Raw genomic sequence first — 60,948 nt, 5'->3', positions numbered from 1 at the left:
GATCCCCAACGGGGAAATTACAATTTACACTCTGTGTCCACACTTTGTTAGTTATAACACACAGTCCTCAAGTACACACACACACACATGCTCAGGATCTGTACATGCACTAATGGAGAGATGTCAGAGAGAGTGTTGTCTTATACCAAGCGAATTACACTTTTGTTGTGCTGAATTGGAGCTTTAAAACTGTAAATGATCACTTGTAATATTGCCGCAATGTCAGTATAAATTGTACTGCATTGTTGCATTTTACATTATATCATATTATTTTAAATGATAATTAAACCATAGCCAGAGATGATTCTGATATTATATGGTTTAACTCTTGTAACGTGTATGCATTATTCTTTTATTAATCTATTGTTTTATTATTGATTTTAAAAAGTGTTCGGCCATTTGTGATATGATGGACATTAGTAATTCAATACCATTCATTTAGTTAGTGTCAAACATTATCGCCGATCAGTGGCCTCAGACTGAAACGCGCATGCGCACAACAACGGGAACTCTGCCAGCTCAGCTGACAACAGCAGCTCCTCGGCCAGATGATGATGGCAGACTCTGGAAGTAACGAAGAAGTAGCTGTGATCGTTAACACCGACATCACTTCAACGGAATCCGAGAACAACCTTATAAACACGGTCGTACTTTTTTTTAATTCTCTATGACAAACATGTTAAAAAGTTAAGAAGTTAAAAAGCCTGTCTTCACCAGTGAAAACTTCCACATACAGGCCTAACGTAATGTAAGCTAATGTTAGGTGGACTTAACAGTGACATAAGCAACGGAGACTTTTCCACTCATCTTTTCAAAAGACTGTTGCGGTGTTTAGAATGTTAACTGGCTTCAAAACTAAATGTAGCTACTAGTTCCGCAAGGTAAGCTAAATGTTACAAAGTAACGTTAAGCTAAAGTTGCAAAATTGCTAACAGTGGTTCGTCTTTGGTAAACTTTACTCCTGACGTTAGCTCGCTAGCTAGCACGTAAGAATGCTAAGCTTAAAGTTTAGTCTAAATTAGCCAGAGTCCTCTTGTGTCCTGCACGTCGGTCCGGTGTTTCGGTTTAACTGGTTTTTGAGTTAACTGGTGATAGAGGCAGATGTGGTGTAGGCGTGGTCTCTCAGGACCCATTCCCGACTAACCAGGAAATAAACATTATTATCGCTTTCCTTCTATTCACATTTATTTGTCAGTGTCTTGTGAAACTTTACGATAAAAACGAGTTGCTGAGCATTAATTCCTGCCCCGACAGACATTTATGCAAACACTTGCCGTTGTCGTTACGAACTATCATCCGTTGTCTGGCGACTGTGTCTCTTACTGCACGTCACGGTACACCCCGATCGACTTGTGACTATAACACTTCACCGTTAAAGCACTGTTTCTGAAATGTAAGCAAACTGGTGTATTATATAGGCATACTGTTGGAATGATAAATGTGTCGATGTATGTTAGCGGGGGACGTTTCATGTTATCTGTTATTTATTTGACCCTATCACTTCTATGTTTCGAAATGGGATTTTTTCATATAGGCCTACTGACTCAACTCAACTTCAGATATCATTCATAGCATGATGTATGTAATATTTAAGGCATAGTGAAGTTTTGGATATTTTAAATTACACTATCTGGAATGTTTTTGTAATTATGGATATCTAAACTTAAAATAACTATTAACAATTGGATTGTACATATCTGAAATTGCATTGTTTCCTAACTATAATGTTGCAACTATTCAGACATTCATAAGATTGACTTTCTACAACCAACACTTGCTCGAACTCCGGCACTTCAAGTCAATTCTACAATATGTGCCAGACACCCAGAGCAATAAAAAATACGTTTCTCTCCGACCCACTGTGCTATATGCAATATGCGTTTCAATAAGCGAGAGGTATCATTTGTATCTGGATGAATGAGTAGGCATTCTGCACATTAAGGAACGTGATTGTAAGGTTGCAACTTAACATAACCCATCGTAGCCTACATAAATATAATTACATCTAGCCTATAAATGCCTATGTATCACAACGTAATCTGAGCGGATGCACATGTTGCCACATCTGCATTCAGCTGGGTGTAAACCTCATATGTAGCTTATGTTTTACTTACAGGCTGTATTGAAATGTAACAGATATCAACACGTAATCCATGTTGTAGTAGGCCTACTGTTATTAAATTAACTTGTGATGCCGTTGCAAGAACGAAGACCACAACGTAGGTAGCTGCAGTGATGCCTGTTTGAAATACTGCAAACGTCAATAAATCGACAAAATGTTCATGCTGTCATTATTTGTGTCATAATTGTGTTTAAAGTATGGTAATGACGTTTAGCATTGAGTCAATGTATTTCCTTTAACACGACCTAGATCTTACATTGCATATTGAGTTTGAATTTGTGCACCATGTTGACGTGTGGAAACTTTGGTTTATTTTCTACAACACAGCTGTTGTGTTGCCCATGTTAAATATTAGGTATTTGTAAGTGTAAATGAATCGATATGAGCCTATGACCGATGCTAGTACTTGTTGTGACACAAGTTAATCGGAGCGCACTGAGCGCTGTTCTGCTTATTTCAGCGGTCTTTATTTGTGTTCCATCTGCAGAGTCAGCAAACACTTCAGAAGGTTTAAATAAACGTCATTACCAACACTTTAAACACAATTATGACACAAATAATGACAGCATGAACATTTTGACGATTTATTGACGTTTGCAGTATTTCAAACAGGCATCACTGCAGCTACCTACGTAATCATTTCTGCGGAGTTTCTCATGGCACACCTACACCACATCTGCCTCTATCACCAGTTAACTTAAAAACCAGTTAAACCGAAACACCGGTCCTAATTACCGTGATTTCTAGTGAGAAAGGACAATTTCCGGGATACGTGAGCAACGATTTCTACGCCTTTGGTGGAAGTAGTGGCTTGTCTTGTCCTGTGACCGGGGCACACGCCTGTCATAACCCTGTGTAAAGAATCACAGTGTTACAGTACCTTCAACAGCAACACATCTTCTCTGTGCTCATCTGGTGTCATGCTTGTTAGTCTGTTTAGAACTGAATAGAATCCAACTTTATTGTCCACCAGAGTGGAAAATTGTCTTTTATTTGCTCTAGGACCATAAGAACACACACCTGTCTGTTTACATGTTGTTGTTTTTTTCTGATACTCCATCATATATTAACCACATACCTTTTATGCTTTTCTCCTCCTCTTGTCCCTTTCTTTGTCTTTTCTCATGCTCACACAATATGTTTTCTTGTAGATGGTGGAAAGAGGGACAGATCTGTTGAGAAAAATGGAGATAAATGTGGCGGAGGCAGAGAAAAGAACAGGAAAGAATACGGTTAACATGCAGGAAACATATACAGTCTACCTCATAGAAATACGGTAGGTCATAACCTGGAGTGTCTAGTTTTCTGCTGCCTTTTGCTGTTTTTGAAAAACTTACTTTCATTTGGTGCAATACAAATGCAACTTTTCAGTTTCTTTACCCTGATTGTTAATTGTCTTACTGGATGTAAAATGCTGGGATTTCTCCTCCCCTTCCGCTATCCCTGCTGTCTATTTTTGCTGCATCTGGGATTTTGCTCCGCATAAAACAATTGTAAAAGTAAAAGCGCTGTGGAGATAGGTCTGGCAATGCAAGACTACAATGATTGTGACAGCATATGCAAACAACGTAATATGGTGGTGCAGAAATAAATAGCAGCGACAAGAAGAGTGGAGTGGGACCACTTACTTCTACACTTTATCAATATTAAAAGCACATAGGACATATTTGCTTTATCTTGCACAGTGTTATTTTTTTATGTAATTAATCCAAAGTTAGATGAGATACATATGTTGCTTATTCTGTGTCTTAAGTTGCTTTGAACAAGATCAGTAGCTTAAATGCCTTACCACTTCTATCATGACACTTGATAACAATACTGTTTTCTCTCTCATTCGTCTGTGTGCAGGCCAGCTGATACTGTTCCAGAGGGGGGTACGCCTGCCGCACCTGACACTTTGTGGAGACGCTACAGTGAGTTTGAGTTGCTCAGAACATACCTCCTTGTCACCTATCCCTACATCATCATCCCTCCACTACCTGAGAAAAGGGTGAGTGACACACACTGTAGATGGAAGGAGACTTAAAATTAATAAATACAAAGATAAATTAAGGCTGTTTATTACACCTATTAATTAATTAATTAGTTAATTTGCTTTGGTCCAAATGATTTGATGGGTTTGTAAACTTGGAACGTTTTCCCCTTGGTTTGGTTTGGTTTTTACACAGGGGCGGGAGCAAGAAAGTAAATAAAGGAAGACGTTCCTGTGTTCTGGACTAGTGCATATTTCTTGCATCTCCATTGACAAATTAGCTCATTTCATCTAAATAATTTTTCAGACATTGTTTTGCGACGTCTGCTCTACTCATGACTTAAAGTCTCCAACTTTAGTGGCGGCTGGTTTGACCACGGAAATGGGAGTGACGGCAAGAGAGAAACATTGCAAGTTTCCACAGTTTGCCTGCTTTGCCGCATCTCAGATTACCAAGCGCACCTGACTACAGGAACCATTTAGCTCAGACTTGCGGAGAACACAGTAGTATGGGTGGTTCGAGGTCAGGTCACGTTCTCATCACAAACGAACCACCCCAGAGTTTATTTGAAACCTTACTGAGACCACCTCTTCAACGAGGTCTCGATACACCTGTTTGGTCCATTTTTGGCGCACATCCGAGTGTGATAGCTTCATTCACACATGCCCAAACAAACCGCACCAAGGGGGAAATGGTACTTTAGTGTGATTGAACAAAACTTAAAGGTGCTCTAAGTGATGTCATGCATGTTTTAGGCTACAAAATGTTTTGCCACATACAGAGAACATCTCCTAACTCCGCTAGCTGCCTGTCCCCTGAACACACTGTAAAAAACATGGTCTCTGTCGACAGCCCAGGCGCCACAAACGCCAACAAAAACAAGCTGCGCCAACCTGGGGCCTGTTGCACGAAACCAGGATAAGGGATTAAGCCGGGATATTCAAGTCATCCTGGATGAATTTAGCTTTGACTCGGTTGCACGAAACCAGATTGAATTAAGCCCAGCCAAGTTACCATGGAGATTTATTCTTTGCGACTAGCCTGGTCCAGAGCAGGCTAACAGCCGGGCTAAGATTAATCCTGGAGTCTCATGTGTCAAATCAGCTGCTGCTCTGATCCGAAATAAACGTGTTTAACAGTTATTGCGTTGTCTTCTGCATGTGTTCCGCTTTATTTTTATTAACATGCATTAGCCTACTTGTCACTTTTGTTTTCGCGAGTTTGATTTAAACCCTAATACAGCTGTTTAGATGTTAGAAATGGTTGCACTGGCACCCTGATGCGGAGTGGGACTTTTCCCGGTGGGACGGTACTGTGTCGAGGCTGCCTGGCATGCGGCCGCTGCCCGGTGGCCGGTGGCCGCCGCTGCCCGGTGGCTGCCGCTGCCCGGTGGCTGCTGCCCGGTGGCTGCTGCCCGGTGCCTGCTGCCCGCTGCCCGCTGCCCGCTGCCCGGTGCCTGCTATTGCCTGCCAGCAGACCTGCGAGTCGCGTCAGTGTCCACTCTCTCTGTAAAAGTAGAGATGAGCAGCGCAGTGTCCGTGGTCTCAGCTTCAGGTTTCTACAGGACGCTCCGGAGATTAAGTGTGACGATATTAATGTAGTGATATTCTCAGATGATAATAATGGCAGACTGGTCAGAGACCAATACATTCATGATTTCATTTTCTTGTTGCTTGTCCTTCTCTAATGAAGGGTAGTTTGTGTTACTCCTTAATAAGTGGGCCTATTGTTTTTTGTTATAGCTTACATTGGTTTCATAACCTTCTCAATAAGTCTCACATCACCGGACTAATAACGTGGCCTATATACAGCACGTATGTTGTGTAGTTTACATTCATCTCACTGGGAACACCACAATGCTTCTTAATCTTTTTATTTTGGTGCGGTCACTTGTCAGAAGAATAAAAAAACATGAATATTGTTTTACATATATGTTCACAGCGTGTATTGAAGTCATTTACTTTTTTTTCTAGTTGTTGTCCCTTTCTGATTGTTCTGTATGAACATTAATTGTACAAAGAATTAGATATAGCTTATAGAGATTTGTGCATGGTTGTAAAACATGTTCTCACGTTGTTAATAAGGGTTTGAAATTAAGCCTAAAGTCCGTAGGGTCCATTTCCCGAGGAACATTAGTTCCCTCTGCTCACTTTTGAGGCAAAGTAGATATTTTTACACACCCACACATTCAGTGGGGTCCACTATGTTGGGCTTTTTTTCTCCGTTTGATAAGAGCCGTATTTCCCTTTTTCCATATTCTTCCCCTCCTCGTTATTTTCCATTAGAAGATGCTGCTCATTGGGTGAAACATTTGGCGCATGCGTCTTCTCATCTCTGTATCAGTAAATCTGTGATCGATAACGTGGTCTATTTGAGAAAGCCGTGAACGTGCACTTATCCTGGCTATCTACCCCTGGCTTGACATAGCTCCACCTGTTTATCCTGGCTCGGCAAACGTGCAACCGATTAAGCCGCGATGAGCAGATCACACTAAGTCAAGCTGCGCTTTTTCACTTATCCTGGATATCTTTATTCTACTTTCGTGCAACAGGCCCCTGCACCACAAACCATAACAAACAGTGTTTCAGCTTATAACCGACAGCGTTAGCATGTTGGCTACCTCCACAATGTACGTTCATGACTCAACCAACTCCTTCTTGTCGGTAATTGGCTGGAACACTGTTTGTTATGTTTCTGTTTTTATTGGCGTTTATGGAGCCTGGGCTATCTACAGAGACCAATCTTTTTTTACAGTGTGTTCAGGGGACAGACAGCTCGCTGATAGTGAGGAGATGTTGGCTGTTTGTGTCAAAAAATGTTGTAGCCTAAAAAACGCGTAATATCACTTAGAGCACCTTTTAATGAGGCAGGTGTGAAAGCCCCCGAAATGTAAGTAATGTGCTGGGAAAAGCTTATCAGTTTTTGTGATATAACTGCTTCATCTGCAGTTCGTTAATGACATTTATTTCGTCTTGCTTTCATAGGTTACTGACAGTTTCTTCCTGTTTGTAAATTGTGGTAGTATTCACTTTTTCTTTTTTGCTCCCTGGATTGGGCCTCTTGTAGGCAGAGTTTGTTTGGCACAAGCTAGCAGCAGACAACCTCGACCCAGACTTTGTTGAGCGACGAAGAGTTGGCCTGGAAAACTTTCTGCTGCGTGTTGCATCGCATCCTGTCCTTTCCAGTGACAAGATCTTCTTCCTCTTTCTGACTGAGGTTAGTACTCAAGCATTTCATTATTATGTTCTACATAATGTCCCATTGAATTCTACCATGCATAATGCAGACTTGCACTGCACACTCTCACACACGCATAGTCTAACATGGCAGTAGCACTGTGGCAAAACAATGCACGATGCTGCACTGGTAGGAGGATGCAGACGAAGAAGAAGACGTAATTCCAGCCAGAAGGAGATAAACCTGTTGCAATGGCACCTCCTGCTGTACTTATTGACTTGTATGACAACGCCTTTTAATTTTGCCACAAAGCTATTGCATACACCCATACAAGGTAGAATAACTACAAGATCATGGAAGTAGTCTATGTCCGTGACGTTTCATTTCCGGGATTGCATCGTTGCTGACCGAAATTCCGCCCGATTTTACTTTGCTTACTTTATGTTGACATTCTAAAATCGGGTTGATTTATGAGGACTATATTGTTAACTGCTTCTCAGATCTCTGCAGGGTAAATCTAGACAGCTAGCTAGGCTATCTGTCCAATCTGAGTTTTCTGTTGCACGACTAAAACAACTTTTGAATGTACACAATACCAAAACAGGTTGCCCCCCAAAGCTATTTTGCAGCGGCACCGCGGCTTTTCCCGGTGTGTAGCGCCGCCCAGGACGATTGTGATTGGTTTAAAATAATGCCAATAAACCAGAGCACATTTGTCTCCCATCCTGGAATGCTCTGTGAACTAGCCTCCTCCACAGAGCTGTGGAGGAAGGTCTGGCAAAGCAAGACTAGTATGGAAGTAAGCTGGTGAACTTTTCCCAGTTTAAAAATCCTTCCAATCCTTCCATCAATCCAGCGCAGCACCTTGTGGTGCTTTGTTGTAGTGAAATTTTCTGCTTAAAAATACAATTTTTCCACTGTGCGGTTGTTAATCTTGTCCATCATGTGTCTGTCATCTGTCAATCATCTGTCCTCAGGAGAAAGGATGGAGGGAGGCAGTTTTGGAGACAGGCTTCCAAGACAAGGTACATACTGTAGTTAGTTGTACTTTGTCTCCTACACACTTTAGTTTTATAGTACATTGTTTAACTGTTTGACAGATATCCATCAAGTTCCTCTTTTGCTGAATTGCTTGACTGAGAATTTAGTTGTAAAATAACACTGTCGGTGTTTCAGTCCCTTGTTTTTTCCTTTTCGTAAATTCTCCCGTGTGCCATGTGCATATAAAAACCCTGTTAACTTGTGTATAATTCTCTTCACTTCCAGGTTGACTCCAGACTAAAGTCTCTGAGTGCCATGTTAAGAGTCAAAAACCCTGACAAGTAGGTGTACAACAGACAGAAAAAAGTTTGACGATCATTAGTTTTACCAGGATTTACACAAAGAAGGAAATTTAAACAAATTACTGAATTATTGTAAAAAAAAAAAATGGTTTGAAAGTTTTTGATGAGTAGACTTCAAAGACAAGTGAATGAGGTAACATTAGATGGTAAATAGTAAACATAACGCATTATAGCAAAACACACTGAAACACAAAAAATGAGAGTCAGTTAAACACTGTTTAATTTGTTGTGTTCTCCAGGCGATTCACAGCACTGAAACATTACAGTGATGAACTGAACACTGTCATCTCTCAGTTACTGCGGGTGCGCGTGGTGAGTTTTGGGATGTGCAAACACACACAGACACACACACACACACACCCCTATATTCAAATGTCTGCTTAGGTTTGGCCTGTGGTTTTTCTGTATACCATACTGTGCTGTGCACCATGGGCATTAATATTTCACTGGCATTATCTGCCAACTCCTGAGAAAAATAACTGGGTATTTAGCTTGCTAGATTTTTAACCTTCTTCATCAAGTACTTCAACTCAAGCCATTTTGTCTAGGGCAAGTAGTACACAATCAGCGTGTGTGAACTCCTGTGAGTGCTGCCTACATTTATTTGTGTACCAGCATCATTCTGGATTCTTTTTTGTTTTTTACTATCCATAACGTATTAATGATTTGATTGTCTTTTATTTTAGAAAGTAGCAGACAGGCTGTATGGAGTTTACAAGGTCCATGGTAACTACGGCAGAGTCTTTAGGTGAGAAACACCTGTCCTGTTGTAACTGCATTTGCACACAAAATCATAGGTATGGCCTTTAAAGAGGGCACTACATGTAAACAATATAGAGCATCAACAAGCCCTAAATTAAAATTAAAAAGCATTCAGAGCATACAGTGTATCAAGATACCTTTCGATCTACACAGTTGCTTATATTGCGTATTTCTTGAATTCTGTATTGTTATGTCTCCAGTGAGTGGAGTGCTATTGAAAAAGAGATGGGAGATGGACTACAGAGTGCTGGCCACCACATGGACACGTAAGTAGACTAAAGATGCACTTTAACTAATGTACCCTCTCTAACACTCAAACTGTAGCTTACTATTAAATGTGTTTACTAAAGCAGTAATAGACCAGTCATTAAACTACTAACTTAAACACATTCTTACACATTTATGTGTTCACTTATGAATGTGACGTGTACACAGGTATGCTGCATCAATAGATGACATCCTGGAGGAAGAAGAGCACTATGCCGACCAACTGAAAGAATACCTTTTCTACACTGATGCTGTCAGGTGTGTGTTTGTGTATGTTTAAAAGAGATAGAGAAATGTCTATGCCAGGCCAAACAAGAAGCAGCCATCTTTTATTTGTTCATTTAGCAAATGCTCTTGTTGGTATTGACAGAGTATCAGACTAGATTGTACGTCAGCACACTTTATTACCATTTGGTTTGAAGAAATGTGACAATATGTGTTAAAATGGAATTGACATGAAAGCAGCATACATACACACAGAATATTTACCCTGCTGGTCTGTTGTTGACTGTTATGAAGCTAACTCTGACATTTAAGGCCGGTCTCAAAAAATCAGGCTCAGTGATCCTTAAGTTGTGTAGCGCTGCAACGATACGTCAAATAATCAATTAGTCAATGGAGAGAAAATGGATTGCCAACTATTTTGAAAATGGATTAATTGTCATTAAGTCATTCTCAAGCAAAAACACTAAACATGTCATGGTTATGGTAGACATTTTACATTGTTTTCTAATGTTTTATAGATGAAACAATTAACTGACTAATCATAAAAATAATCAGATTAAGATTTTTAATTTATAATTAAAGCAGCCCTAATTTGACGGAGAAATAAAGGATATTGCCCCTCTAGGGCATTGGTCAGTATACTGGCAAGAATAATGTTAGTGGTTGTAGAGATAAAGCCTCACGTTTCCACACTGAACATTGCTTAAATTGGTTCATTGGTTAAAGCTCTTCTTAGTTGAGTTTTAGAGCTGCCTGTTAAATAAGGAAAACATTTACTTGCTGTGCTTCTGCCTCATGTTGACTTTGTTTTATATCTTTCTATTCAAAACAAAGCAACATGCAGCGGCGCTAATGCAAATATTTTATAGCATATTTAAACCATCTTTCAGCAGAGCATATAATGCAGACCTGTAGTCAACTGGCACTGAGGTTATGGCTCCTTTTATTAGATGAATATCAGCTGTGTCTTACTTTATTAATAGTGGTAGTGAAAGTGTAATTTCTGTTTGACGTTATTAGGTTCAGGATGCCACAATGCCATAGGACTACACATTTTTGGGGTTTAAATTTTAAATAACTGTTTTTTTAAATGTCTGTGTTTGTGAACTAAGGTCAGTGTGTAGGAAACATGAGTTGATCCAGTATGAATTGGAGATGATAGCTCAGGACCTCGTCCATAAGAAACAACAGAAAGAAGAGCTGGCTACTGGGGTAACGCACTAACACTTGCATACTTGCCTAGTGTCTCTCACTTTCTCACACATTCTGGGTACATACAAATGTGATATATACACACATACACACACACACACACACACACACACACACACACACACACACAATGACTGTGTCAAGACAGTTGTCAAAATGTGCATGATTCCACACAAGCAATATAAATTGTGGGTGTGTGTGTGTGTGTGGGTGTGTGTGTGTGGGTGTGTGTGTAGACAGTACGTATCTTTTCTCTGAAGGGGATGACCAGTAAACTATTCGGCCAAGAGAGCCAGGAGCAAAGGGAGAGCAGGCTGGCAGCCCTGGAGCAGAGTATCCAGGAGGGAGAGGAATCGCTCAAAGAGAAAAACACAGAGTGCCAGTAAGCTCAACCCCAGTTATTAAATCCTCCACCTTCTTTCTAATATTAAAGAATGTTTTAAATGTATTCCTTCTTAAATGTCCGGTCTTCTCACTGTTGTCCTCTGCCTGGAAATACAGTATATTTGTCTGTTTTATAGTCAAAAAATTTGCAGATATCTTATTACTTTTTCCAATCATGAAGTGGTGGATAGAGTTCCTTCTTTGAAGTCAGAATCATAGGCCGGGTACCCCAAATCAAAATCAGGAATTATGTATGAATAAAAATACATCAGTAATATTACTCAGTAATTTTAAATACAAAAACTACGACATTGTATGTCCTTCTTTCTCTTCCGTGTCTTCTGCTCCACCATCCCCACCCCTACTTAACACAATATGATCTTTCTGATTGTGTCTCTTCAGCGAGTTTGTGCAAACAGCCTGGGAAGACATTGAACGTTTTAAGGAGCAGAAGGACAAAGATTTGCGTGAAGCACTAATCAGCTATGCCATTATGCAGATCAGCATGTGTAAGAAGGTACGGGGCTCTTTTCCACAATACGTGTGTTCTGGTAAACTTGCTTACTTAGAAATGGCCAGGTGTTTTGTGATGTTAATTCTTCCCCATCTGATTTGAGATTGAAAAAATTGTCGTGTTTTTGCTGTTTTTCTTTCAAAATCGCTCTCGAACACTTTGTCACTGTCTCAGGGAATCCAGGTGTGGTCCAACGCCAAGGAGTGTTTCAACAAAATGTGAGCCACTTTCCAGCCAATCACTCTCTTGCACCAGCACCAATAATCAGTCAGATTGTTCAGAGTGGGATCATCAGCCAATTGTTATACTGCAGTCTTACGGAGATGGACCACGGGAGCCCAAATACTGCCTTCACTTTGTTTGCTACGTTTAATGATTCTCTTTCTTTTTCTTTCTCTCTTTCTCCCTCATGCACACACATTTATTTAGAAAGAGTTTCCAAGTCAGTCATTTGGTGGATCATGCCTCTTTTTAAAATTCAAGTGTCTTAACCGTACCATTATCTTGACTTTCTGCTGATGTAGCTTTCATACTTTTTGTACATTTTCCTCCTTTGTTGCACAGCTGACAGCATGTCCAAGAGGAGAGTCCTGCACTAATTATGCACAATAGTTGCACATTGGGAATGGCTGTGCAGTGTATTTTCCCCCTTAATAATTTAGTTATGAGAAGCTGCCTATTTCAGTCAGTGGTTCATGTGACTCTATTTAGAGTTTCCTGCCATAGAGAAGTTGAAACAAACTGTATTTTGTGCCTTTCCGATGTTTCACTTTTAGAGATTGTACTCTTTCTGATGACAGATTGAAAACAAGTTCATCCAGCATCAAGCTTATTTGGTTTGATTTTGACCCTTTTAATGACCCTTAGTTGTCACTGCACTAAAGCATTTAACTTTTACTTGGATAAAGAGCCTGTTGTCCATGCTAAAGTCTCTCTGCATAAGCATCTATAAACCATCTTCTCAGGCCTCCCAAATGTAGCAGAACTGCTTATTGAAATAAAAGGGCCATTGTTAAGGAATTGGTCTGAGAATTGTTGCTAGGAATTATATGCAGAATAAGAATACTTCTTCTCAGCTTCAAAAAGGAAGTGTAATCTTTTGAAACTCTAGTTATTAAAAATGTCGGGCGGAGATCATTCAGAAACAAGAAATTAGATTGTAAAGCTAGGGAACATAACCCAAGCTTTAGGAAGTCACTACAAAGTCGCTGAAATACATTTTTATACACTTCATGCTGAAGTCCGTCTTTATGCTGTTATTGATTGATAGCCAACCAAAGTGCTTATGATCAAGTAACAGTCTGTGTAGTACGGAGCTGCAGGAGAGAGTTTGACAATCTTGGGGTAGTTTTGATTATTGATATTGTTTTTTTTTGTTTTGTGCCAAATCAACGAGCCATGAGTAAGATATAGTCATGAAGGCCTTACAGCGTTTTGGTTAAAGTAGAGCCTCTTTTTCTTGAACTCATTTATGGAGTTTTCGAAGACTGAAACATCAAACCCCCAAAAACTACCTGATCTACCAAGGCTATCCGTAACTGTTGTTAAAAGCAACACACTTACAGATCAGTGGAGCCTTTTTTTTTCTTCACTGTCGAGCTTTATAGCCTTAAAATGAACATTGGTTTTGTACAACAGGGGAGGGACAAAACATTAGTTTGGCCCACTTTTCCGACTGTCAATGTGCCTCACCCCTTTTTCTGATGTTAAGTTACTGCACTAACTAATAGACATGAGTTCAAAGCATGCCTTAGGTCAATATTTATGAAAACTACTGACCAAATGGTGGAAACCTTTAACTACAGATATGTTGATACTCCAATTCTGGCGCTGTACTAATGCTATGTACATACACAACACCCGTGCTACTTTTGTTTCCTTAATGGTATCCACCTGAGGAGAAAGGATTGGTACTAATGGACATGTAAAAGTTGTGCAGAGGTTACTTTCTGTCAGTTTACCCTGTCCTTTCAGAATAAACAATCAATTCTCTCAATCCCAAATTGAGGCTTTATGTATGTTTTTATAATGAACTTGTTAAATGAGATTGTTTTTTTTTATGTTCATGTAATCATTGTGCTAATACACTAATAAACATATTTCTTTTTTTAAAACAATTTTCAGTGCGTTTTCATAACAAATAATGTACAAATGAGTCTAAGGTGATACTGAAAGCTAGGACGATAGGTGACACTGCTGGTTTCACACAATGTTTACAGATTACTGAGCCAGGATGCTTGATCACTTTTCGTGTATGGGACATTTTGTTTTCTTTGTGTCTAAAAGACGAAATAAACTTAAATTAGCACATTCTAAAGGTCATACTATTGTAATTCATCTGTGTCAAAGAAAAAGCCTCGCGGCCCTCACCCCTATATCCCCCTTTACACTTGCGATGTTGGTGTATGTATTAGATGAGCATGTTTTTGTATCTGGTCTGATCAAGCATGCATTATCAAACCACAGTTGGGACTTACGTAGTGAATAAATGCATCAACTGGTTGATTTCCTTAAACTACATGTGTCATCATAATATGAATAATGTTTAAATGGGGAAAAAAAAAACATTTTTCAACAGAAAGTTGGACTTTAAGGTGTTATTGAAAAATATGTCCTATAAGCTTTGCTACAAATTCTTGGAGGTACTTTACAACTTAGTTAAACGTGATGTCTCTGGTATTAAAACATTTAATGGATGTAGTCCTCCCTTCACTATTTAGGATATACAAAATGTAAAGCAGCTGAGATATCAAGATGATCTAAAACTCAATCGCACAATGGTGGTTTGAATAGCAATGATTATGTCAAAAATGGCTTTTGAATATATGTACACTGCAGCTAGGAAGGGCTCGACAAAGCCTTGAACATTTTCACGAGTAGGCCTATTGGGTTTTGAACGTATGAAGGTAAATATGGTGCAAAAGGTGAGAGCTTGTAGAATACGATGTGAGAACCAGATTTACCTTCGTTCGAACGCCTCATATGGCAAAGATTGGTTGAAGGTGTGAGCTGTAATTGTAAATGAAAGGCGCCACCTGCCGATCAATAGTAACAGCACATCAAGTGGTAATGAAAAGGAACATGCTCTCCTTTCACATCCCCCTACTTCTGTTTGCATGAGGTCATGTGAGGTTTTCTCAAATAAAAACCTAACATTTATTTAACATTATAGACAGACCAAAGCCTTACATTTTCAAATCCATAAATTCAATGTTTCCCAGAAACCCGAAAGGGCCAACATCCAGGTCAATCATAGCCTCATGATGCTGTGAGAAAGTAGCACAGACTTCCCTAAATTGTGGCGAAATTATAATGGAAATGTTATATTTTATAGGCCAAGACATGCTGATAGAGCTGATTTTTTTAGACTTTTTTTTTTAAACAGGATGGTTGTATCCTCTGAAAAAAAATGAAAGGGGCACGATTACAATTTCTTTTCAGTAATCTAAAAGGGCGACGACTGGAATGACAGAATATTGATCTGCATAATTGAGCTTTATTCTCGCACAAATCGATGTTGATAAAGATGGTCACAGCATCGGAATGGTAATGGTAAAACACTACCCATTAGAGGGTAAGTAATGCTTTCTGTCCTCCTGCCTGCATTTGAGAGAAGAGACCCGCCCACCCTCAATAAAGACTGGACCGTTTCTCTTCCAATCCAGACAAAAGGATCCGCGGCCGCGCGCACTGAGCCGACCATCTGAGCACCTTTGGAGACGCTAGGGGTTTGATCCGTAGCGCAAGAACGCACCAGCACACCGACAGGCACGCCCTCCAGGTCCACCTGAAACCTTCAAGCCGGTTAATTGACCTGTTGGAAGGCCGAGTAAAGATAATCTGAGCCCCGGTTCAATCGCAGCCAGAACACCGTGTTCCCATGATGTCATACCTGTGGATTCTGCTATTAGGAAGCCTGCTGGCGGCAAGCGCCAAGGCACAAGGTAATGATTTATTTTCCAATTAATTCAGCCCAGCCTTCAGCTGAATGTAGATGTTGCTGTTTGCACGCACATTAATATCTATCTATCTATATATATATATATATATATATATATATATCTATCTATGTATCTATCTATCTATCTCTTTATCTATCTATGTGTCTGTCTATGTGTCTGTCTGTCTGTCTGCCTTGATATGTGTTGGTCATCTTCATCTCACTGTCTCTTTTTCCCTTATTCATATCCCTCTGGCTTTAACCTATATCTTTCTCTCCTGCCTTTTCTCTCCTCTTCTTCTTAGGTTTGCCTCATGTCTCATATGTGTCTGTGCACTGCAATTTCCTCTTGTCTCGTTTGCCAGCGTGCTGCCCCCCTGTCAGAATGCCAATTCAATTCACCTTTAGCTGTAATCTGCTTGTTTTACTCAGTTTTGACTGAATGAATAAAAGGCCTCTTCTTCAGTACGGATTGATCATGGACCTGCAGCCCAGGCATATCAGTGAAATAGGTGTGCCATGTAATGTGGCCATAAATGTTTGGACATGAATTTTGGCCCACAAGGGTGTGGTGGGCCCATTATCCTTACATAAGTATTTCCCTCTTTTTCACTCTTTCCCCCCCTGTTTCCTCCTTTTTATCTGTTTATTTGATCCCTGATGCTTTTTAGTCACAAGTCTCTCTTCCTTTCTTCCTTCCTCTCATTTTCTTCTCTATACCATGATCTGTCATTATTTTCTCTCTCCTTCTTCTTCCTTCTTCTTTAGCTGGACCATGTGCCCCTGCCTTTCCCCGCGGCGCATGCAGTGGTTTCAGATTGTTCAAACTTGCAATAAAGCTCTGAGGGAGAGTAAGGAAGCATTGAGAAAAGCAAGACACTGGGAAAGATGGAGGGAAAGTTTGGGAAATGTTGGAAGAAGATGAAAGAGAAATGTAGTGGATTTACAGGGAGAACAGTGACATACAGGGAAGGAAAGAGTTAGAGCTACAGTGAGAGTCATCATCATTATGCAAACAATATTTCAGTTGAACGTTGGTTTTGCTTGGATATGATCTAGTGTAATCTCACTCTACCGGTTCACGTTTTATTAACGATCAAACCACCAGAGAGGAAGCACCCTGGAAAATTATGGATTGTTAGGTCAGTCGCATGTTTGCACATCATTCACGGTGTGTGTAAGCTATAGAAGTGAAGGACAGGGAGTGTCTCAGTAACTAGATCCAGCTCCAGCTGTAGACAACACCCAACAACACAACTAGTTTCAGCGCCTTCCTCGCCCCCAGGGCCCAAAGCATGTGTGTGTGTGTGGGGTGGGAGTGGGGTATGACTTCAATGTACAGGACATTTGGGAGTATGAGAGGGCTTGATTAATGTGAGTGTGAGTAGAATGAGTCAGTTATAGAGCATGTGTGTGTTAGAGGCAGATGAAAGTAAAAAGAGCTGTGATGTGTGCCAGGTGTGTGTGTGTTTACACTTTTCAATTGCCAACACATAAATCACTCTTTTAATGAAATACACACATGCACACAAACTCTCTGCTCCCATGGGGACAGTGTAAGTGTGTGCATATTTGGGGTAAACAGCACTTTCTCTCCTACAAACACACAATAGAATCATACATGACAAAACAATGTGCAGTGAAGGTGTTGTTGTATCACCTGACACACACACACACACACACACACACACACACACACAATTTTCTGGTGTACTGTTACGGGGCAAGGCTTGTTTATTGGTGCACATACATGTAATATTACTCGTTCAATGACACAGGCAATCTCACACACACTCACGACAGAAACTAAAAATTCCTCTCTCTTTGGCATTAATAACATGCCTCAGACTTCATTTTATGTAATGTGAACTGTGTCTTTTATAACTAAAAGTGCAGTGATTTAGAAGAAAAAGATTCACTTATTTGTTCTTTTCTAATTTCAAGAGGTAAACATGACAAAAATTAGAAATATTTTCAGTTTTTTAGTATCAGGCTTACCATGTGTTATCAGGTGCCATGGTGAACAGTTTCGTCATGTATCACCCGTGGGATATCAAAACAGTGGCACCGGCATCAAACATCATTACAGACCAAAACCTTCCATGAAGCGTTTAAAACGAAATACTTCAAGTGCAGTCTTTACTCTGTATTGACTGTTGTCATAGTAGCTTACCAACAACATGATATAACTTGCTGATAGTGTTTACAGTTTTACTGTGTACGTGTAGTTTGTTTTCCCACACGTGTAAACTGGTTTGACTTAGGAGTCTTCCTCTGGGGGACCTTTTTGCATTTTAACACTCCACATGTTGTACAGCCTCACACAATAGCGTGCAGCCGTGTCAGAAACGCGCACAGATGACTCATCAGCCTCAAGGGAAAGCAGTGGCAGAGAAACAAAGTGAGTTTGGGAGAAATTCAGAGAGAGGAAAAGGGGCGAGACAGTACTAAAATCTAAAACAACGCAAGAGCAGGAGGGTGAGAGATTTGGATGTGCAACAATTTGTTTCACTGCTGCACTAACACAAAACAGGACAGCACTTACTCAAAGTGTGAGAGTGAAAGTTAACTTGCCTCACACGTGTGTGGACGTGTGGTTGTTTGTATGTTTGGAATGAAAGGAGAGGAAAAGGTGTTTTAACAAGTTTATATGCACGCAGACACACACATGTGTGTTGGTGGGTGGGGTACTGTATAGGAGTTTGTAGAGGAGGTAGTTGGAGAAGGAAGTGGCAAACTGAGAGACAACAGAGAGTTTGTATGGGGTGGCAGTCTGTCTCTCTCTCTCTCTCTAATACACACAAACACACACACACACAAACACACACTGTGTTAAATGACTCACGTTCATATAGGCACAATGTCATTAAAAACATGCCTACTTATTTCCACATTTACTGTTAGAGAAAACATACTGTAAATACATATACACACATTAGCAGAGACCCTGGTTTGACAAATAAACAATAAAATGTCAGTTAAAAGTTCATACAATTCAACAGGTTTTATGTTGTTCCATGTTTGATTTAGGCAGGGATTTCTGAGGAAGTTGTAAGATAGTGAAATAGAAACACCCACGCAAGTGCCACACTTGCACACACATGCACTCACACATGCAGTCCTGTTTATCCAGCTCTGAATGCGGTTTGATTCGTAAGAAACCATTGAGGGCTCTAATTATTGTTTAACTTGGATGCTAAGCTTGTACAGTGACATTCACTGGGGGAACAGGGTTTGATAGAAACAAGTGCTTGTTTTATTTTTATTTGTAACCATGCACCTGTGCATGTCTTACATTCATGTTTCTGTGCATGACTGTTTATTGTGTGTTGAGCCATGCTTGTGCACACTTACTTGCGTGTGTATAGATTTGTACAACTCTGATACAATCTTACTTCGCAAACACAGTGATCCTTCATTGGAAATTTGCTTGTCAATGAGCAACTGCTGAATAATTACTTTCTTTGATCATGTTAAGGAAGAGAGTTGGGATACTGAGCAGCAAAACCTCATGACTCGTATTGATATACATGTGTGTCTTATTTTATAGTAGTCTTTTGGCACCCGCCCTGCCTTCTTTTAAACTTTCTTTAACTTTGTCAATTTATTCTAAATTCAGTTTTGCCAACAGACAGCACAGCATCACTAATGACATGATTTCTAAATTATTATATATTTTATTTAACCGTTGGTACTCGTTTTAGAAGAAGGTACTGTCCCGCTGAACCAGCATGAGGGTGCTGCTGAAATCAGCAGAGCAAAGAATGCTCAAGTCAGAGCACAGTTTTGCTGTTTCAGCTTCTCACGTGCAACAGGGGAATTTCACAGCACTTTCTCAAACACACACAATCACCATGCTCATCTCACACACAGCATGACAAAGACATGCGCTTTGTATTTTCTCATTAGTACAGAGTTGCAATGCCAGTACTGACGTTGAGTCTTCATGGGATTTTGAGGCAGGTGAGACGTGATCGATGCGTCTGTCAGCCAGTTGTGGCTGGAGCATTCACATCAGGGACCAATCAGAGAAGAGTGTGGCTCTCTCTCTCCCTCTATCTCTCTGTGTGTCTGTGTGTGTGTGTGTGTGTGTGTGTGTGTGTGTGTGTGTCGTTCATGATAGTTGTGTAAGAGAATGTGTTGAATCTACATCATCTTATGAACCATTCAGACAAATGACTTTAGTGGTTTTAAATGACAACAGATGGAATATTGCATGATGCTTTTAATTACCAATGGTTACACTAATCACTACCAGTCTTACGCTCTATTTTAAGTTATAATATTTACTCTTATTTGTTTGTGAATAGAAAAGGGTGAAATAATGGTCAATACGGTTCATTTTGGATGTTGTGTTTAAGCCAAGTCAAGTTGAGTTTAAGCCTTCAAAGACATAGTAAGTCAGTTGTGTGATGTTTGTTGAAGCACCAAGGTTTCAGGACAGCCCTTTATTTTCCCCACTTTTTACATTGATATGTCAGTAGTCCGTATATCACTGTGTGGGTGCTCTGTATTTAATTATTGTCATGATTTCTTTCTTTACACATCTCTGTGTAGATGATGCAGCCCCAACAGAGGTGGCAGCAGCTCTTGAGACCCCGGTCCCTCAAGCAGATGCAGCACCAGAGGTCAATGAAGAAACCGCCGATGACGAGGAAACTGACCATACAGCCAAGGTAAAGAATGAGAATATTTTGGTTTGTTTGACTATTTTGTCTTGGTCTTTATTTGTCTTTTATCTGAGTAGTGACTAATTTTGTTTTGTACCGACATCTGGCCTTGAAAAACAGATACCTAAAAAAAGTGACATACTGTAAGTGCAGGTCCGACTAATGGTAAATAATGTAAAGGTGAATATAGTGATATAGTAAATAGTTATTTTCAGTCTGAGTTACTGTAACACTGCAAACTTTTATTGCCGTCCTTATTACAAACTCTAACAAACTCTTATCTTGCATTGCCAGGACCACAGGTCAAAGGGGCTAAGCCCTTTAGAAACCGCAGTACTGACACAATATATACGTACATAATACATAAATAATCTGTATCATGTCTTATTGGTGATTAGTGGATGGTGACCTTACAAATGTTTTTAATGCTTTTGCAAGAATAAATTACATATGAACAGACAATAAAGTTTTATCTTATCTTATCTATAAATCCTGTCCAGTTGTAGGCCACCTAAATTATTCGTGTTTCTGGGTAACAGTGCCTCTGCGCCTTCTCTAGTCAAGCTCACTGAGGTCTGGAGAAAGTCTAGTTCTAAATCCTTAGGCAGTTATTTGATAATCTGAGACGTATCAAATGGCTTAAAAACTCGTCATGTTACTTCTTAGTTGGATATTGAAAAGTTTTATGTAGCATTATGTTATTGGCTTGAAATGTATTAGCACCTCTGTGTCTGCCCTGTCAGACTGACCTTTGTGTTTTGTATTTCACCATAGCTCCATTTTGCAAATAAGTTGTGTTTAGTACAACAAAGAGATGGTGAAGCACTAACAAATAGGCAGAAGTGATCTTAAAACCTACACTACATGAAGGCCTTCTTAACTATAAATGTTTAGAGATTTGTGTTTCTGGATCATTATGTGAATGTATAAGATATATATTGTGTGCTGAATATAGGAAAAACTGACTCCAACTGAGCCTGATACTGAACCTGAACCTGAACCCGAGCCCGAGCCCGAGCCCAAGCCTGAGACTGAGCCCGAGCCTGAGCCTGAACCCGAGCCTGAGACTGAGCCTGAACCCGAGCCTGAGCCTGAGCCAGAGCCAGAGCCAGAGCCTGCTGCTGACCATGAAGATGGAGCCGATGAACCAGTGACTCCTGCGGTTGAAGACACAGAACCAGCGACTGCTGCACCTGAGGAAGCCGAACCAGAAACAGCAGACACTGAGGCAGACGCAGCTGCAACACCAGGTGCTTACTAGGTGTTCAAATATGCACACTGAAAATGAAATACAGTGAAATTGAAGTAAAAAAAACATAAATAAATAAATATAAAACATTTTGTGTGCTTAATTCAGTTATATTACTTACACAATACTAACACAAATAAGGCCATAGTTCAGTTACATTTGCACATGGTCTTTCCTGTTTTGATAAAGATCAATCAAGTTCTGCAATTCTTCCTTGAATTTCCCCTTTCTATGTATTACCTACTTCTTCCATTCACTTTGTCAATGTGCAAAGGTGTGGCACAATACTTTTTCAACGTCTTTTTAACAATGCAATAAAACAAGCCATCACAGTCCATGTCATAACTCATTGGGTAAATGAATGATAAAAACATGTGTCTGTTTCACTCTCCTGTCTAGAGCCTGCAGCGGATCCAGAGGTTAAGGATCCAAAGGCTAATGGAGAGGAGGAAGCTACCTCAAGCATTGGTGCAACACCTGCTCAGGAGGAGGTTGGTAGCATTGTTAAAAAGTCGGATATTATTCATGAGTTAATGTGTCCTAACAACATGGTTATATGCTATATAATACATTTTTAATAGAGTGGACCTAATGCCACAGAAGATCCAGCTGTAGCAGATGAGGAAACCCTTACTGATCCAGCTGGTGATGAAACTGTAGGACCACAAGTGGAGGTCCCTGTCCCTACAAGTAAGAATATAGATGCTCTGCTGCATATTATGCACACTTTGAAAAATAAGGCAAAAAGGATCCTGGTGCCACAGATGTACAGTAATTCATGAAAGCAAGAATTAACATGCTTGTTTCCGTGTCTTTTCCTTTATTACACTGGTACAGAATAGCACTGAGAGACAGTCAGTAACTTGGAAACTGTTCATTCTAAGGCATTTTGGATAGAGTGTGTAACTTGTAGGTGTGAAATAAAAGTACCCAGATGTAAAGATGAGTTGTTGAGAAAGCTAAACATAGGTATTCTGAACATGAGCTCATCTCTTTGGTATGTATGTCTCTTACAATGGGGAAATGTGCAAACATGTTTGTAAAACTTGGTTGTGTCATGGTATCAATATGATTTTTAAGTCATGATACATCTCCTATAGTCAAAGTGTGTGATGTTTTAATTAATATATATATTAGAAAATTAAACATTTTCATATTCTTCTTTGTGAACACTTTTAGAAAGCTGTTACAACTATGGGTGCTTACTGCATATATGATTTAATATGCATTAATTTAGCTTACTTTTTAACGAGTAAGAGAGATAATAAAACACAATTTCTGCTTTTGTAATTGCATCAAAACATGTATCTGTTCTTTGTCTTTGCCAACAGTTACAGAGACGATTGTTAATAAGGTGAATGCAGGTAAAAAGATTTTTTCTCATTTAATTTATACAATTTCCAAAGCCACCTATTATAAACCTCAATCTTTCTGGAGCCGTCACACAGTTAAACAAATTACTAAGGCACACCACAAATAATTGCTTATGAGTATGACTCAGAAGCTAATTTCATCATACAAGAGCACTTCAGGACAACATAATAAAAAGCAGGAGCTAGAAACATTTTGGAGCTCCGTCTTTATAGATTGAGTCGTGTATTTCCCTCAAACTCTGAACTTACAATATGTCCAAACATTAAATTTCCATTGTGTCACCATTTGACCCCAGGCATACCCATGAAAGTATTGTGATTACAGTCATTTTGTGTTATCAGTCATTTAAGATAATGTGTATGTCCTGCTTTCATGAGATATAATGTACAATTTTGCTGCAACTCCCCATTTTCTAAACAAATTAATGGATAACAGATGTGTTGTTTTTTTTTTTACCAAAAGCACAAGTCACTTAGGAAGGTTATGAGGTGGGATTTTGGCGCACACAATTTTGCCTCATTAATTAGTTGCTGTAGAAGGTTTATTCCATGTGATAAATGGCAGAGAACAATTCTTGCACAAGAGGAAAATAACTGAGAAATGGAAAGGAGGATAAAGAAAGGTGAGGAGAGGAGACAAAAGAGAAGGGAAAAGGGAGGGAGGGAAAGTGGCAAAGGCAGAGTGAGAAAAGAGATAAAGGGAGACACAAAGGGAAAGGGAAGAGGAGAGAGGAGAAGGTGGTGAGGTTAATGGAAAGGACAGAGAAGTATAAAAGAAGAAATTATATATAAAGTAAAGCAGGAGAAATTGTATTGGTGTAAAACTTGGCTCAAAATATGGTTTTATTATTAACATTCATGTGTGACACATGGTGCTTTACAAAGTGAGCACAATGCTTACTAGAGTAACTGTGATTCAATGTCAGGATTTGTTTTAGTTTAAAAAATATATATATAGGTCAATGCATAATTGTGCCCTTGAGGTTCTATCTAAAATAATTTACTGATCCTACCTCACCCTGCCCTGCCTAAAACTGTTGTATTAGTCACTTGGTGTTTCCCTGATTATATAGAGTCAGGGTATGGTATTGTTTCTGGCAGATAATATGCCTTAATCTAAGTCAACACTAGTTCACAAGATCTCTGTCACACCCTTTCAGCAGGTAGTGTTTCAGAGTCCTTCTAGAGGACACCTCGGCAGGGTAATCACCCCAGGGGCCATTAAGGACTGAAAGCTTCCATCATGGCTGACATTATCATTACATAGTTCAACATGCAACAGCATAGTATAGTGTGTTAAAGAGATTATATGTTTTTGGTGAACATCTGGAATATATCCCTCTTGGGCGGGACAGTAAAAAGTCAATTTCCCCAAAGGGGATTGATATTACATTCCTGTCACCAATGATATTGTTTTTTCAGATGGAGGATTTAACCTGGAGGCGGCAGGAGGAGAGAATGCAGTGAACAGCCAAGGACGGAGCCGTTCTGGGGGTTAGTAACTTCTTATGACAATAACTGTTGATATCATCATTATAATCAATAACCAGAACGTATGTAAGAATGCATAAGAACCTTTGGGTACACAGTTAGCAGTACAAACAGACACGGGTAAAGACAATTTTAGTGGAATTGTACTGTCTTTCCTATTCACCACAATCTCATGAATGCCTTTTTTATCACTCTGCACGCTGTTTGCAACTATGTGGAACCGTGAGATTAACCCCGCAGAAACTGGATGTCTTTGGGATCAAAATGAACTCAACTCTAAGGAATAACGTCTCTTACATAAAGGGGTTTTATACTTTGAGCTAGTAAGCCTAAGCTTAGTGACATAATATATAAATCACAACAACATAACTTAGTTAACACTTAATTAACCAGTCATCACCGTTGTATTTCCTGTACTACCTAATTGAAGCAAAGCAGCTTATTGAGCCCATAGATATTTTTGCATTGAGCCAAAATAGGCTAATCTCACCATTCAGCATTGTCTGTAACTCTAAGTTGTTCTTGCTTTTTGTCATACTTATGCACTTGGTGTAACTGGCTTTAGTCTGGCATGACAACTACAAAGTAACTCTTCCAAATGGTTTGTCAACACCTCATACAACATGCTTTTAGATATTTTTTCTTGTGGATCTATACACTGCAAGAATGCTTTTCTAATTTTATGAGCTGTGTTCCCATGACAAGAGAACAAATTGACCCGTTTTACCTCCTGGGTCAAGAAAGCTCATTCACTAACTACAGAGCAATTTGACAGCAACACTTTAGCACTGATTTCTCGCAGCGTTCACCCTTTGATCCCCATCCGAAAGCTGATCCATTTATGTCTGTATAATTATTTTAATCTAGTAAAAGGCACTCTTCTTTTAGTGTACTGTTATTATTGGCTTTGTCATGTTGAAGCAGGTAGAGGACAGCCATGACGTCACAGGCGTATAAAGACAGGCGCAAAAGGAGATAACAGGGTTGTTTTGTATATAGATCGAATGAAAGATCAGAGAGAAACATAGAGGGTGTGTGTTTCTCACAGATATGTCATTGCTCAATTGGTAGAGCAGCCGCACATATATAGAGGTTTACTCCTCGACGCAGCGGTTGCGGAATTTGACTCTGACCAGCAGCCCTTTGCTGCATGTCATTCCCCCTCACACTCCCCTTTTGTATCTTAATGTGTCCTGTGGAAAATGAGGGCCAAAAATGCCCCAAAATAATCTTTAAACAAAAAAAAAGATATGTTATTGCTCTGATATTTAAAGGTGTCTCTATGAGTGTACATAAGGGACGTGTGTGTGTGGTGTGTGTGTGTGTGTGTGTGTGTGTGTGTGTGTGTGTGTGGTGTGTGTGTGGTGTGTGTGTGTGTGTGTGTGTGTGTGTGTGTGTGTGTGTGTTTTGGATTATTAACACATTTAAACTTGGAATGAAAATGCCTTTTATCCCCATCCTCCTTTAATTACTCGTCTTTCTTTTTTTTCTTTTCTTTTTAGCACATGTTGCTGGCGCCATAGGAGATGGTAAGACTTTTTGGTGTTCATTGTCAAAAATATGTATAATAACAACAAAAATAATCACATCACTCCATCTGATGTCCAAATCCCAGTCATATACTGTACATAGCTTTGCAGCCACAGCTGCAGTAGTAGGGCTCACGTAGTTTGAGAAACTGGTAAAGCATGCAGGATATTACTGGCATGCCTCTGACAATAAAAACAGGATACAAGAATCATGGGGAAAAGCCTCTCCCCTATTGTTTTAGTTTAAACAATGTTTGAAATTGGTCTTCTGAGTATTTTCCCTTAACTTCTCAAGTGCAGTTGCCCTACACCTGTCAAAGGTGCTACTTCTCAAGCTTGGACGTATTTCCCGTTTCTGATTCTCAAACAGATACAGCAAGGATACAGACACTTTTAAATAAACTGTTCCTTGTGTCACATTAATGTAACTCCCATAGTGATAAACCAGTTTGTGAATGGTTCAGTTTCATGCTGTTAACAGTTTTTTGTGTGATCTCTGTTCTAAACAGCAGACAAGTCTAAACCCAACGGTGAGTTAATCCTTCTTCTCTTTACTTTAACATATGAACACATTAACCCACCCACCCATGCACGGCCCCAAACATACATAAGCTATTTTCTTGTGTATTGCAAAGAGCCCTGGGGTGGTGTTGCTGCAGCTGCTGACATTTCTACCTTGAACAATAAGTATATTTGTATGAATAATGAACTCCAGGCAAATGGGGTGGTTATATCTTAAATTGGCATCATTTATCCAAATCATTAAAAGTTGTTAGCATACATTCACATTGCCTTTGTCACTTGCTAGACAGGGTGGCAAAAATGCAGGTCTTTATATCAATTTCAAAGTCTCACACACCGCCGCACCACCAAGCAACAAATTGCCGAATCGCCTTTTGCTGGTGTAAATGTAACCTTAAGTCGCCAGAGCTGAAATGTGTAGCTATGGATGTTTAATGATAGTCAGAACACCTCTTTCCAATTCTATTTCTTATCAATGATGTATACAATAATCTGTCTAAGTATTACAAGTCATAGACCATTTTGTCTGGATCATCAATTTGTAAAAGTCTATCTTTTAGCTATATTGACAAACTCTACTATAGATTTTTGTGTTGTATCTTTCAGTAATTTGATAGGGGTTGTAGTTGCTGACCACATATGGTACCAATTGACTTGTGTTTTCCATAGTGCATCTTGTCTGTCAGTTTATCTCTTTGTGTTTGTATGTACAAAGTATGTGAGTGTGGGTGTGTGTATTCATGCAGCCTTTTTGAACCAAACAAATGGTGTGTGTCCTGCATTAGTGCATATGCATGTTCATACTTGTCCGTGTCTACCCACCTTTACTTCCTTCTACTGACTCACTGCCTTCTAGGATTTTATTCCACTTAATTTCACTGACTCATTCCTTTTTTATTCATTTATCTTGAGTCACGCAAGTTCTCTGACTAATACCTGTCCCTTGTTCTTCTCAGCTTTTGTTTATCACTAGATTTACTGAACTCTTTCATTCTTTCTTGTGTGCTTAAGTTTCTGACTCACCCATCACACCCCAACATCCTTCCTTATTATACAATCCATTATTTCTAATTTATTTTATTTAGTTTTAGTTAAAAAAATGCAACAACAAAAAGGTTACAGATTAAATGCAGGCATCAAACCATGCACTGCCTTATAATCTAGTCTGAAATCTGTACTTCCTCCTCATTTATAGTAAATTCAAAAGACTTTAGCAGCATAATATAACCATTAAATATTAGCATTATTTAGCCTCATATGACCTGGTGATGCACCTCCATCATACCTTGAATACTGCACAAAGTACATGTAGTGTAGACGCCTGCCATTTGCTGTTAAATCTTTAGTTTTTATATTTTTATATGTTAGCCTTATATATAGCTTGTAATCAAATCTGTTGAATTAATTATTGTTAGTTATATTATAGCAAATAATTAACATTAAGTACAAATTGTGTGATGTTTGCACTAGAATCAGCATCTTATGTTACTTTATTCATGGGCACTGTACTATAAATTACTGACAATGTTTCATAATGTTTAGTACAATAAAACATCATTGTAGTGGTGGGTTTTTAATGTGATATAAGGGAAAGATCCATTGTCATCATGACATTGTAGGTTTAAGACGTGCATTGGTTTGTGTGCCTTTAACAGACTATGACAGCTTGTAAGCTATTCGCTGTGTGCTATGTCACAGTGTGAAACTACACAGATCGGTGTTGTCCTAGTAACTGGGTTACAGGTGCAGATAGATTTATGCTTTCACTGTGAATGCGTTTAGGGGTCTAGATTGTTAAGTAGGCGAATGAAATGGGATCAGAAAATGCTACGACAACATGATACATCTCTCTCACACGCACACATTGTGTCATGTCATTGAGCCTCACAGCTCAATTATTTTAACTGCAAAATGGCACCCAGTGTTGACACTGAACATAACAATCTCTTTAAGTAGCTGTTACACTGACAGATATAAAACACTGTGCTGTCATATCTGTATAATTACGCATGCTCAAAGTAAAATGTTTAGAGTTGAAATGTTTTTTGTTTTTTTGCAAATGATATTGACAAAGTTGACTATACATTTCCAGCTGACACACTGGCGTCAATTATCTTTTTTATTGTTTTTTTTCCTACAGGGGCCAGCTCCAGCCCTTTAGTAGGCATCGTGGTTGCAATTGGTGTGGCTGTAGTGGCAGCAGTCGTTGGATACTTCACCTTTCAGCAGAAAAAGCTGTGCTTCAAAAATAGACAGGGTAATGATTGTTGACTTGCTGATAAATTAACTAACTGGAAACAGAAACACAATACCTAACTGATGCACACAAGGTTGAATATTTGCTTGATCATGGCACTTATTAAAGCAATTCCTTTAGACTTTAGTTACTTGAACAATGATCTTTTGACAATGATTTTTTGTTTTTTTAATTGCTATGTGCAGCATATGTGATTACTGCATAGGGTTGACAGAATCTCAGTATTGATTTAAGCTAGCATCTTTAGTAACACTTTGCCTTAGCCAGGCTCCAGTGAGACAGAGGTGGTGTGTGTGTGTGTGTGTGTGTATATTACAAGTTATGAAGGTCAGCAGTCTTTTTGTGAGACATAGCAGACTCAGCTTTATCCCTTAGAGTGCTGTTAGTTGCAGTCAACTCATACACAACCTGCATATGAATACTACCAATTCAGCAAAGTTTTAATTTACAGTCAACATGAGCAATAGGTCTTTCATCTTAAGCAATGTAGGTCAAAAGTCAGATTCAGAATAAGGATTATAATGTGACTATTAATAGCGAGTATTTGTCAAATATTCTAAATTTGAATAAAAAAATGACTTCTATATATATTTCGTATTATATATGTATTAAGTCTCCATAAATATGAACAATTCTCCCTTATTATTGAGTGAGGATTGTCAATAGCAATGTAATCAGTAAGTTCAGCGCTGAAGCTGTTCCTTTTGACAATAAATGGGTAAGCTTGACTGCCCATGAAGACGTAGTTTTGAGGTTTTACACCAGAAAAAATGAAAAATAAATTCATAGTGGTGATAAGCAATTAAAGCCGAGAAATATTAGCATCCTCGGATACTCCCCCTGGGTGCTTTCACTGTCATACATTATTTATGGTCAGTTAATTAAATGCTTGTGAAATCTAAACTGACATGTGATGACTAATGGGCTTCATTTGGTTGCGTTTTTGTGTCTATCTGACTTTGTCGATCTGTGTGATTAGAAGCGGATCCAGAAGCTGCACGCAAAGCTGATACAGCAGAGGCTCAGGCAGATCCCCAAGGTAGGACACAAACCCACATATATCCACATATAATGCATTTTTAGAAGATACAAACAAACACATCGAACACATAGAGTACTCTAAACGTTTTTTCTTCCTTTTGCAGTCCTAAGCAACCTGCTGAACTCCTCCTAGACCAGCAATGATCGCATGACTGCCTAGACCAACTACTGGCAAGCAAAGTGGCAATCTCACTGTTAGGCTCTATCTTTTGTAGAGCTAAATTACTGTGAGGCCCCAGAGTAGGGCTGTGTGTGTATGTGAATGTATGTTGGTCTGTGTGAGCCTGTGCGTGTCTGTGCGTGTCTGTGTGTGTGTGTGTGTGTGTGTGTGTGTGTGTGTGTGTGTGTGTGTAAAGTAAATATATGTGAACCTTAGGGGTTGTATGATTGTTAGAATATAGGAATGTATTAAATGATTGGACAAACTTTCTACTTCGAACCAAATCCAACATTTTTTTAAGAGTGGACATTAAAGGGATTAAATCTCAAATTAACCATAAAGTGGCTAAATTATAGAACTGCCTTTTTTATTGTATTTGTATGGCTACTATCCAGTTCTAGTTATTCAGTGTGAGTATAAACCAGTGACAGTCATGGATGTTGTAGACGTTTAACTTTGTACTGAATTCTTAAAAGTAGATTTATTTCTTGTTATGCTAATTCTGTTGTTGTTTGAGCCACACATGTGATTTTTAAAATCAATTGGCAACAGTCACTTAAGTAAAACGTTTGTTTCTTTTTGTAATTGTCTGCAGTACATATGCAGGGTAGATAGATAACAGGGGGCTTCAATAACTACCACTGTATTTCCTGGATTCTGGCGAGGAAAAAATAGTATAGGATTATAGGTGGGCCACTGATATCACTGTATGTGTGTGTGTTTGTGTGTGGGTGTCTTTTTTGGGTTGGTGAAGGGGCTAACATTTAAACCTGGTTGGGTGACTACCACTTCTCCTCAGTCAGTTTAATAAATTAGAAAGAAAGAGTGGAATTTCCAATTAAACACAAACAAAAATATAAATGGCACAAACTCATTCATGTGAAAATGGATTGAACTATTAAAACATATCATATGTACAGTATATACTGAGATGAGTTGAAGTGAAGTCTACTCTGACCCTGCTTCTGTCAATGGGTGAATGTTCACCAGACATGGAAAAATTCAAAAGAAGTCATGTAGTAGTGTATTAGACCTTGTGCTGTTGTAGTATGTGTCATTCTAGTTGTGATGCAGTAATTTCTATAGTGCCTTTCACTGACACAGCCTGGCTTGATCAATCTACAGACACACAGGGAGAGAGCTGGGAAAATTAACGTGAAAACAGGCAAATAAGTAGTTTGAATGTATCAAAATTTACTAGACAATTGAGGAATGTATGATCTTAATTCATTCAAAATCATGTTGGTGGTTGAAAAGCCTCATCTTAAACTGCTTGTGTATGTGAATCTGTTACATTATTCTAACAGCTGCTGTATGTCTGTTCACAGTGGGCTGTGTTTAATTTCCAGTACTTTTTAACTAATATACCACATTCCAAACTCTTTTAACAGCCTCACAATTCAGCAGTACAAGTATCCTTATTGTGTGTCTCTTTATTTGAGCAAGCCAGTTGCTGTCATAGTGTTTTTGTATCATTCATATTACCATTCACCCGTGATTTTTTTTAATATGAATTTTAAATTTAGCAGTGGTGCCTCAGAGCTGACACAGATAATCTATAGTCAACTTGTTTGCTGTAGTATTGTGTGAATACTATTGTGAAATGCCTCAGAAGCAACGCTACTGCATTTTAAAGAAGAAAAAAGCCCAACAGATTTTTTTGCGACTGTAGCACAAATAATATTAACTTCTGAATGTCTTTTTGTTGCCTTGCAGTTTTGTACTTGCTCTGCTCCCTTTAAACTTTGAAATAGGGTTATAGAGGTTGCATAGTGCTGCAGTTCATGTCAAGTGTGTAACTTGTAAAGCACCATATAGCTGCAATACAGGACAGAGACTGTTTTTAACAGCCTAGCCTCAAACTGAGAAATATGAATAGTCTGTGATGTCACATATTGATTAATCTTACTGTATAAACTGTGGGCTGGACACCGGGTCAAGGCTAGGTTTGAAATGCTTTCTTAACCTATAATCTGTGATAGATAAGTGGATGGTGTGTCTGAAATCCCCAACTGCATCTGCTACAATGGCATGAAGTGATAATGCACAAAATATCCACTAAATAACAAGTTTTCAGATATAGCCAATGATGCCTTCAAGACAAAACTTCCTCCTTTTAATGCAGTACTCACCCCCCTTTGAGCACTCCAATAAGTTAAATAGGAATCAACAAAAGCACTCTTTTGTCCCGCAGTACACATTCAGAAACCTTACTGGCCTGGGACTGATTTGATGGAAAGGAGACTAAAACAGCAGTACATTGATTAGCACAAGGAATGCTTGTGTTTTGAGCATATTATGGTCCACTCCCAAGCAGTCACATTCCTTGTAAACATAACTATAACACAAACTGTTGGAGCATTGCCTCCAAACCAAAATGTAAAACCGAGTTAAACATAGACTTATTGGGTCCTGAAGTGCACTTCCCAGATAATGCCGTGGCATCAATCGTGGCGCTGACCAGTCCTGCCTTATACCGCCTCTTGAGTATTTCAGAGAGGAAATTGTCATCATCAGAATGTAACCGGTTAAACAAACAGATGCTGTGCAGGTGATTTTAATAACACAATATCTATGGGAGAAGCACTTTCCTATCCTGTATACATCTTGATTCATCAAACATATTTAGACAATTCATTTTGGATTTAGACTGGTGACCCTTTTTATTTAAATACACTGTTTTTATTTTGTGTAGGATCTGTCTTCATTTTTTTGTCATCTGGCACTTGTTGTTCTTCTGAAAATCTGTAAATAATGTTCGAGGAGTCAATTAAACAGTTTTCGTGGGAGTTGGTGTTTCATTTCCCTGCCAAATATTTTTTGTCCGGTGTGTGAGTAGTTCAGAAGGACTGCATAATGCGTCACTTACATTAAAGAATGATATTCAAGTATATTTTACAGTCAAGATATATAGTACATTCTGTGGGTTATAGTGCCTGCAAGCTGTTTGGTAGTTAAGAAAGCTCAGGAACACAAAGGGCATCACAAGACATGATCTAAAATGTTTAATATGTCAGGAATTTATAGAAGGAAACTCATTAAACATTTTTGCGCTTAGTGAATGATTGATGGTGACAGGTCCATAAAGATACATACCTGAGGTCCTGTGAAGTAGCACACGTGAAGGTTTTTCTTACCAAACATATACACTCACAATCCCTGTACATGTGCACATACTCATTTCATACCCACCAGCCATTACGCCCGCGTCCACTTTAAACCATCTAATTAAACCCAGCACAGCAAGCGGCTGTGATGACTTGATAGTGACTCAGTAATGGAGTTAATTATATTATAAGTGAATCAGACTTAATTATCTTTAATGGTTGAAACAATAAAATTCTGCTGTGTTGGTGTCTGTGGGGTAAACACACTCATAAAAACACCAGTATCGTAATCCCAGTGTTTTGTAATTCCATTAAAGAATTGTTATATAGAATGATTCCAGATTATTGATGACTGTGTTATGACAGCAGACGTTTTACGTATAGCCGGTTCATGTCGACCTACTATTCCTGTACTGTTGGGCTATATAAACCAGTGGTCAGATAGATAGATGATAGATGTAAAAAGTAACTGACATGACAAGGAATACTAAGACAAAATATTACTGCAATACTAAATGAGTTTAGTTTTGCAAACTTTTTTCTTTTTTTTTTTTCCTTCAAGAGTTTTGACTTGTTAGAATTCTAAAGACGGTTAAAAATGACCCAGTTTGAGAACAAAACCACAGCTTGGTTTAACTGCTCTAAACTCCCAGACAACCTGTGCTGAGGAGTGGAGCGTATACATTATGCTATGAAAAAATCACAAGGCAAAAAGGCAGTATCAGTGGTTTAAACTACAGCAATGAGCAATGTATCTTGTTAAATTATATCAGTAGTAAGATATCATATTAAGTATTGATCTACAAAGTACGTGGTACTACATCCATTAGAAACATTTAGTGGAATAAAAGTTAGTGGAGTAATTGTTCTTTAAAAAATGGAGAAGTGGCTTGAAAATAGAAATCCTGAGTAAGGTACGAATACATCAAAATGGTGCTTAAGCACAGTTATAAACTTTGTTACTTTCCACCCCCTGTGAAAAACATGCATGCATAAGTATGAATGGGATATAACACAATAACAGGAGTATTATAGTATAGAGTGCACAAATACTTGTTTGTTTCCATTGGCACCAGGAAACTAAAACAGAGGATGCACTATGGTTGAGTAAGACTTGTGAAAACTTGCTTTGCTGAAACTCTAAAACAGTGGTTCCCAAAGACTTCTTTTTGTGACCTCCAGTCACAGGTTATGGCCTTTGTTTGGACATGAGTTGTGGACAGTTCACCTGAAGAGCAGGGGCCTGTTGCACGAAAGTAGAATAAAGATATCCAGGATAAGTGAAAAAGCGCCGCTTGACTTAGTGTGATCCGCTCATCGCGGCTTAATCGGTTGCACGTTTGCCGAGCCAGGATTAACAGGGGAAGCTATGTCCAGCCAAAGTGTAGATAGCCAGGATAAGTGCACGTTCACGGCTTTCTCAAATAGACCACGGTATCGATCACAGATTTACTGATGCAGAGATGAGAAGACGCATGCGCCAAATGTTTCACCCAATGAGCTGCAGCTTCTAATGGACAGTAACGAGGAGGGGAAGAATATGTAAAAAGGGAAATACGGCTCTTATCAAACGGAGAGAAAAAGCCCAACATAGTGGACCCCACTGAATGTGTGGGAGTGTAAAAATATAGCCATTGCCTCAAAAGTGAGCAGAGGGAACTAATGTTCCTCAGGAAATGGACCCTACGGACTTTAGGCTTAATTTCAAACCCTTATTAAATAAATCTTTATAAGATATTCCTAATTCTTTGTACAATTAATGTTCATACAGAACAATCAGATAGGGACAACAACTAGAAAAAAAAAGTAAGTGACTTCAATACACGCTTTGAGCACATGTAAAACAATATTCATGTTTTTTATTCTTCTGACAAGTGACCGCACCAAAATAAAAAGATTAAGAAGCATTGTGGTGTTCCCGGTGTGATGAATGTAAACTACACTTTATATGTACAAAGGCCATGTTATTAGTCCGGTGATGTGAGACTTATTGAGAAGATTATGGAACCAATATAAGCTATAATAAAAAAAACATTAGGCCCACTTATTAAGGAGTAACACAAACTACCCTTTATTAGAGAAGGACAAGCAACAAGAAAATGAATCATGACTATATTGGTCTCTGACCAGTCTTCCATTAATATCATCTGGGAACATCGCTACATCAATATCATCACACTTAATCTCCGGAGCGTCCTGTATAAACCTGAAGCTGAGACCACGGACGCTGCGCTGCTCATCTCTACTTTTACAGAGAGAGTGGACAATGACGCGACTCGCAGGTCTGCCGCCGGGCAGCGGCCACGTGTCCTCGACACAGTACCGTCCCACCGGGAAAAGTCCCACTCCGCATCAGGGTGCCAGTGCAACTAGGCTATTTAACCATCTAAACAGCTGTAGTAGGGTTTAAATCCAACTCGCGACAACAATAGTGACAGGCTAATGCATGTTAATAAAAATAAAGCAGAACACATGCAGAAGACAACGGAATAACTGTTAAACATGTTTATTTCGGATCAGAGCAGCAGCCGATTTGACCCCTGAGACTCCAGGATTAATCTTAGCCTGGCTGTTAGCCTGCTCTGGACCAGGCTAGCCGCAAAGAATAAATCTCCATGGTAATTTGGCTGGCCTTAATTCAATCTGGTTTCGTGCAACCGAGTCGAAGCTAAATTCATCCAGGATAACTTGAATATCCCGGCTTAATCCCTTATCCTGGTTTCGTGCAACAGGCCCCAGTTTTGGTCTTCCAGTTCTATTCTTCTTGGAAGATTGTTAAGTAGCCTACCTGCAGAGGTCGAAGCATGCATTCATTCTGATAAAAAGTGGGAAAAGGAGAAAAAACACTTTTTTATTTTGTGTTGTTTTTCTTTTCTTTTCTTTTTTCTTTCTCATCATGTCTTAACCATTTGAGGGCTCTTGACCCACAGTGGGAATCACTGTTCTACCGTAAAACATATGACTATCTTTGTGCGCATTTACTCAATACATTACGGCAAATGTGGCAATGCGCTCTTAAGCCTGTCAATACTGTAAAGTCAGATAAGGAGGCGTGTCCTCTCGCCATGGCTTCAGGAAGTGTGTCACATTCTCAACTTTTACACACGTTGGTAACGTTAGGTTCATGAATCAGGGCATTGTGCAGGTATGAGGTGAGTCCACATGGCAGGTTTACCTTTGCTTTGTCTTTGCAATGCCTTTTGACTTGACAACCGTAAAACCAGCAGAATAAACTAAAAACGAGTAACGGAAAGATGCGTCCATCTGGCAGACTGCAAAATGTTATGTTATGTTTATGTATGTAAAAGCACCTTTGCTAGTTTCCGCTTGTCCTCCGGTCAAATTTGATCCCCTTTTCAAAAATGTCTGCATCAGAAATATGAGCTTCTTTTTAATCAAATTACCACACAAAAAAAGATGGATTCATACATTGCTCTTTGCAAGTAGCCTATTGATCACTGTCACTAAATTTCGGGTGAAAATTGAAATGAATACAGTTCAGTATCCTGACTAAACTCATCCACTCAACATAAGTTCCTCTGATCTTAACTATTAGTCAAAATAGTTTATAGCCTAATTTCTATTCTATGTTTTTTTTTTACTCAAATATTAGGTAATAAATAAATAAATAAATAAAGTTTATTTATCATGAATCCCAAAAAGTAGTGGTAGTACGCTGGTGTTAGTGAAAACAAAACAAAAAAAGTCAGAAAAAGAGACAAAAATGCCATGTCGGGAGGACAACACAAGGGTTAATAAGTGCAAGGTGTTTGTCGCGTTCACTGCTGTCACACGACATCAGGCAGCACCACCCAGACAGGACAGGGAAAATCAATCATTCCTGGGAGATAAATCCCTACTGGACGAGTCAAAAGTCCATTTTGTAACGTTATAGACGGCACTTCCGGGTCTGAAAGTGAAGCCAATGGGGAAGTGCCTTAAACCTGCATTCTATCTTATTTCCAGCAAAGGTCGGCTCCACAACCGCCAAAAGAAGCTGACTTGCATGGACGTCTACGAGAAAATTACCCTACTTCTCACCTGATTTATTACCTCAGTAATCATTTACATAATTAATTTATAGTCTCAAAGTTTCAAATCTGTATGATGTTCATTTGGTTAATTTTGGTCCCAATTATTTAAAACAGACAATAAAGCAGGGCATCCTTTTAGGCGTTTCTTTGCCAACTTTTCGGGGGAGAGGGTGGCTCAGGGGAGGGAGGATGATGTGGCCAAGCCAGTGTCTCATAAGCAGCTACCTCATGTGTACCCATGGCACTGTGAGCTGTGAACTTGTTTTGGGCGTTGTCAAATGTTGACCCTCTAACTGTGTGATTTTTTTTTTTTTTTAACACATCTAAGTTAGTTGTAACATTTTGGTCGCCCTAAAATATCTTGTTCACAATCCCTTGAGGGAAAGTCTGCCGATTTTCTGTCCTGCTGTACATGCAGATGGATGTTGTCGCTACCTGCGTAGGTTTGCGTTTACTCGCCTATAAAACTTAGAATCGCTTCAGAAGGGTTGAAAATTAAAAACTTTCTTTCTTTGGCATTTAGCTTAGCGTAACGCCATTGGGATGGTCAAGTCATCCTCCCTAGCTCCACCCTCTCTTTAAAAGATCTTCCCATCCGCTTTTACAAAACAAGATGGCGATGGCCAAACATTACACACAGTAGTCCACAAATCAATGGGTGATGTCACTAATGCTATGTCCATTATTCAGTCTATGGAACTGACTTAACCACAGCCACATTGTGTGTTGTTCTCCCTGTCATTGTGTTATAAATGTCAATGTGTTCTCCTTGTTGTTTGACTAGCTTACTTCTAAACCAATCTCGTTGCACTTTTAGTGTTTGTTAAAATCAGGTTTGGATTTCCTAACTAATTTAGTCAAATTTAGAAAGCAATTGAGAGGGCTGGGGTACATGGGCAAATTTCACACGAGTCAGGTGAGGGTCAGAAAAAGAGGGTACCCAAAGTGGACCCCCACAATTTAGTCCAAATACAGTCCAAAACCCAGCCCGAAAATATATTAATTTAACACTGATACAAAATGGAGGAAATTAGCTCACAATTTAGAAGCTAAGGCTAGAGTAAGTTTATGTTTTGATTGATTAAAGGATTATCCTAGTTGCTGCTGAATAATTTTCTGAGGATCAATCAATCAACTACTAGTCACTTTTAATCTTTCACCCCAAGGTCCCACCTGTTGGCACATCTTCTCTCTCTGCTTCTGGCAGCAGGGACAGATGTCACAGGGAAGAAGGTAGACAGGAAGCCCAACTTTGTTCTGATTATGGTGGACGACCTGGGCATCGGTGATGTTGGATGCTACGGTAACGACACCATCAGGTCAGTTGTAACAAATGTGTTATAGTGCTGTTTCTGTGTGTTTCTTTCTTGGTTTCTCACCCATTGTCTGCTTCTATTCTCTCTTTTTTCTGATTTAAGCTTTTCATTATCAACAGTGTATTTTACCATCATCACAGCACTGTTGCTTGCTCTGGAGGAAACTATTAGAACTGTTGGGTCCTTGTAAATTCTGGAGTGTGGTCTATCTGTAAAGTGTCTTGAGATAACTCTTGTTATGAATTGATACTATAAATAAAATTGAATTGAAATTGAATTTATGTCAATATCTCTGTTTCTTCTCTCATTCTGATGCCTGGAATTTAATGTGTATTATTTTTTTATTATCTATGTGTCTTATAGGGTCATTATTAAAGCAGAACTTTGTATATGGAGAGTTGTACAAGTATATATCAATCCGTGAGTGTATAATCAGCTTTGTTAATGTGCAAAATAAACTCTAAATACGAATTGAGATTTGTAAATGTAACGCTCAGCTATCACTGGAAGAGTGCTTCTAATATTCTTCACTGGTCTCTGTCCAAAGCAACAGGATCTGTTGGTCCATTTCTTTAACTGTCTATGTATTAAGTGTTAGATCTTCCTCAAAGAATTTACGCTGAGTTACATATGGGTTAAAAAAAAAAAATGTGTTTTGAGATTTGAATATATGTAGACAAATATGTAAATGTGTATATTGATCTGTGCATGGGTATAGAAATCTGTAAATGCTTACAAAAATTTGTTGACAAAACTGTATATGCATAGTTAGATCTTATTGGCTAAAAAGTCTGTACTGCTCTGCTTGCACTGTGCCTCAATAGCAACACAGCCTACATACCACCAGTTTAAAATTTACAAATGTAATAAGCACACAAGCATTGAGATACAGTTGCACAAGTCTCCATATGCATATGTCTCTGTTCTACCTATTAACCATACCTATGTATTTACACCTGTTCTGTCCCTGTAGAACTCCTAACATAGACAGACTTGCTTCTGAAGGGGTGAAGCTGACTCAGCACATTGCAGCTGCTCCTCTCTGCACCCCAAGCCGGGCGGCATTCATGACAGGGCGCTACGCACTCCGCTCAGGTAACATATTCTTAAACTTATTTGTTAAAAATTAGCCTTCTGGTCATATTTGTACAGCAATGTTTGAAGGTGTGTTCCATATTGTTTTATTTTTGCTTGTGTGTGTTGACTAGGACTGGGTAGCACAGGCCGTGTGCAGGTGCTGCTGTTCCTTGGAGGTTCAGGGGGGCTGCCACCCAGTGAGACCACCTTCGCTAAAAGGTTACAGCAAGAAGGATACACCACCAGCTTAGTGGGTGAGGTAACCTAATGTGATCATTTATTCCCCCCCCCCCCCCGGTAAAAGAGTTATGGACACTTCAGCCAGTCAGATGTGCGCCATCATGTAGGTACTTGAATCTTGGTCATCTGTACAGGATGGCACTTGCTTGTTTACACCCTGCTAGGTGTACTTAAACACATATATATAATATCATGTAGAGTGTGTGTCTGTCTGTGCTTGACTTCTCTTGGTCTTTTACTTGTGTGTTTTTAGAAAGTATAAGACAAGACTAGGTCAAAACCTAGTATGTGGCTGGACTGTATACAGTATGGTTAATGTGTCATATATATATATATATATATATATATATATATATATATATATATATATTAGGGGTGATCCGAGTATCCGGCTGAAACGAGTATCCGGTACGCATAAAGCACTTTTGCCGAGTACAAGTATTATCCGAGTAATATGAGTCAATATCCGTGCTCGGATTGAATACAACTCCTCAACTGGCCGTGCAGCGTTCTGTGATAGTCACAGCGCCCCCCCCCCTACAAACACGCTCGGCTCACACACACACACACAGAACACGGAGAAATGCGCTCCCTCGGCCGCTCTCTCTCTTTCTCTCTCTCTCGCTCTCTCTCACTCTCTCTCTCTCTCTCTCTCGCGAACGCCCGCTCCGTCAGGCAGGCGGTCAATTCGGTCTGCGGATCTGTTCCGTTAACGTTTAGGGTTTCTTCAGCTTCAGGTTTGTTTTTAACTTCGGTTTGTAGTACTTAGGCTACTTAGTAGTAACCAGTAGATTTCTGGTGAACGTGGGTTTCAGACGTGTTGCTTGGGTTAAATGTGACTCCCGTTGCGTCTCTGCAATCGGAGATTATTTTTTTTTTTACTGTCAGCTGCCCCCCGCCCCCTCTTTCTCTGTGTCTCTCTCTTACTCTCACACACACACACACACACACACACACCTGGTGTGGAAATAAAAAAAAAAGAACCACAAAAAAAATCACACTGATCATAAAAAAATAAAAACTTAAAAAAAGAAAGTTATATTGAGTATGAAAACTCTTGTTCATTACATTTTACTTCATAATTGCAACCGCATGTGTTGGATTCGTTGTTGCAAAACGTTCTGTATATAGTTTGTTTGTTACCATGACAACACCATTGATCTGAAGCTCGATGCTGTCATTTAAATAGTTTTCAAATCAGCAATAAATATAACAATTTTTGATCAACTCATATCAATTGCATGCTTAAATAACATATCAGTTAAATCCCCGCACATTTCAAGAGAACCCGACCCACTTCCGGGTTAAATATGACCACTTCCGGTTTAGGCCCCGCCCAGTCCGAGTACGGATCCGGATCCGGATAATTCATGTGGTAAACAGATACAGATAATGCTGTACTCGCTCATCCCTATATATATATATATATATATATATATATATATATATATATATATATATATGATTTTGCAAATGACCTGGATGTTTTATTTTGTTTCTGTGCTCGACTTCTTGTCCCGCACTATCTGCCGTGTGCTAAATTTTTTCGGAGCATCCGGCAAAAATAGAAGCTCTGCATATCTGCTCCGGAGGCCTGGGGATCGCCGGAGCTGTTCCGCAGACAGTGGAAATACAAACATTGATTTTAATGGAAACCAAATGACTCTGCCGCCTTTCCAGAGCGGATCTGCATCCGTTGCGCATCAGGTGGAAATTTGGGGTTAGACTACATGCAGACAGCTTTTGTTTTAGCTTGTCTGTAAGAGAATAGAATCGGAACGTGAGTATACTAATGCAAACTTTTATTACTGTAGTAATATTAGTTTGGAGTCACTTGGTCACATGACATGGAAGATATTGAAAAAACTGCAAACCTTGTCAATTAAAATATTTATGTATGATATACATATACACCACATTGTCAATTTTCTTTTCAAAGGCACACTGCGGTTAAATGAAGTTTGCAGTGAGCTTTGTTTCGGGGCTGGGGCTTTTTTGGGTTGCCGATGGCTTGCGGCTGGGGCTTCTGCAGCGCGCAGTTTCACACACTCTTCGTATTTTAGTTTGTGCCACTGTTTTAAGTGGTGAAAAAGATTTGTAGTGCTTCCACCCCTGGCTGTAACTTGTTTATGGCACTCCCTACGTGTAATGTGAATTTGTTGTTCATCTGAATCATCTCCAAATTACTGAGCCACTGCTTTTTCTTTTACTAACCAATTCCTCCTCCCCATGCTCCGCAGAGGTTGTTGCTTCCTCCATGTTTGTTGAAGAGTGGCTGAGTGTCTGTTTCTGCCCCTCCCCCCTCTGTGCATGACCGAGGAGGGGCTGGGACGCGGGAAGCAGTGCAGAGAGCTCCGGGTCAGCAGCTTGCTTGGAGCAAGGATCACAGCGCAAATTTCAACTATATCGAGATATGCAATGTGGTCTAATTCCATATCACATTTAAAAATCTACAAATATATTTTCTACATCAATATATTGCCCATCCCTAGTAGGTACATAAACATTGTCACACTTAAGCATTGGCTTTGCATTTTGCAAATGCACTGTTTTATGCAAGAGCAAGATGCCCATGTATGGACGATGTTGAAATGAAACAATTTAGCAAAATGAAAGGCATGTATGTATTCACAGTCCTGTATGTTCTTTTTGTTTTTTAGTTTCTAGTTCTCTATCTCTCTCTTTTCTCTGTGTCTTTGCAGGTAAGTGGCACTTGGGTGTGAACTGTGAACACAGAGGGGACCACTGCCACCATCCGAACCAGCATGGCTTCAACTATTTCTACGGTCTGCCTTTCACCCTGTTCAATGACTGTGTGCCCGGACAGGGGAGTGATATCCTGGCAGACATCCAGCACACACTACGAAATCTGACCATATTGCTTGGAATTGGACTTATTACTCTGGTAAGGGTGATTTTGTCCGTTGGTCAGTTTAGCTTTTTCTCAATAGAAATTATCACAAAAAGGTACATCTGAAAAAAACATGTAGAGGCACATACAGTAACAGGAGAAAAAGATGACTAGAAAGCTACAGCTAGAAACCAAAATGAAGACTAAGTTTATTGAGAGATACATTTGGGTTAGCAGATGAAGATGAAGAAATTGGAAAACAAAGAGTTGCTGTGCCGTTGGCCCCGAAGCAAAATAACTAACTGTTTAATCACTGAGACATGTGCCACAGGGTTAAAAAGAAGAAAAAAAAGCTTGGAACAAAAGCAGCTATTGTGAAATTCACAGTCATGTCTGCCAGGAACCTGCTTTAGGGCAAAGCAAGTATTATCGAAAGTCAGTGAAGACTTGGCAATGGCAGGTACTTGTAGGATGAATGGGAACCAGCTGTGCCACAGGTAGAGCAAATAAAAAAAAAAGCTTAAAGAGGAAGAATGATCCAGTCCAAATAGAGAACTCAGGTTTGAGGTCCCAGCAGGAAGACAGAAGCCTATAAAACTGTTGAACTAGTGAACAAAGGACACAATGTACACTGGGTTTTACTCACAAAATAGTTAACTCGGTAATGGTTTGTGATGTCATCTAGTGGCAAAATCTTTGAATTGCATTCTCAGACAGTAATATGAAGTGTCATGGTAGCACAATATTACATGTCCAGTGCAATTCAGTCCAACAGCCCTGCAATACATTCAACAATTGGGAAGATGATAATGTTAAATATTGGTTGAGACATTATCAGAGCGATGTTTGATTGATTGATTGATATCTTTATTTCGAACATGCAAGAGAAAGTGTATACAAATAAAATAATAATAAAAAGAAATAATAAAACAAAAAAATTGGAGAGAAACATAACAAACAAAGTATCCTTCTTTAACTCTATTACATGTGCGAAAAGGAGTAGGAAGAAGTAAAACTTATGTACTCCTACCCCTTTAATTCTTGCATTGCTTTACAATATTTATAATTATGTTGCTATATATATATATATATACACATACCTACACAAATACATACACACACACATGTACATATACACACAATTACACATACATACATATATACATACATACATAGCCACATACATATACACATACACACACACACATATACATATATATATATACATATACAATATATACATATACATACACACACATACATACATATACACACACACACACATACCCTCATATATATATATAAATAAATAAACAAAACAAAAAACACAAACAAAACTTTCTACAGTGCTTCTTTATACTTTCTAAAACTAATTTCTTTGTACATTTTTTTGAAAAGGAATATGTTTGGGCATTGCTTTAGGTTCTCATTTAGTTTGTTCCACAATTTAACTCCGCGCATTGATAAACATAATCTTTTCCTTGATGTTCTACATCTATTAATCTTAAAATTTCCTCTTCCCCTTAAATCGTACCCTCCCTCCCTTTCAGTGAACATCTTTTGAATATTCCCAGGCAATAGGCTATTTCTTGCTTTGAACATGAATACTGCAGTTTGATATTTAATTAAATCATGATATTTTAGCAATTTAGACATTAATGTTAATTAATGTTAATGTTAATTAATGTAACATTGATGTTAATTCAATAGTGGTAATTTCTAAGGTTTTAGTTTGTGGAGATTAATTATATTATAAGGTGGAGATATTGTTCCCCTATCCCTCATATACAAAAGGATATTTTACTCTCTTAATGCATATTTTTATATACCTTTTGTATTCTTTGTTTATATTTTTATTGTTTATTTAGGGTTTTAAAGACATATTATGTACTTTTAATGGGGTTGTGAAGTTGCAAAAGTCTGTGTTTACATCCATTGTTTTGATTGAGAGACCCCATAGTAGCAGAAAATTACATAACGTACGTTAAGTAACATCATTGAAGGGTCCAGTGGAAGTGTTTTTTTTTTTTTTTTGTGCGCGCTTTGTTTCTAAACGCACTGTGTGTGTTATGTGTTTTCAGGTGTGTGTCCGTGTGTGTGGCCTCTTTGAAGTCAGCCTGTGGCTATTTGTAGCAGTTTCTTTTTTCAGTATCCTAGCAACCGCTGTGTGGTACATGCCCTTTAAACTCCTGCCGACTTGGAACTGCATCATCATGAGGAACCAAGAAGTAATCGAACAGCCAATGACAGTGGAGACACTGCCCCAGAGGCTGCTGGGAGAAGCACACAACTTTATAAAGAGGTATGTGTTGTTTTTTTCTTTTAACATTTCTTTTGAAAGAGAAAATGGCATCAACGCCATGATCCCCTGAGTATGTACCGCACCACGACACGGTATGTAGGATTGACTCTGATTAAACTGCAGTGCCCATGTTTATGAGGAAATAAGTCCCTGTGTGGCATGAATGTCCCTTGGAATAATTTGATTTAGCCTATTTTTTTAGTCTGAGAAATGTATTGGACATGTATTTGACAAATTTGCTAATTCTGGAAATAATACATTTGTAAGATTAAAAAGTAATTTGTGTAATCTAACTATTATAGATTTTAATAATATAGATTAATATTTTTTTGAACTATAAATCCTTTTAAGACACATTTTTATATCATGATTTGATTGAATGAATCAGAAATGTTTTCATGGACCCCCTGCCAGAGGGCCACAGTCATGGCACTTAGAGAATCACTGTTAGTTGATGTGGTTGTTTGTTTTGGACATTAGTGGAGATGTATAGCACTTGGGAATAAGCTGCAGTATATCAGGGATTGGCTACACAGGCAACACTGTTTGTGGTATTTATTGACAATAAGAAAAATACATTGTCGCTTTATCCTTCGTCATTCTTGACACAAAAAATCTCCTCTTCTCTTCAGGAATGTTGATAATCCATTCCTCCTATTCTTCTCATTGGCCCATGTCCACACACCACTTTTTATAACCCCCGGCTTTGCTGGCAAAAGTCACCATGGTCGCTACGGTGATAACCTAGAAGAAGTTGACTGGATGATCGGTAAATATATTGGCATGCATTGTTAAACATTTTATACTGGCCCTTTAGCTTGACGCTGGGAAACTGGTCCGATTGGCCATCAACTACCCAGTGCAACATTTCACCAAGGTGCAAACATCCCATCATCACTGGGTTCTACCTATATTACTCATCTGTGCGCATGTCAAAGTTATGCTAACCACTAGAAATTACAAAACTAGGAAAAATAATACAGACTTGTCCTTTTAACCATCAGGAAAATCAGAGCAATCCGACTGCCTCTATCTGTCTATGGAACTCTCTATCCAACCATATCTAATACTATGTTAATATGCTTTCTAGGTAAAATCACAGAGACAGTGGACTCCCTTGGCCTAGCCAACAATACTCTGATGTACTTTACATCAGACCACGGTGGACACCTAGAGGATGCTGATTCCATCATCGGCCAGAAAGGAGGCTGGAACGGCATTTATAAAGGTAGACATCCTCTTACACAGTTGTTTTTAATGACAGTCACTTTAACTGCTATCGTTGATGCAATCATCCATGTATTAATCTGGTATTTGATTTCTCAAAAGATACATTAACAGTTGATAAAATATTAACAACATAGGAAGTTGAAAAAAAATCATTGGGATGTACTCCACTTATCTCATGGTACTGAAGGTTCAAGCACAACTACATAAGGTCATTGTAATAATTTTGAATAGTATATATCTTCTATAGTCTATATCTTGGTTACATGAACATATATACCACAGGCATATCTTTCTTACTGCATTTCTTACAAACAAATTGATATTTGCATTGTGTAATTTCTCCCATTCACTCACCTATAGGTGGGAAAGCTATGGGAGGCTGGGAGGGGGGGATCAGGGTGCCTGGTATTTTCCGCTGGCCTGGCAGACTGGCAGCTGGAAGAGTAGTGGACGAACCCACCAGCCTCATGGACCTGTATCCAACACTGAAATATTTGGCCAAGGACACACAACCAGACAGGTAAAGATTACGGGTGCTGTCCGTGTGTTGTGTGTACTGTCATTCACCGAGTCTTTTATGTTTTTCTTATTTGAGTTTTCTTCTCTGAAAAGTCGAAAAGCTTCTGTATTTGTTGAATACAATAGTGCAACAAACCATTGTTTAGTTACAAAAAGAGGTGAGAAAAGACCATACAATTACTCTAAACCAGTGCATAATAATTAAGGGGTTTTATAGTTGGATGATTACTGTGTGAAGCCAGCAAAAGTACCTTGTTATCTATAAACAACTATGGCTTTTGTATGGTATGCTGTGTGAAAACTGATTTAGTTAATTTTGCAAGCAGTGTAGGTGACATAAAGCCTGACGTTGGTATACTCAGATTCTTGTCAGACTATGAGTATGAGTAGTTTAGCTGGCACTGGCTAGGTGTACTATTTAATTTTTTTATCCTAACTTATTTACTTACCATAGATCCTGACATAACAAGCTTGTTTTATTCTGTTGCCAATATAATTTACTTTTCTGAATACACTAGTTATAATATGATCATTACAACGTGAAATAGTTAATTATTGAATAAAAGGGTTTCTGCCTGTAATGTTTGGGTAATGGTCTCTCCCTTGATTTTATAGCACAATTGTATCTCACCTTTCCCCTCTTCCCTCTCTGTTTCTCTTAATTATACCTCTCTCCCAGACAATCAGATGGCTATAACCTCATGCCACTGTTGGAAGGGAAGGTAGAGCGATCAGAGCATGAATTTATGTTCCATTACTGTGGAATCTACCTGAATGCGGCACGCTGGCACCCACCTGGAAGTAAGTTCACACATGTAGACATAAAGATGCAGTCAATCACCAGCAGACAAATGTTATTGACCATTATAAAGGACTTATGTTTTGTGAATGGCAAAATCTTGGACGTGCTTGTTTAAACGTGAATGCAATCAAGAAATCTGATAATGTTATGGATATTGTTTAGATTTTAGCTCTTCCAATTCCTTTCTGCATATGAGTTTCAATTCTTATCGAATCCAGAATCTGATTGTTGGCAAATTATTTCACAAGCAAAGGCACCAAAATATTTTAAAAGCGAGCTTTAACCTGTCACAGTATAAACCATAAACATGTGCATGCTCACATCTTCTCCTGGTGGGTGTTTCCATCCAGGTGACTCCGTGTTCAAGGTGCACTTTTTCACTCCCAACTTTTCTCCCCCGGGTGCCAGTGGATGCTATGACACTAAGATCTGTTTATGTCATGGAGAACATGTGACGCACCACAGCCCCCCGCTGCTTTACGACCTTTTCCACGATCCCTCAGAGTCCCGCCCACTGACACCTGATACTGAGCCGCGATACGCTGAAATCCTCGAGCAGACCGCCAAAGCTGTGGAGAGACATCGAAATACCCTCACAAACAAGCAGGCATCTGATGATACTCATTCACACCCCAACGCGGATGCGCCCAGCGTTCAGAGCCAGATGACATGGGACAAGATTCTGTGGAGACCCAGTCTTCAGCCCTGCTGTGGGACTTTTCCATTCTGTGGCTGCAAGGAAGACACAACGCATATTTAAGGAAAAAAGTCCACCAGACGGTCCTGCAAAGTTAAAAAAAAAAAAAAAAAAGATGTGACATGAAAATGTTTGACCTATAGATCTGCTGTAAAATATAATTAGTTATAGTAATGCTTTGTTTAATCTAAAATTTAAACTGATTGAACAATGCAATTAATTGTAATATAGCTGCAAGCGGCGCTTCGCGGGCTCAAAACTTTTTTTCTCAATAGCGACTTCAAAGTAATTTCACACATGTTGTCCAACGTCATTATAAAACATATCCTGCAAGCTTTGTAATGATTGGACAAACAGTGCACTTTGTTTAAAATGCCTACAACTGATTTGGCAAAAAACATTTATTTTCAATTCAGTGTGATACGTAGCTCAGTCCAGCTCACGGCAATTTGAGAAAAGCAGATGACGAACACTAAAACAATTGATAATAAAGCCGCAAGCTGCGATTCCAAGCTTAAACCTTGATTTGCGTCATTCCACTTCCAGTTATTGTGCATTTACATCGCCCCTAGTGCTCAATTTGAATGAGACTTGCAGTGTATGTATGAGGTCATTATGTAGACATTTCCTGGAAGTTTTGTGTTGATTGGACAAACATTTAGTCATTTAGACTTAGACTTCTCTTTATTGATCCTTTGGGATGACTCCCGCAGGAAATTGAAAGTTCCAGCAGCAGTTTTTAGCAAGAACAAAGAAATAAAAAATAGATAGAAAGACAGTATAAAGACAACAAAATCAACAAAATACCAATAAAAATAATAACAACAATAAGAACATTTGTCAAATAAACAAAGAAAAGACCATAAATTATTATTAAAGTGTCAGTGTTGAGTCCAGTGTTCAAAAATTATTATAAAGTGACCAGGTGTGAATTTAAGTCCAGGTGTGCATGTATGTATGTATGTATGTATGTATTGTCCGCTCTGCCCTATTTCCTCCTCCCCCCTAGTGAGGAGTTGTAGAGTCTGATAGCATGAGGGACAAAGGAGTCCTTGAGTCTGTTGGTCCGGCACTTGGGAAGGAGCAGCCTTCCACTGAACCGGCTCCTCTGGGTGCTGATGACGGTGTGCAGGGGGTGGCTGGCATTGTCATTTATAGCCCAATTTGCTGATAACTTGAAAAGTAATTAAGATATGGACATGCTTTATACAACTTTTAATAAGATTAATCCATTGATGATTCACTGAAAATCTGGTGGCAATCAGACTACGGTGTAGGAGGAGATCTCAAAATCATGTTTTTCAAATAATTCAAAATGGTGGAAAAAATTCTTGCCGGACCTTAATGATTGTTGAGGCTTTTTTGTAGAGCACATTAGGCTGCATCTGTGTGAGAAATTTCAAATCAATCAGACTTACAGTGTGGGGGGCGTGGCCTTGCATGGCCGTGCAATTTGAAGCTTTAATTACTTCGCCACCATGTGGCCGATTGGGTTTATATTTCCATAGAAGCACATGCACACCATTTCCAGTTATTCCTCCAAGTTTCCCATGTTTTTAGCTCATTCCTGCTTATGGGAATTTGAGCCGGCGCTCCAGACAAATAATAATAATAATAATAATAAGTAAAACAGACAAACATTGAAGGGTTCTACCGCACACGGTTTGAACCCTAAATACTATGTAGTGAAATGAAAATAAACTGATTAAACTTAAATTATAATGAAGTCCCCCACAACCGACGGAAAGTACTGAAACTGATCAAACTGAAGATTAAACAATACATTGACTGCACTATACATGGAGTAAGTCCATTATTACATACACATGAATGCAAAAGTGCCAAAAACAAGATGCATCTTTGCTTAGATGAAGGCTAAATGTTTTATTACTGGTATATCATTTTTAAGTGAAGGATCTATTCAGTTGGTGTTCTTAATTCTTACAATAACTTAGTAACATAACATCAGTGCTTTTAGTATGTGTGACAATAAAATGGCAATTCAAAATAACTGCATTTCTGTCACATCGACTACATAATTTAAGTTATTTCCCCCTGAATTCTATGAGCCTTTTGTTAGTGTTTCAGTTACTCTGCTGACATCCAGACTGGTAGTGAGGTTATCAGACCAGACGTAATGCTTGTGAGTTTTAATTTCATAGCTCTACAGTCAGTTAAGCAGGACTGAAAACCGGTAGTAGTGTGGACTGTGCCATTAGAGGGCAGAGTCAGACTGTGTGAAAGAGAGAGAGAGAGAGATCAGTATTATTATAATTATTCTTAATATTCTCCATCATTTCTTCCTTCCCGTCTATTCATCCAAATTGTTTTGGTGATAATATGATACTTGCTGATCTCGGAAAGACAATTTTCCTCTCACTCCCCTTCATTAATGTCCAAGCACAAGGTCAGCTGTAGAACAGCATTGCTCAAAGACATTAAGGCAGGTTGGATGTTGTTCCCCCAGGCAGGCCTAGTTTGTACAAAAGGACACCATGTGGCTCCACAGATCTTCAATAATAAAGATCTGTGTGAACTTCTCCATAATCACTCTCATCATTGTTGATTAACATCATCATGCCGCGCTCAAACTAGTCTCCCTCCAGCAGTGGCTGGCTGTCAGAACATCAAAGTCTTGTCTACAATTGTTCTCCTTCCTGTTCTCCATCTCCTCAAACAGCTTTCTTCATCTCCTCCTTGTTCTCCTCCTTTCTTCCTCCTCCTCTCCCTCCAGGAATTCTACCCACATCTTCAAGTAAGGAGGGGATTTTCATCATCATCACTAATTGTTGCCATCACGATCATACTATTTACTTCTTGCCCTTTCAGCAGTGCCCCCTACATTAAACACACCGTACACTCCATTCACACATTCCATATCTGTAATAGTAAGTCATGCAGTCGACCATACATTTTGACATTTGGCTGTACGTCAAAGTTAATGAGGGCTGGTGGGATAGAATGTTGCTGGCTGTACATCATGTCACACACACACGTAACCATGTGCACATATAACCACATGCACCTACAAGCACACAGTATATCATGTTGTTTTGAACAGATCAGTGGCTTTCTGTAAAAGTCAGTGTATCAGGAGAAGCCATAAAGCATGTTTCACAACCCCCTGTTTGACACAAGTACACAACTTGAAAGGATTTGATTATTGCATGGCAGCTTAAACGCTGGAAATAGGTCAGTTGCATTAATATGCATGTTACACACAGTGTAATAGCTAAGGGGCCTTTGCACTGTTTTAAATTAGTTGTAGGTTTGTGCCTATAGTTTGAGTTATGTTTAGAATAAAGGTAATTATAGAGCAGAGAATGTTTTTAAAATTAATAGTGTAAGTCACCTATGGCAGAATATCTTTTTTTCTGAAAAATCGGTTTAACATCTTTGCAGTTAGTTTTTAGTGATTTTTTTTTTCTAAAAGAAAGAATGATAAAAACATTCTGATACTGACATTTTAACTGTCAAATGCATACACACCACAATTATTCTAACAGTCACATTATTTTACTTTTCTTTCTCTCTGCTCTAATTACTTCTTCTGAACTGGTGCTTCACTTTTGTGCATTTTTACCTAAAGTATACACTCTAGCTTAATAATAAGCCACTATAAGAATAGTTTTTTAGAATTATGCTTATTTGCTTTCTTTCCAAGAAAGTCTGCTTTAAGTGTGAAGCTGGAGTTGGAAAGCAATTAGCCTAGCTTAGCATAAAATGGTTGAAGGGGAAACCGCTATGGCTCAGTCCAACACTTCTAAAGCTCCGACATTGTTATCAACATGTTAAATATTGTTATATTGTTATATGTTATATATCATTCACACCTGGCCAGGTGAGGAGACCGCTGGAGAGGCATCACCAGCGCAAGGCTGCTGGCCCGGACGGCATCAGCCCCTGGGTCCTGAAGTCCTGCGCCAGTCAACTGTCTGGTGTTCTCCAGTACTTCTTCAGCCTAAGCCTGAGCCTGCAGAGGGTGCCACTGCTGTGGAAGATGTCCTGCCTTATCCCGGTCCCCAAGAAGTCGACTCCATCTGGCCTCAAGGACTACCACCCAGTGGCTCTTACATCCCATGTGATGAAGGTGCTGGAGAAGCTGGTCTTGGCCTAACTGAGGTTGCAGGTAAATTCTTCTCTGGACCCTCTACAGTTTGCCTACCAGCCTCGTCTGGGAGTGGACGACGCTGTCATCTATCTTCTGAAGCGAGCTCATTTGCACCTGGATGGCGGTGGTGGCACTGTGAGAATCACATTTCTGGATTTCTGCAGTGCATTCAACACCATCCAGCCACTGCTACTAGGTGAAAAGCTGCGGGTGATGGGTGTCGGTGCGTCCACAGTCTCCTGGATCCCTGACTACCTGACAGACAGACCACATTTTGTCCGTCTGGACCGTGTTCTGTCTGATGTGGTGGTGAGTGGTGAGTGGGCCCCACAGGGGACTGTGCTGTCTCCTTTTCTGTTCACCTTATACACTACAGACTTCCAGTACAACTCAGTCATGTTGCCTACAGACGTTTTCTGATGACTCCGCAGTTGTTGGGTGTATAAGGGATGGACAGGAGGGGGAGTACAGGACGCTGGTGGATGACTTTGTGAAGTGGTCTGGTAAGAAACACCTGCTGCTGAACGTAGATAACACCAGAGAGCTGGTGATTGACTTTACGATGTTGGGAACGGCTCCGCAACCCTGTAAGTTCCTGTAAGTGCTTTAGTTCTTCCATACATGTACATTTACACAATTGAACAGTTTCACCACTAAATAAAAAACTAATAATTTTGTATGTTTTGCAGCTGATGATAACTTAAAATATTTATTTTAACTCCCCCTAACAACCTCTCTACTTTAATATTTCCAGTAGTGTCACAGTTAGAAGAATCATGAGGAAATTGAAGACCTCCAAACACAGTAGTTGTGTGTTGGCTGTGAAAGTGTGGGAAGGAAAGAAAACGATAATCTATTTATAAGCATGAAAATGAGGGCAGAGTCTCCGTGGCCAGCCTTACTGTTTTGTTCGGCTGAGGTTTTGTTTGCACCACAACTGACCTCTGTGGTAAAGCCATCACATACCATTACAATCTATGCCCAACACAGCGTGCACTCCTTGCCCTCTTATGCCTTTTATTATTTCCTCAAAATTAAAGCTAACATCGTGTGCAGTGGACTGACAGGCCCGGGGCCACATGACTGGGGAACTAAATGAAAATCACAGCATAATGTTAAAAAGTTAATGCACTGAGGGGATGCACATTTCACAGATGCAAGGTTTCTGCAGAACACAACATAAAACTTATATCAGTCCGCTATTTAATTCTCACACTTTTCTTACCAACCATTCTAAGACCAATTTTGCTGCTGTTGACTATGTATTTGCCCATATATCTGTCCACTTCTGGTAAATATTCTTGGTTTTACCAACTGTACTATAACAGATTGCTGTGCCAAAGGACCATTGCATCACTATTACATTAGGAAGCACGGAAAATGTCTGTGATGGAAAGACTCAATGAATGAAGCTTTTAGAGATGTTCATACTGCTATTAGTGCCAATAGGACTAGTGTGCGTTTGTATGCCTGTGTGTGCAGTATCTGTTTTTATGTAAGTGTATGTTTTGCTGTATGCTTATTTATAGGAACGTTAGTGCAGCAGAGGCAGATTTTTGTACATGTGTACATGATTTTGCAAGATTATACAGTATGTGAGCATGTTGCCAGCAGCAATAGGCCAAATTGTTACAGTGTGAGATAGGCTCCAGGGGATGAAATGTTGTCTCTGCTGGGGAACTTTCACAACACACACACAAACACACAAACTTACACACTAACTCTGACTTTAAGCCTTTCTTAATCTCTGCATGTTTGTACTCTGCTCTTGAACCTAAATGTAGATCTAACTCAGATCCCCAAAACCTGCGGGTGAGTTGTACTGTACCAGAACGTGTTGTGTTTTTGTGCATTTCTGTGTTTGGTGTGGTACAGTGTCCGTGGTGTAAGTTTGGGTCATGCTGTGTGCCATATGGCCAAAATTACCCCTCACAGGGGAAACAGCCTTAGGCAGGGAACAGGGCATTTGGACTAGCATGTCAGCGCATACACACATTCACAAACTCCCGTACACAGATCAAACCACAGAATTTAAACAAGCACATGCACACTCTCCTCACACATTTTTTTCAATAATGTAGACATAATGACAAACAAAACACTTTGGTTACTACATTAATTACTGCACAAAAATACACTTTTGCACATTCACAGTCACAATTCAACATACTACCTCCCGCAAGCTTTAACATTCAGCCCATTTTGGCTGACAGGAAGTGTTTAGTGAGGTGGGGTTTGATGAGGAACAGATATCTAAATAACTAAGCTAATGGGACAATTGTAGCCTATTATACATACACATACAGGGACTGCGCTTAATCTCTCTTCCTGTCCTCTTAAAAGGACAGCATTTGGCTGCAACACTATCATCTGTTATTTAGTTTAGCTCTCAAGAGCAACAACTTTCAGGCACTGTGATGCTGAGGCATGCTTTGATTTAGGGGGAAAAAAGAACTGCAGCAAGATGCTAAATTACTCCTGGTTAGTAGGACGTTTCCGAGCTGTGTGTGCAATTAAGGAGAATAACAGAATTTCAAAGTGAGACCCACTCCCACATCTGACACCTCAACCCACACACACACACACACACACACACACACACACACACACACACACATGCATGCTGCATCCATTTCAACTCAGCCAGCAGATATCCCAGTGATGATAATCACCATGTATAACAGGCTTCCTGAAAACTACACTGTGTGCAAAAGTATTAGGCAAGTGAGTATTTTTGACCTTATCATTTTCAAGCATATTTTCCAATTCCAAGCTATATAAATTTAAATGCTAATTTGATTTAAGCATTATCAGGTGATGTGTATTTGTTTAATGAGGGAGGGTGACCTAAAGTGATTAACACCCTATATCAAGGCGTGCATAATTATTAAACAGCTTCTTTACCTCAGACAAAATGGGCAAAAAAAAAAAATATTTAACAGACTCTGAAAAGTCAAAAATTGTAAAAATGCCTTTCAGAGGGATGCAGCACTCTTGAAGTAGCAGAGATCTTGAGATATGATCACCGAACAATCAAATGTTTTGTTACAAATAGTCAACAGGGTTGCAAGAAACATGTGGAGAAAAAAAGACGCAGATTAACTGCTAGAGAGAAGAGTTAAACGTGAAGTTACCAGAAACCCATCAACTTCCAGTGCCGCCATATTCCAGAAATGCAGCCTACCTGGAGTGTCCAGAAGTACAAGGTGTTCAGTGCTCAGAGACACTGGCCAGGTAAGAAAGGCTGAAACACGACCACCACTTAACAAGACTCAGAAGTTGAAAGACTGGGCCAAGACATATCTGATTTTTCAAAGGTTGTATGGAGAGAGAAAATGAGTGACTCTTGATGGACCAGGTGGATGGGCCCGTGGTTGGATCTCTAATGGGGACAGAACTCCACTTCAAGTCAGATGCCAGCAAGATGGGGGTGGGGTACTGGTATGGGCTGCTATTATTAAGGATGAGCTAGTTGTACCTTTACGGGTTGAAGATGGATTTAAAATCAACTCCCAAAACTACTGGCAGTTTTTAGAAGATACTTTTTTCAAGCAGTGGTACACTCTATGGTACTCGACTGCGTGGCTAGCCAGCAAAGGCCTTAAAGATGACAGAATAATGACATGGCCCCCTTCCTCACCTGACATTTGGGAGGCTGTGGTTGCTGCTTCACTAAAAGTTGATCATCAACAGATCAAGAAACTAACACAATCCAAGGATGGAAGGCTCATGACAGTTGAAAAGAAAGTTGGCTATATTGGTCTCTGAACATTTTTTGAAATGTCAATTGTGTTTATTTGTAAATTTTGAGTTTTATTCTCACTCTAAGGAATTAAATAAGTGAGATGGGAACATTTTTGTTTTTCATTTCATTTAATTCATGCATAATAATTCTGCACACTAATAGTTGCCTAATAATTTTCACTTTTCTGTTCCCTGTATCTGTGTTTTATTGTCTGTAAAGCGTCCTTGAGTGTTAGAAAGGCGCTGTTAAATATAATGTATTATTATTATTATTATTATTATAATTCTGCACACAGATATTCTCCTGAGAAAGCCAAAAATTAAATATTAAATAATAATTAAATATTGAGATAAGGTTTATTAACATTTCTGATTGAGAGCAATTTATTTGTTACAATACAATAAATCCTCAGGCCTGCATATATTCACTTTTCACATCTCACTTAGTGTAGTTGCTAAGTAAGATGCAACAGATATCAGGATTTTCATTTCATTCACTCAGTTTAGTCTGACATGAAATATGCAAACAAATACCACATGGTGCAAGATCTGTGATAATTTTGTACTTTTTTGACATGTTATGGCACAAGAGTTTGAACATTAAATTCCAAACAAAATATGAAAAGACAATCATCACTGCTTTTTGTTGTTTGAATAGTGAAAGCCAAATCCATGTGGCTTTCCATGTTTCAAGCCAGGATGTGGCAGAGTAAGCAAGGGAGAAAAAGAAAATGACTGACTAGCTATGCCACCTGGGGAATTTCACCCCAGGAAATATATACAGTAATACTCGGAAATGTGTGACACTAATTATCATTATTAAGAAAACTCGTTTAACACACAGTGCGCACATGTTCAAAGACAGAGTTCATTTTGTTCACAGATATTAAACTTAGTGGAGGAACTGAAAGTAGCTGCAGGAGGAAAAAGGCCAACAGATTACCATTTCAAAGGAATCTAATCTAAGAATCTATAGGAGGTTGTATTTAAGACGGTAAACCAATTCTCCTCGAGGGGGAAGTTGCCTTCCGACAGATTTAAATAAACTAATTAATACAACAGGAAATGAAAACACACCCAATCCACGAAAAAAAAGAAAAAAAAATTAGACCTATTGTGCCAACATGTAAATACCACTAAAACCACTTTAAAACATTCAAACCAGATATAGGACCAGATATTCCCTCTATAACTCATCATGACAGAGTCCAGGCAGGTGAGGAGCAGAGGGATTGAACGTAGCGCAGGAATGAATAATGGAAACATGGTGCGATGGTCAGTGAAGGAGGGAGAGGTGATGTGTGATGGAACGAATCACAGTGGCAATAGAGGACAAAGAATGGAGGCATAGTAATAGGAGAAGTGCTTGAGGTGTGACCAACATGATACAGAATGGGTGATGACAAATTGAAGAAAAACTCAGCCTTTTTATTCCAGAGAGAGAGAGAGAGAGAGAGCACGAGTAAAGAAGGAAGGGAGCAAAGTTATTCTTGTCATACAGTATGAGAGGGATATTGACAGAGAGATGAACAGGTGGTGGAACTGAGAGAAGCACTCGATACTGCAATGATTTGGGCTGAAAATAAGAAGAGGCAGGCTTAAGTATGGATGAGTAAGAGAAAATAATTGCAAGACGCTGATCAAAACCTTAAGGGTCTGACTCTAGGGATAAAGAATAAAAAGTCTGAATAACAAAGTGCTTTTGGAGAAATAGGCTAAGAAAGTTTCTCACTCCAAAGAAAGTTTCTCTTTCTAAAGGGAGAGAAACAAAACAATGAACAATGTGTATAAAAAAACAAGAAGTAAGGCTTTGTCAAAGAGATGCGGAAGTCTCACGGAGGAAACACATACAATAGGAAAATACATTATACAGTAAGGCCAAGTACATAGTACCACGTATATGTACACATCTGGTTCACATACCTTCTAGGACTTCATGTTTTGGGGCCAGCGGTGTAAAGTAACTAATTACATTTACTTAATATTTTTTATTTATGCTACTTTTTACATGAACTATCACTTTTGTGTTTTGAGAACTTTAGATCCTAGTAGGGATGGATGTTTGAAAAGGAACATCTTGAAGGAGAAATAGTTATGACACGAAAGATTCAAGGAGTGAGAAGAGGATGCAGCATTTTTGAGAGATGGCAGAAAACTGATAGAAGTGTTTGTCATCACTAGAGAGATAAGAAGAGGAGAGGAAGATGAACCGAGGGATGAGAGAGAGAGAGAGAGAGAGAGAGGCAGAGAGGAGAATGGACATGAAGAGAGATGGAGAAAGGTTCAGGGGGCAAATAATGACAAAATGACAAGAGGATGATCGAAGTATGGGTCATGTTTACCCACAGGAGAGGGAGAGTGAGAGAGATGGCGAAGAGTCTGGAGGCGGAGAGGCGACAGCAGACTGAAGGGTCACTCTGTTTATGGGCAGAAGGAGAGATTGAGGGATATTGATGTGAGGAGGGAGGAGAGAGATGAAGAGAGACAGCTTGGGATAGAGAGAGCGCCTTTGGCTCTGAAAAGAGAAAAGGATGATGAAGCGAAGACGGGACAGAAATGATGAAAGCCTGAGAGTGGGTAAACACTCACAGAGAGAAAGACGAAGGGAAAACAGTGAGAGAGGGAGAAGCTGAAATCCAATGAGAAAATGGAGTTCAACGCACATACGCAGTTCTTTGATGTTCTGGAAAGATGCAAAAAATATGAGGGATCCAGTTTGTAGCAAACAGACAGTTTTCTATCCAAATGATGGAGTCTGCAGGGACTGAAAGAAGAGACTGAGAAACATGATGTATCTGTGTGTTATAAGGGAGAACAGACAGAAAGAGAGACATGGTTGCAAAGTCAGGGTTCGGAGTTGAGAAAAAAAGGGATGAAGACATCACCTGCAAATATTCTGTCAGAGCTGGGCCTCGACTGTGAATAACAAAAGACCAAGATCAGAGCTCTTCAGAAGAAAAACTAAATATCAGGAACTGGATGTTAAGACAAAGCAACACGTCTTGCTACACTGCAGCTCGCGTGGAGACATAGGTACCAAGTGTGTTAGTAAAGTAAAATATAAAATGAACAGAGTCAAAATTAAACAAAATTTGATACTTACTTGGGTGAAAACTTGCATAGCCATAGGAGCTGCAAAAATCTGGCAATATCCCCTCCCTTCATCTACATATATATATATATATATATATATATATATATAGAGAGAGAGAGAGAGAGAGAGAGATGTACTGAGGGAGAAACACATAAGTTAGGGAGACAAAAATGCTAAGTCACTCCGTTGGGAGGAAAATGAAGGTAATGAGCGAGGGTGAGGCAGCCAGGAGTGGGTGAGAATAGATAAAGGGGACAAAGGGCAGGAGTGGGGGACACAACAGAGCAAGAGAGAGAGAATGGGAGACTTAGGAAAAAGAGGGAATAGAGTGATGGAGGGAGTGGTGGGAGTGAGATCATGTTTTTGCAATCGTCAAACATATGTAGGTCATCCTTTTTCTCTAAGATAATTCTAACTCAAAGCACACCTGTTTCTTACTAGTAATGACATGTTGACATGTTCCTCCAGTGTCTGTGTGTGTGTGTGTGTGTGTGTGTGTGTGTGTGTGTGTGTGTGTGTGTGTGTGTGTGTGTGTGTGTGTGTGTGTATGTGATAGAGAGAGGGAGAAGTGAGAGAGTGACAGCGATTAGCTTCGGAAGTGCCCCCCCCCCATCGTTTCTTACCACGGTAGGAAATCTTTAGCTAGAAAAGTTACCCCTCTCCTTGATTTACTAACGCCATACCTGTCTCTCATTGACTGACTGGCTTGTGTTGTTCGTTGTGTGTCCGACTATGCATGCTTTGGAACACCCACCCAACTCTACCTCTGATTGGCTTACCATGAAACTTTACTCAACCTCAGCCAATCGTCAGCATTTATGCACTTGTCTCGTGCACTGCCCACTAACCAAGGAAGAAAATAAAGCTTTGCCTCTTGGCTCAGAGATGTAGTTGGTCTGATGAAAAAAAACTGTATCAGTTACAGTAACGCTCCGCATTTGTCGGCAGTAACGGTAACGGCGTTATTAAGATGTGAAGAGTAGTCAATTAGATTACTCGTTACTTAAAATTAATAGAAAAAACGGGGAGGACACAAAGAATCTATTGTGATCAGTTGTTTTTTCCTTTGAAAAACATTTCTCTCCCTATGTGAATGCTACAGCAAATGCTATGCCAAGAAATTTCTGTACCTAAGCTAAGTGAACAGGAAATGGTATCAGCTGTGAGTATGAACAAATATTTCACATACTGTATGTCTAACAATACACACATACAATATGTTTTTTAAACAACGGGCAGAAAACTGCTGCTGCCCTGCTCTCTGTGTGACACTGACCTCTGACCCCACTGCTCTAGTGATGGCAACACAGGTGTTTTTGCCAGTGCCAGCTGAAAAACACTGGTCTCATTGCATCACTGGGGTGTGGCCAGAAAAGTTTACATTCAAGGTTGGATTGCCAATTTAAAGTTATTTAATGCAAAATCACTTAAAGCTACAGTGATTTAAAGAGTATAAACATACTAAAGGTTAGGCTTTTGTGGTATTTTACAATGTAGTTTTGTTGAAATGATGTCAGATAACAGTATCTCTGAGAGAAACTCTTAACGCTCAAGAGGTAACTCTGTGGTTAAAACATTGTGCACTAAGTATTCTGTACCTGGACTTGATTGGC

The 60,948-nt window shown here is 39.3% G+C and overlaps 3 protein-coding genes across 3 annotated transcripts; all 3 read left to right on the top strand.

Moving 5' to 3' along the window:
- Positions 1-460: 460 nt before the first annotated feature.
- On the top strand, positions 461-14,301 carry LOC116697699 (sorting nexin-4). Its single transcript, XM_032529086.1, has 14 exons — positions 461-644; positions 3,274-3,398; positions 3,971-4,112; positions 7,162-7,311; positions 8,250-8,297; positions 8,539-8,594; positions 8,855-8,927; positions 9,302-9,363; positions 9,578-9,643; positions 9,813-9,902; positions 10,982-11,081; positions 11,318-11,463; positions 11,868-11,982; positions 12,154-14,301. The coding sequence occupies exons 1-14, from the start codon at positions 549-551 to the stop codon at positions 12,199-12,201; spliced, it is 1,317 nt and encodes a 438-aa protein (XP_032384977.1). The 5' UTR covers positions 461-548; the 3' UTR covers positions 12,202-14,301.
- A 1,321-nt stretch (positions 14,302-15,622) lies between these two features.
- On the top strand, positions 15,623-33,000 carry LOC116697706 (protein TsetseEP). The gene is made up of 12 exons (XM_032529100.1): positions 15,623-15,923; positions 20,477-20,595; positions 21,545-21,839; positions 22,238-22,329; positions 22,420-22,528; positions 23,170-23,202; positions 24,634-24,705; positions 26,205-26,231; positions 26,741-26,761; positions 28,894-29,010; positions 29,990-30,049; positions 30,156-33,000. Exons 1-12 carry the CDS (start codon positions 15,860-15,862, stop codon positions 30,182-30,184), a joined length of 1,038 nt encoding a protein of 345 aa, XP_032384991.1. The 5' UTR covers positions 15,623-15,859; the 3' UTR covers positions 30,185-33,000.
- A 3,370-nt stretch (positions 33,001-36,370) lies between these two features.
- arsh (arylsulfatase H) lies at positions 36,371-48,580 on the top strand. The gene is made up of 11 exons (XM_032529065.1): positions 36,371-36,470; positions 38,519-38,671; positions 39,642-39,763; positions 39,877-39,999; positions 42,688-42,890; positions 44,918-45,138; positions 45,771-45,907; positions 46,229-46,366; positions 46,729-46,888; positions 47,567-47,688; positions 48,040-48,580. The coding sequence occupies exons 1-11, from the start codon at positions 36,466-36,468 to the stop codon at positions 48,447-48,449; spliced, it is 1,794 nt and encodes a 597-aa protein (XP_032384956.1). The 5' UTR covers positions 36,371-36,465; the 3' UTR covers positions 48,450-48,580.
- Positions 48,581-60,948: the final 12,368 nt, after the last annotated feature.

The sequence above is a fragment of the Etheostoma spectabile genome, chromosome 11, assembly GCF_008692095.1.
Source record: "Etheostoma spectabile isolate EspeVRDwgs_2016 chromosome 11, UIUC_Espe_1.0, whole genome shotgun sequence".
NCBI classification, from domain to species: domain Eukaryota; kingdom Metazoa; phylum Chordata; class Actinopteri; order Perciformes; family Percidae; genus Etheostoma; species Etheostoma spectabile.
The sequence above is the reverse complement of the archived record's forward strand: the minus strand, read 5'-3'. Positions and strand labels throughout refer to the sequence as shown.

Coding starts and splice junctions, on each gene's coding strand:
- LOC116697699 (XM_032529086.1), top strand. CDS start 549: ATGATGATGGCAGACTCTGGAAGTAACGAAGAAGTAGCTGTGATCGTT. Junction 9,903..10,981: donor TTCTACACTGATGCTGTCAG/GTGTGTGTTTGT, acceptor TTGTGAACTAAG/GTCAGTGTGTAGGAAACATG. Junction 11,082..11,317: donor AAGAAGAGCTGGCTACTGGG/GTAACGCACTAA, acceptor GTGTGTGTGTAG/ACAGTACGTATCTTTTCTCT.
- LOC116697706 (XM_032529100.1), top strand. CDS start 15,860: ATGATGTCATACCTGTGGATTCTGCTATTAGGAAGCCTGCTGGCGGCA. Junction 22,529..23,169: donor GGAGGTCCCTGTCCCTACAA/GTAAGAATATAG, acceptor CTTTGCCAACAG/TTACAGAGACGATTGTTAAT. Junction 26,762..28,893: donor AGACAAGTCTAAACCCAACG/GTGAGTTAATCC, acceptor TTTTTCCTACAG/GGGCCAGCTCCAGCCCTTTA.
- arsh (XM_032529065.1), top strand. Junction 38,672..39,641: donor TACGGTAACGACACCATCAG/GTCAGTTGTAAC, acceptor CTGTCCCTGTAG/AACTCCTAACATAGACAGAC. Junction 46,889..47,566: donor AAGGACACACAACCAGACAG/GTAAAGATTACG, acceptor CCTCTCTCCCAG/ACAATCAGATGGCTATAACC.